At 37.1% G+C, this 72,089-nt stretch overlaps 2 long non-coding RNA genes across 2 annotated transcripts; both read left to right on the plus strand.

Annotated features, from left to right (window-relative positions):
• Positions 1–8,811: 8,811 nt before the first annotated feature.
• LOC125722462 (uncharacterized) lies at positions 8,812–25,922 on the plus strand. The gene is made up of 3 exons (XR_007386394.1): positions 8,812–8,883; positions 13,339–13,508; positions 25,683–25,922. It is a non-coding gene; the product is annotated as an uncharacterized LOC125722462 (long non-coding RNA).
• LOC125722463 (uncharacterized) lies at positions 23,832–25,262 on the plus strand. The gene is made up of 3 exons (XR_007386395.1): positions 23,832–23,858; positions 24,958–25,107; positions 25,228–25,262. It is a non-coding gene; the product is annotated as an uncharacterized LOC125722463 (long non-coding RNA).
• Positions 25,923–72,089: the final 46,167 nt, after the last annotated feature.

A 72,089-nucleotide genomic window follows, 5' to 3' on the forward strand; every position in this document is an offset into this window, starting at 1 on the left:
CTGGCGAACGATGTGATCAAGAAGACGGATGAGACGGACAAGCCGTGTTCTACTCTTTCGGTGAGTGTTACGGGACTGAGTTAAGGGAAAATGTACTTTGTGCTATGGCGGAATATAAATCTGAAATGTAATCTGAAAATTATTACCGTTATGATACCGCAGATATTGCAGTTTAGATGTCAGTAAATGTAGCGAATATCGAACATAAAACCAACTTCCTCGCGGTGCGGACTGACTGGACTGAAATGACTGACAATATAGCAATGTTGTTCTTTTAAATATTTCTTTGACTAAGTTTTGCCTGCTCATGAGCAAGGTTATCTTTTGTGGGGTGAAAGTATTTGTTTGATATTATTTGTTATAACTATTTGGTTTGCCCTGGTATTGTTTTATTTGAGAGGTCTGTAATAATACGTATATATTTAATTCTTTCTTTTTGGTGGATACGGAAACCCAGACTAGAATGGAAAGCGGTTTAGAAATGATTATACAGAGATGGAACCAGTCTGATCCTTTGAGAGGAGATAGTTTATTGTTATACTATTGATTACATAAAAGGTTACAGGTCAAAATAAATAAGATAAGGAAATAGCAATCATCCTCCTCCCGAGCCTAGAAAGAATGGTTACATATTGCAAAGCTCTTGTTTTATCTTATCTCAACCTGTGTTATCCTATTTTATTTTAGGATAGGTTTGGTGAAGACAGAATAGGATGAGATAGGATAGGAATGGCTAACATAAGAGTGTAACCGGTGAGTGACGTGGACTATGTCACTCACAGGTCACGTGTTGGGCTGCGGTATACGAGCGACTGGTTTGTAGGGTTACTACGGCAGCGTTCCGTAAGTCCAAGCACTCTGTATTGTGCAGGGTTAGGTAGGTAGGTTGTTTACGCGGTTACCATGGTAGCCTCCGTAATAAAGTTTCTGACATTGCTCAGCTGTTTCTGCTCTTGAAATTATACTGGCTGGCATCAGTGAGGATAAAAGCCGTGGGAAGCCGGTGGTAGGGGGCGTGGTCTGGTCTTCCTTTGGCATTTCTTTAACACGTGGCGGCAGTGGCGACGTGTGTTTTGTTTGTAATAACAACCGATTTCTTTTAGACTTGTTGCCAGGTGGAAGGGGTGTGTGTCTGGGTTTATACTGAAATCCAGGTAGGATTCATGTATATACATTGTGTATATAATTATTCTAAATTCATGTGTATCATGGCTATGGTATTAATTGTGCGCATATGTCTTTAAGAGTTGCCATTACTGTTTTGCCTGTGTATTTCTGTTACTTTTTTATTTCCTTAAAGGTTTTGTGTCAATAAACATTGCCAAGCCTGGGATACGACTCTCTGTCATTTATGTGTTTTGTAGCTGTGCCTGTGGTCATCCTGAGGGTAACAGTAATCATACATCTTAACCCTCTGGAGTTGCTGATCCCAGCAGGGGGATCTGACAGAAATTTTGCCAAACCATTTAAATAAGTCTGTGACTTTATGTCATATAAAAATTTAAAAAACACCCTCAGGAACGGCTAACATAAGACAGAATACAATAAGTTAGGATAGGAACGGCTAAGGTAAGACAGAGTAGGATGTGGTGGGATAAGAATGGCTAAGATATGACAGAATAGGATAAGGTAAGATAGGAACGGCTAAGATAGGATAGAATAGGATAAGGTAGGAAAGATACGGCTAAAACAGGATAGAATAGGATACGGTAGGATAGTAATGGCTAAGATATGATTGAATAGGATAAGGTAGGATAGGAATGCCGATGGTAAGATGGAATAGGATAAGGTAGGATAGGAATGCCGATGGTAAGATGGAATAGGATGTGGTAGGATATGAATGGGTAAGATAGGATAGAATAGGATAAGGTAGGATAGGAACAGCAAAGATATGATAGCTTAGGATAAGGTAAGATAAGAATGGCTAAGGTAAGATAGAATAGGATGTGGTAGGATAGGAATGGGTAAGATATGATAGCATAGGATAAGGTAGGATAGGAACGTCTAAGATGTGATACAATAAGTTGGGTTGGAATGGATAATATAAGTTAGAATAGGATAAGGTAGGATAGGAATGGCTAAGGTAAGATAGAATATGATGTGCTAGGATAAGAATTGGTAAGATATGATAGAATAAGACAAGGCAGGATAGGAATACCTAAGATATAATAGAATAGGATAGTGTAGGATAGGAATTGCTATGGTAAGATAGAATAGGATGTGGTAGGTTAAGAATGGCTAAGATATGATAGAATAGGACAAGGTAGGATATAAATGCCTAAGATATAATAGAATACGATGTGGTAGGATAGGAATGGGTAAGATAGGATAGAATAGTATAAGGTAGAATAGGAATGACTAAGATATGATACATTATGCTGGTTTGGAACTACTAATATAAGATAGAATAGGATTAGGTAGGATAGCAATGGCTAAGGTATGATAGATTTGGATAAGGTAGGATAGGAACGACTAAGGTATGACAGAATAGGATAAGCTAGGACATAAATGGCTAAGGTATGATAGAATAGGATGTGTTAGGTTAAGAATGGCTAAGATATGATAGATTTGGATAAGGTAGGTTAGGAACGGCTAAGATAATATAGGGTTAGGTAAGATAAGAACGGGTAAGATAAGATAGAATAGGTTGTGGTGGGATAAGAATGGTTAAGATATAATAGAATGGTTTAAGGTACAATCGGAATGGCTAAGGCAAGATAGAATAGGATAAGGCAGAATAGGAACAGCTAAGATATTATACAATAAGCTGGTTTGGAACTGCTAATATAAGATAGAAAAGGATTAGGTAGTATAGGAACGACTAAGATATGATACAATAAGTTGGTTTAGAATGGCCAATATAAGATAGAATAGGATAAGGTATGATAGGAACGGCTAAGGTATGATGGAATAACATAAGGTATGATAGATACGGCTAAAATATGATAGAATAAGCTGGTTTCGAACGGCTAATATAAGACAGAATAAGATGAGGCAGGATAAGAATGGCCAAGGTATGATAGAATAGGCCAAGATAAGATAGGAACGGCTAAGGTAAGATAGAATAGGATGTGGTAGGATAAGAATGGCTAAGATATGATATAATAGGGCAAGGTAGGATAGGAACGGCTAAGGTAAGATAGAATAGGATAACGTAGCATAGGAATGATATGATAGAATAAGCTGGTTAGGAAAGAGTAATATAAATAGAATAGTATAAGGTAGGATAGGAATGACTAAGGTAAGATAGAATAGGATGTGGTAGGATAAGAATGTGTAAGATAGGATAAGGTAGTATGTGAACGGCTAAGGTATGGTAGAATCGGATAAGATAGTAACGGCTAAGATGGCATTAGGTAGGATAGCAACGGGTAGGGTAAGATAGAATAGGATGTGGTAGGATGAAAAGGGCAAAGATATGACAGGATAAGGTAGTATAGGAACGGCTAAGATATGATAGAATAGGATAAGGTAGGATAGGAATGCCAATTGTAAAATAGAATAGGATGTGGTAGGATTAGAATGGGTAAGGTATGATGGAATAGAATAAGGTAGCATATGAACGGCTAAGATATGATAGAATAGAATTAGGTAGGATAGCAATGGCTAAAGGTAAGAGAATAGGATAAGGTAGCATAGGCATGGCTAAGATATGATAGAATAAGCTGGTTAGCAAAGAATAATATGAGATAGAATAGTATAAGGTAGGATTGGAATGACTAGGGCAAGATATAATAAGATGTGGTAGGATAAGAATGCGTAAGATAGGATAAAGTAGGTTAGGAACGGCTAAGGTATGACATAATCGGATAAGATAGGAACGGCTAAGATAGCATTTGGTAGGATAGCAATGGGTAAGGTAAGATACAGTAGGATGTGGTAGGATAAGAATGGCTAAGATATGATAATATAGGATAAGGTAGTATAGGAACGGCTAAGATATGATAGAATAAGCTAGTTTGGAACGGCTAATATAAGATAGAATAAGATAAGGTAGGATAAAAATGGCTAAGGTATGATAGAATAGGCCAAGATAGGATAGGAATGGTTAAGGTAAGATAGAATAGGATGTGGTAGGATAAGAATGTGTAAAATCGGATAAGGTAGGACAGGAATGGCTAAGATATGCTAGAATAGGATAAGGTAGGATAGGAATGCCAGTTTTAAGATAGAATAGCATGTGGTTGGATTAGAATGGGTAAGATAGGATGGAATAGAATAAGGTAGCATATGAACGGCTAAGATATGACAGAATAGAATAAGGTAGGATAGCAATGGCTAAAGGTAAGATAGAATAGGATAAGGTAGCATAGGAACGGGTAAGATATGATACAATAAGCTGGTTAGGAAAGAGTAATATGAGATAGAATAGGATAAGGTAGGATTGGAACAGCTGAGGTATGATAGAATAGTATAAGATAGGAACGGCTAAGATAGCATTAGGTAGGATAGCAACGGGTAAGCTAAGATAGAATAGGATGTGGTAGGATGAAAATGGCAAAGATATGATAGGATAAGGTGGTATAGGAACGGCTAATATAAGATAGAATAAGATAAGGTAGGATAAAAATGGCTAAGGTATGATAGAATAGGCCAAGATAGGATAGGAATGGCGAAGGTAAGATAGAATAGGATAAGGTAGGATAGGAATGGTTAAGGTAAGATAGGATAGGATGTGGTAGGATAAGAATGTGTAGGATAGGATAAGATAGGATAGGAACGGCTACGATATAATAGAATAGGATAAGGTAGGATAGGAATGGTTAAGGTAAGATAGAATAGGATGTGGTAGGATAAGAATGTGTAAGATTGGATAAGGTAGGATAGGAACGGCTAAGATATAATAGAATAGGATAAGGTAGGATAGGAATGCCAATTGTAAGATAGAATAGGATGTGGTGGGATTAGAATGGGTAAGATAGGATGGAATAAGATAAGGTAGGAAAGGAACGGGTAAGATATGATAGAATAGAATAAGGTAGGATAGCAATGGCTAAAGGTAAGATAGAATAGGATGTGGTAGGATAAGAATGTGTAAGATAGGATAAGGTAGTATGTGAACGGCTATGGTATGGTAGAATCGGATAGAATAGTATATGGTAGGATAGGAATGCCAATTGTAAAATAGAATAGGATGTGGTAGGATTAGAATGGTTAAGATAGGATGGAATAGAATAAGGTAGCATATGAACGGCTAAGATATGATAGAATAGAATAAGGTAGGATAGCAATGGCTAAAGGTAAGATAGAATTGGATAAGGTAGCATAGGAACGGCTAAGATATGATAGAATAAGCTGGTTAGGAAAGAGTAATATGAGATAGAATAGTATAATGTAGGATTGGAATGACTAGGTCAAGATAGAATAGGATGTGGTAGGATAAGAATGTGTAAGATAGGATAAGGTAGGTTAGGAATGGCTTAGGAATGATATAATCGGATTAGATAGGAACAGCTAAGATAGCATTTGGTAGGATAGCAACGGGTAAAGTAAGATAGAGTAGGATGTGGTAGGATAAGAATGGCTAAGATATGATAATATAGGATAAGGTAGCATAGGAACGGCTAAGATATGATAGAATAAGCTGGTTAGGAAAGAGTAATATGAGATAGAATAGTATAAGGTAGGATTGGAATGACTAGCGCAAGATAGAATAGGATGTGGTAGGATAAGAATGTGTAAGATAGGATAAGGTAGGTTAGGAACGGCTAAGGTATGATATAATCGGATAAGATAGGAACGGCTAAGATAGCATTTGGTACGATAGCAACGGGTAAGGTAAGATAGAGTAGGATGTGGTAGGATAAGAATGGCTAAGATATGATAAAATAGGATAAGGTAGTATAGGAACGGCTAAGATATGAGGGAATAAGCTGGTTTGGAACGGCTAATATAAGACAGAATAAGATAAGGTAGGATAGGAATGGCTAAGGTATGATAGAATAGGATGTGGTAGCATATGAATGGCTAAGATGTTATAGGATAGGATAAGGTAGGATAGGAATGGATAAAGGTAAGATAGAATAGGAGAAGTTAGCATAGGAATGGCTAAGGTAAGATAGAATAGGATAAGGTAGCATAGGAACGGCTAAGATATGATAGAATTAGCTGGTTAGGAAAGAGTAATATAAGATAGAATAGGACAAGGTACGATAGGAACAGCTGAGGTATGATAGAAACGTATAAGACAGGCATGGCTAAGATAGCATTAGGTAGGATAGCAATGGGTAAGCTAAGATAGAATAGGATGTGGTAGGTTGAAAATGGCAAAGATATGATAGGATAAGGTAGTATAGGAACGGCTAATATAAGATAGAATAAGATAAGGTAGGATAAAAATGGCTAAGGTATGATAGAATAGGCCAAGATAGGATAGGAATGGCTAAGGTAAGATAGAATAGGACAAGGTAGGATAGGAATGGTTAAGGTAAGATAGGATAGGATGTTGTAAGATAAGAATGTGTAGGATAGGATAAGATAGGATAGGAACGGCTAAGATATAATAGAATAGGGTAAGGTAGGATAGGAATGCCAATTGTAAGATAGAATTGTATGTGGTAGGATTTGAATGGGTAAGATAGGATGGAATAGGATGAGGTAGGAAAGGAACGGGTAAGATATGGTAGAATAGGGTAAGGTAGGATAGGAATGGTTAAGGTAAGATAGAATAGGATGTGGTAGGATAAGAATGTGTAAAATCGGATAAGGTAGGACAGGAATGGCTAAGATATGATAGAATAGGATAAGGTAGGATAGGAATGCCAGTTTTAAGATAGAATAGCATGTGGTTGGATTAGAATGGGTAAGATAGGATGGAATAGAATAAGGTAGCATATGAACGGCTAAGATATGACAGAATAGAATAAGGTAGGATAGCAATGGCTAAAGGTAAGATGGAATAGGATAAGGTAGCATAGGAACGGGTAAGATATGATACAATAAGCTGGTTAGGAAAGAGTAATATGAGATAGAATAGTATAACGCAGGATTGGAACAGCTGAGGTATGATAGAATAGTATAAGATAGGAACGGCTAAGATAGCATTAGGTAGGATAGCAACGGGTAAGCTAAGATAGAATAGGATGTGGTAGGATGAAAATGGCAAAGATATGATAGGATAAGGTGGTATAGGAACGGCTAATATAAGATAGAATAAGATAAGGTAGGATAAAAATGGCTAAGGTATGATAGAATAGGCCAAGATAGGATAGGAATGGCGAAGGTAAGATAGAATAGGATAAGGTAGGATAGGAATGGTTAAGGTAAGATAGGATAGGATGTGGTAGGATAAGAATGTGTAGGATAGGATAAGATAGGATAGGAACGGCTACGATATAATAGAATAGGATAAGGTAGGATAGGAATGGTTAAGGTAAGATAGAATAGGATGTGGTAGGATAAGAATGTGTAAGATTGGATAAGGTAGGATAGGAATGGCTAAGATATAATAGAATAGGATAAGGTAGGATAGGAATGCGAATTGTAAGATAGAATAGGATTTGGTGGGATTAGAATGGGTAAGATAGGATGGAATAGGATAAGTTAGGAAAAGAACGGGTAAGATATGATAGAATAGAATAAGGTAGGATAGCAATGGCTAAAGGTAAGATAGAATAGGATAAGGTAGCATAGGAATGGCTAAGGTAAGATAGAATAGGATAAGGTAGCATAGGAACGGCTAAGATATGATAGAATAAGCTGGCTAGGAAAGAGTAATTTAAGATAGAATAGTATAAGGTTGGATTGGAATGACTAGGGCAAGATAGAATAGGATGTGGTAGGATAAGAATGTGTAGTATAGGATAAGATAGGATAGGAACGGCTAAGATATAAAAGAATAGGATAAGGTAGGATAGGAATGCCAATTGTAAGATAGAATAGCATGTGGTAGGATTAGAATGGGTAAGATAGGATGGAATAGAATAAGGTAGCATATGAACGGCTAAGATATGATAGAATAGAATAAGGTAGGATAGCAATGGCTAAAGGTAAGATAGAATAGGATAAGGTAGCATAGGAATGGCTAAGGTAAGATAGAATAGGATAAGGTAGCATAGGAACGGCTAAGATATGATAGAATAAGCTGGCTAGGAAAGAGTAATTTAAGATAGAATAGTATAAGGTAGGATTGGAATGACTAGGGCAAGATAGAATAGGATGTGGTAGGATAAGAATGTGTAAGATAGGATAAGGTAGGTTAGGAACGGCTAAGGTATGATATAATCGGATAAGATAGGAACGGCTAAGATAGCATTTGGTACGATAGCAACAGGTAAGGTAAGATAGAGTAGGATGTGGTAGGATAAGTGGCTAAGATATGATAAAATAGGATAAGGTAGTATAGCAACGGCTAAGATTTGAGGGAATAAGCTGGTTTGGAATGTCTAATATAAGACAGAATAAGATAAGGTAGGATAGGAATGGCTAAGGTATAATAGAATAGGATGTGGTAGCATATGAACGGCTAAGATATTATAGGATAGGAGAAGGTAGCATAGGAATGGCTAAGGTAAGATAGAATAGGATAAGGTAGCATAGGAACGGCTAAGATATGATAGAATAAGCTGGTTAGGAAAGAGTAATATGAGATAGAATACGATAAGGTACGATAGGAACAGCTGAGGTATGATAGAATCGTATAAGACAGGCATGACTAAGATATCATTAGGTAGGATAGCAATAGGTAAGCTAAGATAGAATAAGATGTGGTAGGATGAAAACGGCAAAGATATGATAGGATAAGGTAGTATAGGAACGGCTAATATAAGATAGAATAAGATAAGGTAGGATAAAAATGGCTAAGGTATAATAGAATAGGCCAAGATAGGATAGGAATGGCTAAGGTAAGATAGAATAGTTTAAGGTAGGATAGGAATGGTTAAGGTAAGATAGGATAGGATGTTGTAGGATAAGAATGTGTAGGATAGGAAAAGATAGGATAGGAACGGCTGAGATATAATAGAATAGGATAAGGTAGGATAGGAATGCGAATTGTAAGATAGAATAGGATGTAGTAGGATTAGAATGGGTAAGATAGGATGGAATAAAATAAGGTAGCTTAGGAACGGCTAAGATATGATAGAATATGCTGGTTAGGAAAGAGTAATTTAAGATAGAATAGTATAAGGTAGGATTGGAATGACTAGGGCAAGATAGAATAGGATGTGGTAGGATAAGAATGTGTAAGATAGGATAAGGTAGGTTAGGAACGGCTGAGGTATGATATAGTCGGATAAGATAGGAAAGGCTAAGATAGCATTTGGTAGGATAGCAACGGGTAAGGTAAGATAGAGCAGGATGTGGTAGGATAAGAATGGCTAATATATGATAAAATAGGATAAGGTAGTATAGGAACGGCTAAGATATGAGGGAATAAGCTGGTTTGGAATGTATAATATAAGACAGAATAAGATAAGGTTGGATAGGAATGGCTAAGGTATGATAGAATAGGATGTGGTAGCATATGAACGGCTAAGATATTATAGGATAGGAGAATGTAGCATAGGAATGGCTAAGGTAAGATAGAATAGGAGAAGGTAGCATAGGAACGGCTAAGATATGATAGAATAAGCTGGTTAAGAAAGAGTAATATGAGATAGAATATGATAAGGTACGATAGGAACAGCTGAGGTATGATACACTGAACAAAAATATAAACGCAACACTTTTGTTTTTGCTCCCATTTTTCATGAGATGGACTTAAAGATCTACAATTCATTCCAGATACACAATATTACCATTTCTCTCAAACATTTCTCACAAATCAGTCTAAATGTGTGATAGTGAGCACTTCTGCTTTGCTGAGATAATCCATCCCACCTCACAGGTGTGCCACATCAAGATGCTGATCTGACATCATGGGTAGTGCACAGGTGTACCTTATACTGCCCACAATAAAAGGCCACCCTGGAATGTGCAGTTTTGTCTCACAGCAAAATGCCACAGATGCCACAAGCATTGAGGGAGCGTGCAATTGGCATGCGGACAGCAGGAATGTCAACCAGATCTGTTGCTCGTGCATTGAATGTTCATTTCTCAACCATAAGCCGTCTCCAAAGGCGTTTCAGAGAATATGGCAGTACATCCAACCGACCTCACAACCGCAGACCACGTGTAACCACACCAGCCCAGGACCTCCACATCCAGCAGGTTCACCTCCAAGATCGTCTGAGACCAGCCACTCAGACAGATAATGCACGGCCCCATGTTGCAAGGATCTGTGCACAGTTCTTGGAAGCTGAAAATGTCCCAGTTCTTGCATGGCCAGCATACTCACCGGACATGTCACCCGTTGAGCATGTTTGGGATGTGCTTGACCGGCGTATACGACAGCGTGTACCAGTTCCCACTAATATCCAACAACTTCGCACAGCCATTGAAGAGGAGTGGACCAACATTCCACAGGCCACAATTGACAATCTGATAAACTCTATGCGAAGAAGATGTGTTGCATTGCATGAGGCAAATGGTGGTCACACCAGATACTGACCGGTTCTGAGTCCCCAGACCCCCAATAAAGCAAAAAACTGCACATTCCAGGGTGGCCTTTTATTGTGGGCAGTATAAGGTACACCTGTGCACTACCCATGATGTCAGATCAGCATCTTGATGTGGCACACCTGTGAGGTGGGATGGATTATCTCAGCAAAGCAGAAGTGCTCACTATCACACATTTAGACTGATTTGTGAGAAATGTTTGAGAGAAATGGTAATATTGTGTATCTGGAATGAATTGTAGGTCTTTAAGTCCATCTCATGAAAAATGGGAGCAGAAACAAGAGTGTTGCGTTTATATTTTTGTTCAGTATAGAATCGTATAAGACAGGCATGACTAAGATATCATTAGGTAGGATAGCAATGGGTAAGCTAAGATAGAATAAGATGTGGTAGGATGAAAATGGCAAAGATATGATAGGATGAGGTAGTATAGGAACGGCTAATATAAGATAGAATAAGATAAGGTAGGATAAAAATGGCTAAGGTATGATAGAATAGGCCAAGATAGAATAGGAATGGCTAAGGTAAGATAGAATAGGATAAGGTAGGATAGGAAAGGTTAAGGTAAGATAGGATAGGATGTGGTAGGATAAGAATGGGTAAGATAGGATGGAATAGGATAAGGTAGGAAAGGAACGGGTAAGATATGATAGTATAGGCTAAGGTAGGATAGGAATGGTAAAGGTAAGATAGAATAGGATGTGGTAGCATAGGAACGGCTAAGAAATGATAGAATAAGCTGGTTAGGAAAGAGTAATGTGAGATTAGGTATAATAGTATAACGTAGGATTGGAATGACTAGGTCAAGATAGAATAGGATGTGGTAGGATAAGAATGTGTAAGATAGGATAAGGTAGGTTAGGAATGGCTAAGGTATGATATAATCGGATAAGATAGGAACGGCTAAGATAGCATTAGGTAGGATAGCAACGGGTAAGGTAAGATAGAGTAGGATGTGGTAGGATAAGAATGGCTAATATATGATAAAATAGGATAAGGTAGTATAGGAACGGCTAAGATATGAGGGAATAAGCTGGTTTGGAATGTCTAATATAAGACAGAATAAGATAAGGTAGGATAGGAATGGCTAAGGTATGATAGAATAGGATGTGGTAGCATATGAACGGCTAAGATGTTACAGGATAGGACAAGGTAGGATAGGAATGGATAAACGTAAGATAGAGCAGGATGTGGTAGGATAAGAATGGCTAAGATATGATAAAATAGGATAAGGTAGTATAGGAACGGCTAAGATATGAGGGAACAAGCTGGTTTGGAACAGCTAATATGAGATAGAATAGTATAAGTTAGGATTGGAATGACTAGGGCAAGATAGAATAGGATGTGGTAGGATAAGAATGTATAAGATAGGATAAGGTAGGTTAGGAACGGCTAAGGTATAATAGAATAGGCCAAGATAGCATAGGAATGGCTAAGGGATAATAGAATAGTTTAAGGTAGGATAGGAATGGTTAATGTAAGATAGGATAGGATGTTGTAGGATAAGAATGTGTAGGATAGGAAAAGATAGGATAGGAACGGCTGAGATATAATAGAATAGGATAAGGAAGGATAGGAATGCCAATTGTAAGATAGAATAGGATGTGGTAGGATTAGAATGGGTAAGATAGGATGGAATAGCATAAGGTAGCATAGGAACGGCTAAGACATGATAGAATAAGCTGGTTAGGAAAGAGTAATATGAGATAGAATAGTATAAGGTAGGATTGGAATGACTAGGGCAAGATAGAATAGGATGTGGTAGGATAAGAATGCGTAAGATAAGATAAGGTAGGTTACGAACGGCTAAGGTATGATATAATCGGATAAGATAGGAACGGCTAAGATAGCATTTGGTTGGATAGCAACGGGTAAGGTAAGATAGAGCAGGATGTGGTAGGATAAGAATGGCTAAGATATGATAAAATACGATAAGGTAGTATAGGAACGGCTAAGATATGAGGGAATAAGCTGGTTTGGAACAGCTAATATGAGACAGAATAAGATAAGGTAGGATAGGAATGGCTAAGGTATGATAGAATAGGATGTGGTAGCATATGAACGGCTATGACATTATAGGATAGGATAAGGTAGGATAGGAATGGATAAAGGTAAGATAGAATAGGAGAAGGTAGCATAGGAATGGCTAAGGTAAGATAGAATAGGATAAGGTAGCATAGGAACGGCTAAGATATGATAGAATGAGCTGGTTAGGAAAGAGTAATATTAGATAGAATAGGATATGGTACGATAGGAACAGCTGAGGTATGATAGAATCGTATAAGATAGGAACGGCTAAGATAGCATTAGGTAGGATAGCAACGGGTAAGCTAAGATAGAATAGGATGTGGTAGGATGAAAATGGCAAAGATATGATAGGATAAGGTGGTATAGGAACGGCTAATATAAGATAGAATAAGATAAGGTAGGATAAAAATGGCTAAGGTATGATAGAATAGGCCAAGATAGGATAGGAATGGCTAAGGTAAGATAGAATAGGATAAGGTAGGATAGGAATGCCAATTGTAAGATAGAATAGCATGTGGTAGGATTAGAATGGGTAAGGTAGGATGGAATAGAATAAGGTAGCATATGAACGGCTAAGATATGATAGAATAGAATAAGGTAGGATAGCAATGGCTAAAGGTAAGATAGAATAGGATAAGGTAGGATGAAAATGGCAAAGATATGATAGGATAAGGTAGTATAGGAACGGCTAATATAAGATAGAATAAGATAAGGTAGGATAAAGATGGCTAAGGTATAATAGAATAGGCCAAGATAGGATGGGAATGGCTAAGGTAAGATAGAATAGTTTAAAGTAGGATAGGAATGGTTAAGGTAAGATAGGATAGGATGTTGTAGGATAAGAATGTGTAGGATAGGAAAATATAGGATAGGAACGGCTGAGATATAATAGAATAGGATAAGGAAGGATAGGAATGCCAATTGTAAGATAGAATAGGATGTGGTAGGATTAGAATGGGTAAGATAGGATGGAATAGCATAAGGTAGCATAGGAACGGCTAAGATATGATAAAATAAGCTGGTTAGGAAAGAGTAATATGAGATAGAATAGGATAAGTTAGGATTGGAATGACTAGGGCAAGATAGAATAGGATGTGGTAGGATAAGAATGTATAAGATAGGATAAGGTAGGTTAGGAACGGCTAAGGTATGATATAATCGGATAAGATAGGAACGGCTAAGATAGCATTAGGTAGGATAGTAACGGGTAAGGTAAGATAGAGTAGGATGTGGTAGGATAAGAATGGCTAATATATGATAAAATAGGATAAGGTAGTATAGGAACGGCTAAGATATGAGGGAATAAGCTGGTTTGGAATGTCTAATATAAGACAGAATAAGATAAGGTAGGTTAGGAACGGCTAAGGTATGATAGAATAGGATGTGGTAGCATATGAACGGCTAAGATATTACAGGATAGGACAAGGTAGGATAGGAATGGATAAACGTAAGATAGAATAGGAGAAGGTAGCATAGGAATGGCTAAGGTAAGATAGAATAGGATAAGGTAGCATAGGAACGGCTAAGATATGGTAGAATAAGCTGGTTAGGAAAGAGTAATATAAGATAGAATACGATAAGGTACGATAGGAACAGCTGAGGTATGATAGAATCGTATAAGACAGGCATGACTAAGATATCATTAGGTAGGATAGCAATGGGTAAGCTAAGATAGAATAAGATGTGGTAGGATGAAAATGGCAAAGATATGATAGGATAAGGTAGTATAGGAACGGCTAATATAAGATAGAATAAGATAAGGTAGGATAAAAATGGCTAAGGTATAATAGAATAGGCCAAGATAGGATAGGAATGGCTAAGGTAAGATAGAATAGGATAAGGTAGCATAGGAACGGCTAAGATATGATAGAATAAGCTGGTTAGGAAAGAGTAATATGAGATAGAATAGGATAAGGTAGGATTGGAATGGCTAATATAAGATAGAATAAGATAAGGTAGGATAAAAATGGCTAAGATATGATAGAATAGGCCAAGATAGGATAGGAATGGCTAAGGTAACATAGAATAGGATAAGGTAGGATAGGAATGGTTAAGGAAAGATAGGATAGGATGTGGTAGGATAAGAATGTGTAGGATAGGATAAGATAGGATAGGAACGGCTAAGATATTATAGAATAGGATAAGGTAGGATAGGAATGCCAAATGTAAGATAGAATAGGATGTGGTAGGATTAGAATGGGTAAGATAGGATGGAATAGGATAAGGTAGGAAAGGAACGGGTAAGATATGACAGAATAAGCTAAGGTAGGATAGGAATGGTTAAGGTAAGATAGGATAGGATGTGGTAGGATAAGAATGTGTAGGATAGGATAAGATAGGATAGGAACGGCTAAGATATAAAAGAATAGTATAAGGTAGGATAGGAATGCCATTTGTAAGATAGAATTGCATGTGGTAGGATTAGAATGGGTAAGATAGGATGGAATAGAATAAGGTAGCATCTGAACGGCTAAGATATGATAGAATAGAATAAGGTAGGATAGCAATGGCTAAAGGTAATATAGAATAGGATAAGGTAGCATAGAAACGGCTAAGATATGATAGAATGTGCTGGTTAGTAAAGAGTAATTTAAGATAGAATAGTATAAGTTAGGATTGGAATGACTAGGGCAAGATAGAATAGGATGTGTTAGGATAAGAATGTATAAGATAGGATAAGGTAGGTTAGGAACGGCTAAGGTATGATATAATCGGATAAGATAGGAACGGCTAAGATAGCATTAGGTAGGATAGCAACGGGTAAGGTAAGATAGAGTAGGATGTGGTAGGATAAGAATGGCTAATATATGATAAAATAGGATAAGGTAGTATAGGAACGGCTAAGATATGAGGGAATAAGCTGGTTTGGAATGTCTAATATAAGACAGAATAAGATAAGGTAGGATAGGAATGGCTAAGGTATGATAGAATAGGATGTGGTAGCATATGAACGGCTAAGATATTACAGGATAGGACAAGGTAGGATAGGAATGGATAAACGTAAGATAGAATAGGAGAAGGTAGCATAGGAATGGCTAAGGTAAGATAGAATAGGATAAGGTAGCATAGGAACGGCTAAGATATGGTAGAATAAGCTGGTTAGGAAAGAGTAATATAAGATAGAATACGATAAGGTACGATAGGAACAGCTGAGGTATGATAGAATCGTATAAGACAGGCATGACTAAGATATCATTAGGTAGGATAGCAATGGGTAAGCTAAGATAGAATAAGATGTGGTAGTATGAAAATGGCAAAGATATGATAGGATAAGGTAGTATAGGAACGGCTAATATAAGATAGAATAAGATAAGGTAGGATAAAAATGGCTAAGGTATAATAGAATAGGCCAAGATAGGATAGGAATGGCTAAGGTAAGATAGAATACGATAAGGTAGCATAGGAACGGCTAAGATATGATAGAATAAGCTGGTTAGGAAAGAGTAATATGAGATAGAATAGTATAAGTTAGGATTGGAATGACTAGGGCAAGATAGAATAGGATGTGGTAGGATAAGAATGTATAAGATAGGATAAGGTAGGTTAGGAACGGCTAAGGTATGATAGAATAGGATGTGGTAGCATATGAACGGCTAAGATATTACAGGATAGGACAAGGTAGGATAGGAATGGATAAACATAAGATAGAATAGGAGAAGGTAGCATAGGAATGGCTAAGGTAAGATAGAATAGGATAAGGTAGCATAGGAACGGCTAAGATATGGTAGAATAAGCTGGTTAGGAAAGAGTAATATAAGATAGAATACGATAAGGTACGATAGGAACAGCTGAGGTATGATAGAATCGTATAAGACAGGCATGACTAAGATATCATTAGGTAGGATAGCAATGGGTAAGCTATGATAGAATAAGATGTGGTAGGATGAAAATGGCAAAGATATGATAGGATAAGGTAGTATAGGAACGGCTAATATAAGATAGAATAAGATAAGGTAGGATAAAAATGGCTAAGGTATAATAGAATAGGCCAAGATAGGATAGGAATGGCTAAGGTAAGATAGAATAGGATAAGGTAGCATAGGAACGGCTAAGATATGATAGAATAAGCTGGTTAGGAAAGAGTAATATGAGATAGAATAGGATAAGGTAGGATTGGAATGGCTAATATAAGATAGAATAAGATAAGGTAGGATAAAAATGGCTAAGATATGATAGAATAGGCCAAGATAGGATAGGAATGGCTAAGGTAACATAGAATAGGATAAGGTAGGATAGGAATGGTTAAGGTAAGATAGGATAGGATGTGGTAGGATAAGAATGTGTAGGATAGGATAAGATAGGATAGGAACGGCTAAGATATTACAGGATAGGACAAGGTAGGATAGGAATGGATAAACATAAGATAGAATAGGAGAAGGTAGCATAGGAATGGCTAAGGTAAGATAGAATAGGATAAGGTAGCATAGGAACGGCTAAGATATGGTAGAATAAGCTGGTTAGGAAAGAGTAATATAAGATAGAATACGATAAGGTACGATAGGAACAGCTGAGGTATGATAGAATCGTATAAGACAGGCATGACTAAGATATCATTAGGTAGGATAGCAATGGGTAAGTTATGATAGAATAAGATGTGGTAGGATGAAAATGGCAAAGATATGATAGGATAAGGTAGTATAGGAACGGCTAATATAAGATAGAATAAGATAAGGTAGGATAAAAATGCCTAAGGTATAATAGAATAGGCCAAGATAGGATAGGAATGGCTAAGGTAAGATAGAATAGGATAAGGTAGCATAGGAACGGCTAAGATATGATAGAATAAGCTGGTTAGGAAAGAGTAATATGAGATAGAATAGGATAAGGTAGGATTGGAATGGCTAATATAAGATAGAATAAGATAAGGTAGGATAAAAATGGCTAAGATATGATAGAATAGGCCAAGATAGGATAGGAATGGCTAAGGTAACATAGAATAGGATAAGGTAGGATAGGAATGGTTAAGGTAAGATAGGATAGGATGTGGTAGGATAAGAATGTGTAGGATAGGATAAGATAGGATAGGAACGGCTAAGATATTATAGAATAGGATAAGGTAGGATAGGAATGCCAAATGTAAGATAGAATAGGATGTGGTAGGATTAGAATGGGTAAGATAGGATGGAATAGGATAAGGTAGGAAAGGAACGGGTAAGATATGACAGAATAAGCTAAGGTAGGATAGGAATGGTTAAGGTAAGATAGGATAGGATGTGGTCGGATAAGAATGTGTAGGATAGGATAAGATAGGATAGGAACGGCTAAGATATAAAAGAATAGTATAAGGTAGGATAGGAATGCCATTTGTAAGATAGAATAGCATGTGGTAGGATTAGAATGGGTAAGATAGGATGGAATAGAATAAGGTAGCATATGAACGGCTAAGATATGATAGAATAGAATAAGGTAGGATAGCAATGGCTAAAGGTAATATAGAATAGGATAAGGTAGCATAGAAACGGCTAAGATATGATAGAATGTGCTGGTTAGTAAAGAGTAATTTAAGATAGAATAGTATAAGTTAGGATTGGAATGACTAGGGCAAGATAGAATAGGATGTGGTAGGATAAGAATGTATAAGATAGGATAAGGTAGGTTAGGAACGGCTAAGGTATGATATAATCGGATAAGATAGGAACGGCTAAGATAGCATTAGGTAGGATAGCAACGGGTAAGGTAAGATAGAGTAGGATGTGGTAGGATAAGAATGGCTAATATATGATAAAATAGGATAAGGTAGTATAGGAACGGCTAAGATATGAGGGAATAAGCTGGTTTGGAATGTCTAATATAAGACAGAATAAGATAAGGTAGGATAGGAATGGCTAAGGTATGATAGAATAGGATGTGGTAGCATATGAACGGCTAAGATATTACAGGATAGGACAAGGTAGGATAGGAATGGATAAACGTAAGATAGAATAGGAGAAGGTAGCATAGGAATGGCTAAGGTAAGATAGAATAGGATAAGGTAGCATAGGAACGGCTAAGATATGATAGAATAAGCTGGTTAGGAAAGAGTAATATAAGATAGAATACGATAAGGTACGATAGGAACAGCTGAGGTATGATAGAATCGTATAAGACAGGCATGACTAAGATATCATTAGGTAGGATAGCAATGGGTAAGCTAAGATAGAATAAGATGTGGTAGGATGAAAATGGCAAAGATATGATAGGATAAGGTAGTATAGGAACGGCTAATATAAGGTAGAATAAGATAAGGTAGGATAAAAATGGCTAAGGTATAATAGAATAGGCCAAGATAGGATAGGAATGGCTAAAGTAAGATAGAATAGGATAAGGTAGCATAGGAACGGCTAAGATATGATAGAATAAGCTGGTTAGGAAAGAGTAATATGAGATAGAATAGTATAAGTTAGGATTGGAATGACTAGGGCAAGATAGAATAGGATGTGGTAGGATAAGAATGTATAAGATAGGATAAGGTAGGTTAGGAACGGCTAAGGTATGATAGAATAGGATGTGGTAGCATATGAACGGCTAAGATATTACAGGATAGGACAAGGTAGGATAGGAATGGATAAACGTAAGATAGAATAGGAGAAGGTAGCATAGGAATGGCTAAGGTAAGATAGAATAGGATAAGGTAGCATAGGAACGGCTAAGATATGGTAGAATAAGCTGGTTAGGAAAGAGTAATATAAGATAGAATACGATAAGGTACGATAGGAACAGCTGAGGTATGATAGAATCGTATAAGACAGGCATGACTAAGATATCATTAGGTAGGATAGCAATGGGTAAGCTAAGATAGAATAAGATGTGGTAGGATGAAAATGGCAAAGATATGATAGGATAAGGTAGTATAGGAACGGCTAATATAAGATAGAATAAGATAAGGTAGGATAAAAATGGCTAAGGTATAATAGAATAGGCCAAGATAGGATAGGAATGGCTAAGGTAAGATAGAATACGATAAGGTAGCATAGGAACGGCTAAGATATGATAGAATAAGCTGGTTAGGAAAGAGTAATATGAGATAGAATAGTATAAGTTAGGATTGGAATGACTAGGGCAAGATAGAATAGGATGTGGTAGGATAAGAATGTATAAGATAGGATAAGGTAGGTTAGGAACGGCTAAGGTATGATAGAATAGGATGTGGTAGCATATGAACGGCTAAGATATTACAGGATAGGACAAGGTAGGATAGGAATGGATAAACATAAGATAGAATAGGAGAAGGTAGCATAGGAATGGCTAAGGTAAGATAGAATAGGATAAGGTAGCATAGGAACGGCTAAGATATGGTAGAATAAGCTGGTTAGGAAAGAGTAATATAAGATAGAATACGATAAGGTACGATAGGAACAGCTGAGGTATGATAGAATCGTATATGACAGGCATGACTAAGATATCATTAGGTAGGATAGCAATGGGTAAGCTATGATAGAATAAGATGTGGTAGGATGAAAATGGCAAAGATATGATAGGATAAGGTAGTATAGGAACGGCTAATATAAGATAGAATAAGATAAGGTAGGATAAAAATGGCTAAGGTATAATAGAATAGGCCAACATAGGATAGGAATGGCTAAGGTAAGATAGAATAGGATAAGGTAGCATAGGAACGGCTAAGATATGATAGAATAAGCTGGTTAGGAAAGAGTAATATGAGATAGAATAGGATAAGGTAGGATTGGAATGGCTAATATAAGATAGAATAAGATAAGGTAGGATAAAAATGGCTAAGATATGATAGAATAGGCCAAGATAGGATAGGAATGGCTAAGGTAACATAGAATAGGATAAGGTAGGATAGGAATGGTTAAGGTAAGATAGGATAGGATGTGGTAGGATAAGAATGTGTAGGATAGGATAAGATAGGATAGGAACGGCTAAGATATTATAGAATAGGATAAGGTAGGATAGGAATGCCAAATGTAAGATAGAATAGGATGTGGTAGGATTAGAATGGGTAAGATAGGATGGAATAGGATAAGGTAGGAAAGGAACGGGTAAGATATGACAGAATAAGCTAAGGTAGGATAGGAATGGTTAAGGTAAGATAGGATAGGATGTGGTAGGATAAGAATGTGTAGGATAGGATAAGATAGGATAGGAACGGCTAAGATATAAAAGAATAGTATAAGGTAGGATAGGAATGCCATTTGTAAGATAGAATAGCATGTGGTAGGATTAGAATGGGTAAGATAGGATGGAATAGAATAAGGTAGCATATGAACGGCTAAGATATGATAGAATAGAATAAGGTAGGATAGCAATGGCTAAAGGTAATATAGAATAGGATAAGGTAGCATAGAAACGGCTAAGATATGATACAATGTGCTGGTTAGTAAAGAGTAATTTAAGATAGAATAGTATAAGTTAGGATTGGAATGACTAGGGCAAGATAGAATAGGATGTGGTAGGATAAGAATGTATAAGATAGGATAAGGTAGGTTAGGAACGGCTAAGGTATGATATAATCGGATAAGATAGGAACGGCTAAGATAGCATTAGGTAGGATAGCAACGGGTAAGGTAAGATAGAGTAGGATGTGGTAGGATAAGAATGGCTAATATATGATAAAATAGGATAAGGTAGTATAGGAACGGCTAAGATATGAGGGAATAAGCTGGTTTGGAATGTCTAATATAAGACAGAATAAGATAAGGTAGGATAGGAATGGCTAAGGTATGATAGAATAGGATTTGGTAGCATATGAACGGCTAAGATATTACAGGATAGGACAAGGTAGGATAGGAATGGATAAACGTAAGATAGAATAGGAGAAGGTAGCATAGGAATGGCTAAGGTAAGATAGAATAGGATAAGGTAGCATAGGAACGGCTAAGATATGGTAGAATAAGCTGGTTAGGAAAGAGTAATATAAGATAGAATACGATAAGGTACGATAGGAACAGCTGAGGTATGATAGAATCGTATAAGACAGGAATGACTAAGATATCATTAGGTAGGATAGCAATGGGTAAGCTATGATAGAATAAGATGTGGTAGGATGAAAATGGCAAAGATATGATAGGATAAGGTAGTATAGGAACGGCTAATATAAGATAGAATAAGATAAGGTAGGATAAAAATGGCTAAGGTATAATAGAATAGGCCAACATAGGATAGGAATGGCTAAGGTAAGATAGAATAGGATAAGGTAGCATAGGAACGGCTAAGATATGATAGAATAAGCTGGTTAGGAAAGAGTAATATGAGATAGAATAGGATAAGGTAGGATTGGAATGGCTAATATAAGATAGAATAAGATAAGGTAGGATAAAAATGGCTAAGATATGATAGAATAGGCCAAGATAGGATAGGAATGGCTAAGGTAACATAGAATAGGATAAGGTAGGATAGGAATGGTTAAGGTAAGATAGGATAGGATGTGGTAGGATAAGAATGTGTAGGATAGGATAAGATAGGATAGGAACGGCTAAGATATTATAGAATAGGATAAGGTAGGATAGGAATGCCAAATGTAAGATAGAATAGGATGTGGTAGGATTAGAATGGGTAAGATAGGATGGAATAGGATAAGGTAGGAAAGGAACGGGTAAGATATGACAGAATAAGCTAAGGTAGGATAGGAATGGTTAAGGTAAGATAGGATAGGATGTGGTAGGATAAGAATGTGTAGGATAGGATAAGATAGGATAGGAACGGCTAAGATATAAAAGAATAGTATAAGGTAGGATAGGAATGCCATTTGTAAGATAGAATAGCATGTGGTAGGATTAGAATGGGTAAGATAGGATGGAATAGAATAAGGTAGCATATGAACGGCTAAGATATGATAGAATAGAATAAGGTAGGATAGCAATGGCTAAAGGTAATATAGAATAGGATAAGGTAGCATAGAAACGGCTAAGATATGATAGAATGTGCTGGTTAGTAAAGAGTAATTTAAGATAGAATAGTATAAGTTAGGATTGGAATGACTAGGGCAAGATAGAATAGGATGTCGTAGGATAAGAATGTATAAGATAGGATAAGGTAGGTTAGGAACGGCTAAGGTATGATATAATCGGATAAGATAGGAACGGCTAAGATAGCATTAGGTAGGATAGCAACGGGTAAGGTAAGATAGAGTAGGATGTGGTAGGATAAGAATGGCTAATATATGATAAAATAGGATAAGGTAGTATAGGAACGGCTAAGATATGAGGGAATAAGCTGGTTTGGAATGTCTAATATAAGACAGAATAAGATAAGGTAGGATAGGAATGGCTAAGGTATGATAGAATAGGATGTGGTAGCATATGAACGGCTAAGATATTACAGGATAGGACAAGGTAGGATAGGAATGGATAAACGTAAGATAGAATAGGAGAAGGTAGCATAGGAATGGCTAAGGTAAGATAGAATAGGATAAGGTAGCATAGGAATGGCTAAGATATGATAGAATAAGCTGGTTAGGAAAGAGTAATATAAGATAGAATAGGATAAGGTACGATAGGAACAGCTGAGGTATGATAGAAACGTATAAGACAGGGATGACTAAGATATCATTAGGTAGGATAGCAATGGGTAAGCTAAGATAGAATAGGATGTGGTAGGATGAAAATGGCAAAGATATGATAGGATAAGGTAGTATAGGAACGGCTAATATAAGATAGAATAAGATACGGTAGGATAAAGATGGCTAAGGTATAATAGAATAGGCCAAGATAGGATAGGAATGGCTAAGGTAAGATGGAATAGTTTAAGGTAGGATAGGAATGGTTAAGGTAAGATAGGATAGGATGTTGTAGGATAAGAATGTGTAGGATAGGAAAATATAGGATAGGAACGGCTGAGATATAATAGAATAGGATAAGGAAGGATAGGAATGCCAATTGTAAGATAGAATAGGATGTGGTAGGATTAGAATGGGTAAGATAGGATGGAATAGCATAAGGTAGCATAGGAACGGCTAAGATATGATAGAATAAGCTGGTTAGGAAAGAGTAATATGAGATAGAATAGGATAAGGTACGATAGGAACAGCTGAGGTATGATAGAATCGTATAAGATAGGAACGGCTAAGATAGCATTAGGTAGGATAGCAACGGGTAAGCTAAGATAGAATAGGATGTGGTAGGATGAAAATGGCAAAGATATGATAGGATAAGGTGGTATAGAAACGGCTAATATAAGATAGAATAAGATATGGTAGGATAAAAATGGCTAAGGTATGATAGAATAGGCCAAGATAGGATAGGAATGGCTAAGGTAAGATAGAATAGAATAAGGTAGGATAGGAATGGTTAAGGTAATATAGGATAGGATGTGGTAGGATAAGAATGGGTAAGATAGGATGGAATAGGATAAGGTAGGAAAGGAACGGGTAAGATATGATAGTATAGGCTAAGGTAGGATAGGAATGGTTAAGGTAAGATAGAATAGGATGTGGTAGGATAAGAATGTGTAAGATAGGATAAGGTAGGATAGGAACGGCTAAGATATGATAGAATAGGATAAGGTAGGATAGGAATGCCAATTGTAAGATAGAATAGCATGTGGTAGGATTAGAATGGGTAAGGTAGGATGGAATCGAATAAGGTAGCATATGAACGGCTAAGATATGATAGAATAGAATAAGGTAGGATAGCAATGGCTAAAGGTAAGATAGAATAGGATAAGGTAGCATGGGAACGGCTACGATATGATAGAATAAGCTGGTTAGGAAAGAGTAACATGAGATAGAATAGTATAAGTTAGGATTGGAATGACTAGGGCAAGATAGAATAGGATGTGGTAGGATAAGAATGTATAAGATAGGATAAGGTAGGTTAGGAACGGCTAAGGTATAATAGAATAGGCCAAGATAGCATAGGAATGGCTAAGGGATAATAGAATAGTTTAAGGTAGGATAGGAATGGTTAATGTAAGATAGGATAGGATGTTGTAGGATAAGAATGTGTAGGATAGGAAAATATAGGATAGGAACGGCTGAGATATAATAGAATAGGATAAGGAAGGATAGGAATGCCAATTGTAAGATAGAATAGGATGTGGTAGGATTAGAATGGGTAAGATAGGATGGAATAGCATAAGGTAGCATAGGAACGGCTAAGATATGATAGAATAAGCTGGTTAGGAAAGAGTAATATGAGATAGAATAGGATAAGGTACGATAGGAACAGCTGAGGTATGATAGAATCGTATAAGATAGGAACGGCTAAGATAGCATTAGGTAGGATAGCAACGGGTAAGCTAAGATAGAATAGGATGTGGTAGGATGAAAATGGCAAAGATATGATAGGATAAGGTGGTATAGAAACGGCTAATATAAGATAGAATAAGATATGGTAGGATAAAAATGGCTAAGGTATGATAGAATAGGCCAAGATAGGATAGGAATGGCTAAGGTAAGATAGAATAGGATAAGGTAGGATAGGAATGGTTAAGGTAATATAGGATAGGATGTGGTAGGATAAGAATGGGTAAGATAGGATGGAATAGGATAAGGTAGGAAAGGAACGGGTAAGATATGATAGTATAGGCTAAGGTAGGATAGGAATGGTTAAGGTAAGATAGAATAGGATGTGGTAGGATAAGAATGTGTAAGATAGGATAAGGTAGGATAGGAACGGCTAAGATATGATAGAATAGGATAAGGTAGGATAGGAATGCCAATTGTAAGATAGAATAGCATGTGGTAGGATTAGAATGGGTAAGGTAGGATGGAATAGAATAAGGTAGCATATGAACGGCTAAGATATGATAGAATAGAATAAGGTAGGATAGCAATGGCTAAAGGTAAGATAGAATAGGATAAGGTAGCATGGGAACGGCTACGATATGATAGAATAAGCTGGTTAGGAAAGAGTAACATGAGATAGAATAGTATAAGTTAGGATTGGAATGACTAGGGCAAGATAGAATAGGATGTGGTAGGATAAGAATGTATAAGATAGGATAAGGTAGGTTAGGAACGGCTAAGGTATAATAGAATAGGCCAAGATAGCATAGGAATGGCTAAGGGATAATAGAATAGTTTAAGGTAGGATAGGAATGGTTAATGTAAGATAGGATAGGATGTTGTAGGATAAGAATGTGTAGGATAGGAAAATATAGGATAGGAACGGCTGAGATATAATAGAATAGGATAAGGAAGGATAGGAATGCCAATTGTAAGATAGAATAGGATGTGGTAGGATTAGAATGGGTAAGATAGGATGGAATCGCATAAGGTAGCATAGGAACGGCTAAGATATGATAGAATAAGCTGGTTAGGAAAGAGTAATATGAGATAGAATAGGATAAGGTACGATAGGAACAGCTGAGGTATGATAGAATCGTATAAGATAGGAACGGCTAAGATAGCATTAGGTAGGATAGCAACGGGTAAGCTAAGATAGAATAGGATGTGGTAGGATGAAAATGGCAAAGATATGATAGGATAAGGTGGTATAGAAACGGCTAATATAAGATAGAATAAGATATGGTAGAATAAAAATGGCTAAGGTATGATAGAATAGGCCAAGATAGGATAGGAATGGCTAAGGTAAGATAGAATAGGATAAGGTAGGATAGGAATGGTTAAGGTAATATAGGATAGGATGTGGTAGGATAAGAATGGGTAAGATAGGATGGAATAGGATAAGGTAGGAAAGGAACGGGTAAGATATGATAGTATAGGCTAAGGTAGGATAGGAATGGTTAAGGTAAGATAGAATAGGATGTGGTAGGATAAGAATGTGTAAGATAGGATAAGGTAGGATAGGAACGGCTAAGATATGATAGAATAGGATAAGGTAGGATAGGAATGCCAATTGTAAGATAGAATAGCATGTGGTAGGATTAGAATGGGTAAGGTTGGATGGAATAGAATGAGGTAGCATATGAACGGCTAAGATATGATAGAATAGAATAAGGTAGGATAGCAATGGCTAAAGGTAAGATAGAATAGGATAAGGTAGCATAGGAACGGCTACGATATGATAGAATAAGCTGGTTAGGAAAGAGTAACATGAGATAGAATAGTATAAGTTAGGATTGGAATGACTAGGGCAAGATAGAATAGGATGTGGTAGGATAAGAATGTATAAGATAGGATAAGGTAGGTTAGGAACGGCTAAGGTATGATAGAATAGGATGTGGTAGCATATGAACGGCTAAGATATTACAGGATAGGACAAGGTAGGATAGGAATGGATAAACATAAGATAGAATAGGAGAAGGTAGCATAGGAATGGCTAAGGTAAGATAGAATAGGATAAGGTAGCATAGGAACGGCTAAGATATGGTAGAATAAGCTGGTTAGGAAAGAGTAATATAAGATAGAATACGATAAGGTACGATAGGAACAGCTGAGGTATGATAGAATCGTATAAGACAGGCATGACTAAGATATCATTAGGTAGGATAGCAATGGGTAAGCTATGATAGAATAAGATGTGGTAGGATGAAAATCGCAAAGATATGATAGGATAAGGTAGTATAGGAACGGCTAATATAAGATAGAATAAGATAAGGTAGGATAAAAATGGCTAAGGTATAATAGAATAGGCCAAGATAGGATAGGAGTGGCTAAGGTAAGATAGAATAGGATAAGGTAGCATAGGAACGGCTAAGATATGATAGAATAAGCTGGTTAGGAAAGAGTAATATAAGATAGAATAGGATAAGGTAGGATTGGAATGGCTAATATAAGATAGAATAAGATAAGGTAGGATAAAACTGGCTAAGATATGATAGAATAGGCCAAGATAGGATAGGAATGGCTAAGGTAACATAGAATAGGATAAGGTAGGATAGGAATGGTTAAGGGAAGATAGGATAGGATGTGGTAGGATAAGAATGTGTAGGATAGGATAAGATAGGATAGGAACGGCTAAGATATTATAGAATAGGATAAGGTAGGATAGGAATGCCAAATGTAAGATAGAATAGGATATGGTAGGATTAGAATGGGTAAGATAGGATGGAATAGCATAAGGTAGGAAAGGAACGGGTAAGATATGACAGAATAAGCTAAGGTAGGATAGGAATGGTTAAGGTAAGATAGGATAGGATGTGGTAGGATAAGAATGTGTAGGATAGGATAAGATAGGATAGGAACGGCTAAGATATAAAAGAATAGTATAAGGTAGGATAGGAATGCCATTTGTAAGATAGAATAGCATGTGGTAGGATTAGAATGGGTAAGATAGGATGGAATAGAATAAGGTAGCATATGAACGGCTAAGATATGATAGAATAGAATAAGGTAGGATAGCAATGGCTAAAGGTAATATAGAATAGGATAAGGTAGCATGGAAACGGCTAAGATATGATAGAATGTGCTGGTTAGTAAAGAGTAATTTAAGATAGAATAGTATAAGTTAGGATTGGAATGACTAGGGCAAGATAGAATAGGATGTGGTAGGATAAGAATGTATAAGATAGGATAAGGTAGGTTAGGAACGGCTAAGGTATGATATAATCGGATAAGATAGGAACGGCTAAGATAGCATTAGGTAGGATAGCAACGGGTAAGGTAAGATAGAGTAGGATGTGGTAGGATAAGAATGGCTAATATATGATAAAATAGGATAAGGTAGTATAGGAACGGCTAAGATATGAGGGAATAAGCTGGTTTGGAATGTCTAATATAAGACAGAATAAGATAAGGTAGGATAGGAATGGCTAAGGTATGATAGAATAGGATGTGGTAGCATATGAACGGCTAAGATATTACAGGATAGGACAAGGTAGGATAGGAATGGATAAACGTAAGATAGAATAGGAGAAGGTAGCATAGGAATGGCTAAGGTAAGATAGAATAGGATAAGGTAGCATAGGAACGGCTAAGATATGATAGAATAAGCTGGTTAGGAAAGAGTAATATAAGATAGAATACGATAAGGTACGATAGGAACAGCTGAGGTATGATAGAATCGTATAAGACAGGCATGACTAAGATATCATTAGGTAGGATAGCAATGGGTAAGCTAAGATAGAATAAGATGTGGTAGGATGAAAATGGCAAAGATATGATAGGATAAGGTAGTATAGGAACGGCTAATATAAGGTAGAATAAGATAAGGTAGGATAAAAATGGCTAAGGTATAATAGAATAGGCCAAGATAGGATAGGAATGGCTAAAGTAAGATAGAATAGGATAAGGTAGCATAGGAACGGCTAAGATATGATAGAATAAGCTGGTTAGGAAAGAGTAATATGAGATAGAATAGTATAAGTTAGGATTGGAATGACTAGGGCAAGATAGAATAGGATGTGGTAGGATAAGAATGTATAAGATAGGATAAGGTAGGTTAGGAACGGCTAAGGTATGATAGAATAGGATGTGGTAGCATATGAACGGCTAAGATATTACAGGATAGGACAAGGTAGGATAGGAATGGATAAACGTAAGATAGAATAGGAGAAGGTAGCATAGGAATGGCTAAGGTAAGATAGAATAGGATAAGGTAGCATAGGAACGGCTAAGATATGGTAGAATAAGCTGGTTAGGAAAGAGTAATATAAGATAGAATACGATAAGGTACGATAGGAACAGCTGAGGTATGATAGAATCGTATAAGACAGGCATGACTAAGATATCATTAGGTAGGATAGCAATGGGTAAGCTAAGATAGAATAAGATGTGGTAGGATGAAAATGGCAAAGATATGATAGGATAAGGTAGTATAGGAACGGCTAATATAAGATAGAATAAGAAAAGGTAGGATAAAAATGGCTAAGGTATAATAGAATAGGCCAAGATAGGATAGGAATGGCTAAGGTAAGGTAGAATACGATAAGGTAGCATAGGAACGGCTAAGATATGATAGAATAAGCTGGTTAGGAAAGAGTAATATGAGATAGAATAGTATAAGTTAGGATTGGAATGACTAGGGCAAGATAGAATAGGATGTGGTAGGATAAGAATGTATAAGATAGGATAAGGTAGGTTAGGAACGGCTAAGGTATGATAGAATAGGATGTGGTAGCATATGAACGGCTAAGATATTACAGGATAGGACAAGGTAGGATAGGAATGGATAAACATAAGATAGAATAGGAGAAGGTAGCATAGGAATGGCTAAGGTAAGATAGAATAGGATAAGGTAGCATAGGAACGGCTAAGATATGGTAGAATAAGCTGGTTAGGAAAGAGTAATATAAGATAGAATACGATAAGGTACGATAGGAACAGCTGAGGTATGATAGAATCGTATTAGACAGGCATGACTAAGATATCATTAGGTAGGATAGCAATGGGTAAGCTATGATAGAATAAGATGTGGTAGGATGAAAATGGCAAAGATATGATAGGATAAGGTAGTATAGGAACGGCTAATATAAGATAGAATAAGATAAGGTAGGATAAAAATGGCTAAGGTATAATAGAATAGGCCAAGATAGGATAGGAATGGCTAAGGTAAGATAGAATAGGATAAGGTAGCATAGGAACGGCTAAGATATGATAGAATAAGCTGGTTAGGAAAGAGTAATGTGAGATAGAATAGGATAAGGTAGGATTGGAATGGCTAATATAAGATAGAATAAGATAAGGTAGGATAAAAATGGCTAAGATATGATAGAATAGGCCAAGATAGGATAGGAATGGCTAAGGTAACATAGAATAGGATAAGGTAGGATAGGAATGGTTAAGGTAAGATAGGATAGGATGTGGTAGGATAAGAATGTGTAGGATAGGATAAGATAGGATAGGAACGGCTAAGATATTATAGAATAGGATAAGGTAGGATAGGAATGCCAAATGTAAGATAGAATAGGATGTGGTAGGATTAGAATGGGTAAGATAGGATGGAATAGGATAAGGTAGGAAAGGAACGGGTAAGATATGACAGAATAAGCTAAGGTAGGATAGGAATGGTTAAGGTAAGATAGGATAGGATGTGGTAGGATAAGAATGTGTAGGATAGGATAAGATAGGATAGGAACGGCTAAGATATAAAAGAATAGTATAAGGTAGTATAGGAATGCCATTTGTAAGATAGAATAGCATGTGGTAGGATTAGAATGGGTAAGATAGGATGGAATAGAATAAGGTAGCATATGAACGGCTAAGATATGATAGAATAGAATAAGGTAGGATAGCAATGGCTAAAGGTAATATAGAATAGGATAAGGTAGCATAGAAACGGCTAAGATATGATAGAATGTGCTGGTTAGTAAAGAGTAATTTAAGATAGAATAGTATAAGTTAGGATTGGAATGACTAGGGCAAGATAGAATAGGATGTGGTAGGATAAGAATGTATAAGATAGGATAAGGTAGGTTAGGAACGGCTAAGGTATGATATAATCGGATAAGATAGGAACGGCTAAGATAGCATTAGGTAGGATAGTAACGGGTAAGGTAAGATAGAGTAGGATGTGGTAGGATAAGAATGGCTAATATATGATAAAATAGGATAAGGTAGTATAGGAACGGCTAAGATATGAGGGAATAAGCTGGTTTGGAATGTCTAATATAAGACAGAATAAGATAAGGTAGGTTAGGAACGGCTAAGGTATGATAGAATAGGATGTGGTAGCATATGAACGGCTAAGATATTACAGGATAGGACAAGGTAGGATAGGAATGGATAAACGTAAGATAGAATAGGAGAAGGTAGCATAGGAATGGCTAAGGTAAGATAGAATAGGATAAGGTAGCATAGGAACGGCTAAGATATGGTAGAATAAGCTGGTTAGGAAAGAGTAATATAAGATAGAATACGATAAGGTACGATAGGAACAGCTGAGGTATGATAGAATCGTATAAGACAGGCATGACTAAGATATCATTAGGTAGGATAGCAATGGGTAAGCTAAGATAGAATAAGATGTGGTAGGATGAAAATGGCAAAGATATGATAGGATAAGGTAGTATAGGAACGGCTAATATAAGATAGAATAAGAAAAGGTAGGATAAAAATGGCTAAGGTATAATAGAATAGGCCAAGATAGGATAGGAATGGCTAAGGTAAGGTAGAATACGATAAGGTAGCATAGGAACGGCTAAGATATGATAGAATAAGCTGGTTAGGAAAGAGTAATATGAGATAGAATAGTATAAGTTAGGATTGGAATGACTAGGGCAAGATAGAATAGGATGTGGTAGGATAAGAATGTATAAGATAGGATAAGGTAGGTTAGGAACGGCTAAGGTATGATAGAATAGGATGTGGTAGCATATGAACGGCTAAGATATTACAGGATAGGACAAGGTAGGATAGGAATGGATAAACATAAGATAGAATAGGAGAAGGTAGCATAGGAATGGCTAAGGTAAGATAGAATAGGATAAGGTAGCATAGGAACGGCTAAGATATGGTAGAATAAGCTAGTTAGGAAAGAGTAATATAAGATAGAATACGATAAGGTACGATAGGAACAGCTGAGGTATGATAGAATCGTATAAGACAGGCATGACTAAGATATCATTAGGTAGGATAGCAATGGGTAAGCTAAGATAGAATAAGATGTGGTAGGATGAAAATGGCAAAGATATGATAGGATAAGGTAGTATAGGAACGGCTAATATAAGATAGAATAAGATAAGGTAGGATAAAAATGGCTAAGGTATAATAGAATAGGCCAAGATAGGATAGGAATGGCTAAGGTAAGATAGAATAGGATAAGGTAGCATAGGAACGGCTAAGATATGATAGAATAAGCTGGTTAGGAAAGAGTAATATGAGATAGAATAGTATAAGTTAGGATTGGAATGACTAGGGCAAGATAGAATAGGATGTGGTAGGATAAGAATGTATAAGATAGGATAAGGTAGGTTAGGAACGGCTAAGGTATGATAGAATAGGATGTGGTAGCATATGAACGGCTAAGATATTACAGGATAGGACAAGGTAGGATAGGAATGGATAAACATAAGATAGAATAGGAGAAGGTAGCATAGGAACGGCTAAGATATGGTAGAATAAGCTAGTTAGGAAAGAGTAATATAAGATAGAATACGATAAGGTACGATAGGAACAGCTGAGGTATGATAGAATCGTATAAGACAGGCATGACTAAGATATCATTAGGTAGGATAGCAATGGGTAAGCTAAGATAGAATAAGATGTGGTAGGATGAAAATGGCAAAGATATGATAGGATAAGGTAGTATAGGAACGGCTAATATAAGATAGAATAAGATAAGGTAGGATAAAAATGGCTAAGGTATAATAGAATAGGCCAAGATAGGATAGGAATGGCTAAGGTAAGATAGAATAGGATAAGGTAGCATAGGAACGGCTAAGATATGATAGAATAAGCTGGTTAGGAAAGAGTAATATGAGATAGAATAGGATAAGGTAGGATTGGAATGGCTAATATAAGATAGAATAAGATAAGGTAGGATAAAAATGGCTAAGATATGATAGAATAGGCCAAGATAGGATAGGAATGGCTAAGGTAACATAGAATAGGATAAGGTAGGATAGGAATGGTTAAGGAAAGATAGGATAGGATGTGGTAGGATAAGAATGTGTAGGATAGGATAAGATAGGATAGGAACGGCTAAGATATTATAGAATAGGATAAGGTAGGATAGGAATGCCAAATGTAAGATAGAATAGGATGTGGTAGGATTAGAATGGGTAAGATAGGATGGAATAGGATAAGGTAGGAAAGGAACGGGTAAGATATGACAGAATAAGCTAAGGTAGGATAGGAATGGTTAAGGTAAGATAGGATAGGATGTGGTAGGATAAGAATGTGTAGGATAGGATAAGATAGGATAGGAACGGCTAAGATATAAAAGAATAGTATAAGGTAGGATAGGAATGCCATTTGTAAGATAGAATAGCATGTGGTAGGATTAGAATGGGTAAGATAGGATGGAATAGAATAAGGTAGCATCTGAACGGCTAAGATATGATAGAATAGAATAAGGTAGGATAGCAATGGCTAAAGGTAATATAGAATAGGATAAGGTAGCATAGAAACGGCTAAGATATGATAGAATGTGCTGGTTAGTAAAGAGTAATTTAAGATAGAATAGTATAAGTTAGGATTGGAATGACTAGGGCAAGATAGAATAGGATGTGTTAGGATAAGAATGTATAAGATAGGATAAGGTAGGTTAGGAACGGCTAAGGTATGATATAATCGGATAAGATAGGAACGGCTAAGATAGCATTAGGTAGGATAGTAACGGGTAAGGTAAGATAGAGTAGGATGTGGTAGGATAAGAATGGCTAATATATGATAAAATAGGATAAGGTAGTATAGGAACGGCTAAGATATGAGGGAATAAGCTGGTTTGGAATGTCTAATATAAGACAGAATAAGATAAGGTAGGTTAGGAACGGCTAAGGTATGATAGAATAGGATGTGGTAGCATATGAACGGCTAAGATATTACAGGATAGGACAAGGTAGGATAGGAATGGATAAACGTAAGATAGAATAGGAGAAGGTAGCATAGGAATGGCTAAGGTAAGATAGAATAGGATAAGGTAGCATAGGAACGGCTAAGATATGGTAGAATAAGCTGGTTAGGAAAGAGTAATATAAGATAGAATACGATAAGGTACGATAGGAACAGCTGAGGTATGATAGAATCGTATAAGACAGGCATGACTAAGATATCATTAGGTAGGATAGCAATGGGTAAGCTAAGATAGAATAAGATGTGGTAGGATGAAAATGGCAAAGATATGATAGGATAAGGTAGTATAGGAACGGCTAATATAAGATAGAATAAGAAAAGGTAGGATAAAAATGGCTAAGGTATAATAGAATAGGCCAAGATAGGATAGGAATGGCTAAGGTAAGGTAGAATACGATAAGGTAGCATAGGAACGGCTAAGATATGATAGAATAAGCTGGTTAGGAAAGAGTAATATGAGATAGAATAGTATAAGTTAGGATTGGAATGACTAGGGCAAGATAGAATAGGATGTGGTAGGATAAGAATGTATAAGATAGGATAAGGTAGGTTAGGAACGGCTAAGGTATGATAGAATAGGATGTGGTAGCATATGAACGGCTAAGATATTACAGGATAGGACAAGGTAGGATAGGAATGGATAAACATAAGATAGAATAGGAGAAGGTAGCATAGGAATGGCTAAGGTAAGATAGAATAGGATAAGGTAGCATAGGAACGGCTAAGATATGGTAGAATAAGCTAGTTAGGAAAGAGTAATATAAGATAGAATACGATAAGGTACGATAGGAACAGCTGAGGTATGATAGAATCGTATAAGACAGGCATGACTAAGATATCATTAGGTAGGATAGCAATGGGTAAGCTAAGATAGAATAAGATGTGGTAGGATGAAAATGGCAAAGATATGATAGGATAAGGTAGTATAGGAACGGCTAATATAAGATAGAATAAGATAAGGTAGGATAAAAATGGCTAAGGTATAATAGAATAGGCCAAGATAGGATAGGAATGGCTAAGGTAAGATAGAATAGGATAAGGTAGCATAGGAACGGCTAAGATATGATAGAATAAGCTGGTTAGGAAAGAGTAATATGAGATAGAATAGGATAAGGTAGGATTGGAATGGCTAATATAAGATAGAATAAGATAAGGTAGGATAAAAATGGCTAAGATATGATAGAATAGGCCAAGATAGGATAGGAATGGCTAAGGTAACATAGAATAGGATAAGGTAGGATAGGAATGGTTAAGGAAAGATAGGATAGGATGTGGTAGGATAAGAATGTGTAGGATAGGATAAGATAGGATAGGAACGGCTAAGATATTATAGAATAGGATAAGGTAGGATAGGAATGCCAAATGTAAGATAGAATATGATGTGGTAGGATTAGAATGGGTAAGATAGGATGGAATAGGATAAGGTAGGAAAGGAACGGGTAAGATATGACAGAATAAGCTAAGGTAGGATAGGAATGGTTAAGGTAAGATAGGATAGGATGTGGTAGGATAAGAATGTGTAGGATAGGATAAGATAGGATAGGAACGGCTAAGATATAAAAGAATAGTATAAGGTAGGATAGGAATGCCATTTGTAAGATAGAATAGCATGTGGTAGGATTAGAATGGGTAAGATAGGATGGAATAGAATAAGGTAGCATCTGAACGGCTAAGATATGATAGAATAGAATAAGGTAGGATAGCAATGGCTAAAGGTAATATAGAATAGGATAAGGTAGCATAGAAACGGCTAAGATATGATAGAATGTGCTGGTTAGTAAAGAGTAATTTAAGATAGAATAGTATAAGTTAGGATTGGAATGACTAGGGCAAGATAGAATAGGATGTGTTAGGATAAGAATGTATAAGATAGGATAAGGTAGGTTAGGAACGGCTAAGGTATGATATAATCGGATAAGATAGGAACGGCTAAGATAGCATTAGGTAGGATAGCAACGGGTAAGGTAAGATAGAGTAGGATGTGGTAGGATAAGAATGGCTAATATATGATAAAATAGGATAAGGTAGTATAGGAACGGCTAAGATATGAGGGAATAAGCTGGTTTGGAATGTCTAATATAAGACAGAATAAGATAAGGTAGGATAGGAATGGCTAAGGTATGATAGAATAGGATGTGGTAGCATATGAACGGCTAAGATATTACAGGATAGGACAAGGTAGGATAGGAATGGATAAACGTAAGATAGAATAGGAGAAGGTAGCATAGGAATGGCTAAGGTAAGATAGAATAGGATAAGGTAGCATAGGAACGGCTAAGATATGGTAGAATAAGCTGGTTAGGAAAGAGTAATATAAGATAGAATACGATAAGGTACGATAGGAACAGCTGAGGTATGATAGAATCGTATAAGACAGGCATGACTAAGATATCATTAGGTAGGATAGCAATGGGTAAGCTAAGATAGAATAAGATGTGGTAGTATGAAAATGGCAAAGATATGATAGGATAAGGTAGTATAGGAACGGCTAATATAAGATAGAATAAGATAAGGTAGGATAAAAATGGCTAAGGTATAATAGAATAGGCCAAGATAGGATAGGAATGGCTAAGGTAAGATAGAATACGATAAGGTAGCATAGGAACGGCTAAGATATGATAGAATAAGCTGGTTAGGAAAGAGTAATATGAGATAGAATAGTATAAGTTAGGATTGGAATGACTAGGGCAAGATAGAATAGGATGTGGTAGGATAAGAATGTATAAGATAGGATAAGGTAGGTTAGGAACGGCTAAGGTATGATAGAATAGGATGTGGTAGCATATGAACGGCTAAGATATTACAGGATAGGACAAGGTAGGATAGGAATGGATAAACATAAGATAGAATAGGAGAAGGTAGCATAGGAATGGCTAAGGTAAGATAGAATAGGATAAGGTAGCATAGGAACGGCTAAGATATGGTAGAATAAGCTGGTTAGGAAAGAGTAATATAAGATAGAATACGATAAGGTACGATAGGAACAGCTGAGGTATGATAGAATCGTATAAGACAGGCATGACTAAGATATCATTAGGTAGGATAGCAATGGGTAAGCTAAGATAGAATAAGATGTGGTAGGATGAAAATGGCAAAGATATGATAGGATAAGGTAGTATAGGAACGGCTAATATAAGATAGAATAAGAAAAGGTAGGATAAAAATGGCTAAGGTATAATAGAATAGGCCAAGATAGGATAGGAATGGCTAAGGTAAGGTAGAATACGATAAGGTAGCATAGGAACGGCTAAGATATGATAGAATAAGCTGGTTAGGAAAGAGTAATATGAGATAGAATAGTATAAGTTAGGATTGGAATGACTAGGGCAAGATAGAATAGGATGTGGTAGGATAAGAATGTATAAGATAGGATAAGGTAGGTTAGGAACGGCTAAGGTATGATAGAATAGGATGTGGTAGCATATGAACGGCTAAGATATTACAGGATAGGACAAGGTAGGATAGGAATGGATAAACATAAGATAGAATAGGAGAAGGTAGCATAGGAATGGCTAAGGTAAGATAGAATAGGATAAGGTAGCATAGGAACGGCTAAGATATGGTAGAATAAGCTAGTTAGGAAAGAGTAATATAAGATAGAATACGATAAGGTACGATAGGAACAGCTGAGGTATGATAGAATCGTATAAGACAGGCATGACTAAGATATCATTAGGTAGGATAGCAATGGGTAAGCTAAGATAGAATAAGATGTGGTAGGATGAAAATGGCAAAGATATGATAGGATAAGGTAGTATAGGAACGGCTAATATAAGATAGAATAAGATAAGGTAGGATAAAAATGGCTAAGGTATAATAGAATAGGCCAAGATAGGATAGGAATGGCTAAGGTAAGATAGAATAGGATAAGGTAGCATAGGAACGGCTAAGATATGATAGAATAAGCTGGTTAGGAAAGAGTAATATGAGATAGAATAGTATAAGTTAGGATTGGAATGACTAGGGCAAGATAGAATAGGATGTGGTAGGATAAGAATGTATAAGATAGGATAAGGTAGGTTAGGAACGGCTAAGGTATGATAGAATAGGATGTGGTAGCATATGAACGGCTAAGATATTACAGGATAGGACAAGGTAGGATAGGAATGGATAAACATAAGATAGAATAGGAGAAGGTAGCATAGGAACGGCTAAGATATGGTAGAATAAGCTAGTTAGGAAAGAGTAATATAAGATAGAATACGATAAGGTACGATAGGAACAGCTGAGGTATGATAGAATCGTATAAGACAGGCATGACTAAGATATCATTAGGTAGGATAGCAATGGGTAAGCTAAGATAGAATAAGATGTGGTAGGATGAAAATGGCAAAGATATGATAGGATAAGGTAGTATAGGAACGGCTAATATAAGATAGAATAAGATAAGGTAGGATAAAAATGGCTAAGGTATAATAGAATAGGCCAAGATAGGATAGGAATGGCTAAGGTAAGATAGAATAGGATAAGGTAGCATAGGAACGGCTAAGATATGATAGAATAAGCTGGTTAGGAAAGAGTAATATGAGATAGAATAGGATAAGGTAGGATTGGAATGGCTAATATAAGATAGAATAAGATAAGGTAGGATAAAAATGGCTAAGATATGATAGAATAGGCCAAGATAGGATAGGAATGGCTAAGGTAACATAGAATAGGATAAGGTAGGATAGGAATGGTTAAGGAAAGATAGGATAGGATGTGGTAGGATAAGAATGTGTAGGATAGGATAAGATAGGATAGGAACGGCTAAGATATTATAGAATAGGATAAGGTAGGATAGGAATGCCAAATGTAAGATAGAATAGGATGTGGTAGGATTAGAATGGGTAAGATAGGATGGAATAGGATAAGGTAGGAAAGGAACGGGTAAGATATGACAGAATAAGCTAAGGTAGGATAGGAATGGTTAAGGTAAGATAGGATAGGATGTGGTAGGATAAGAATGTGTAGGATAGGATAAGATAGGATAGGAACGGCTAAGATATAAAAGAATAGTATAAGGTAGGATAGGAATGCCATTTGTAAGATAGAATAGCATGTGGTAGGATTAGAATGGGTAAGATAGGATGGAATAGAATAAGGTAGCATCTGAACGGCTAAGATATGATAGAATAGAATAAGGTAGGATAGCAATGGCTAAAGGTAATATAGAATAGGATAAGGTAGCATAGAAACGGCTAAGATATGATAGAATGTGCTGGTTAGTAAAGAGTAATTTAAGATAGAATAGTATAAGTTAGGATTGGAATGACTAGGGCAAGATAGAATAGGATGTGTTAGGATAAGAATGTATAAGATAGGATAAGGTAGGTTAGGAACGGCTAAGGTATGATATAATCGGATAAGATAGGAACGGCTAAGATAGCATTAGGTAGGATAGTAACGGGTAAGGTAAGATAGAGTAGGATGTGGTAGGATAAGAATGGCTAATATATGATAAAATAGGATAAGGTAGTATAGGAACGGCTAAGATATGAGGGAATAAGCTGGTTTGGAATGTCTAATATAAGACAGAATAAGATAAGGTAGGTTAGGAACGGCTAAGGTATGATAGAATAGGATGTGGTAGCATATGAACGGCTAAGATATTACAGGATAGGACAAGGTAGGATAGGAATGGATAAACGTAAGATAGAATAGGAGAAGGTAGCATAGGAATGGCTAAGGTAAGATAGAATAGGATAAGGTAGCATAGGAACGGCTAAGATATGGTAGAATAAGCTGGTTAGGAAAGAGTAATATAAGATAGAATACGATAAGGTACGATAGGAACAGCTGAGGTATGATAGAATCGTATAAGACAGGCATGACTAAGATATCATTAGGTAGGATAGCAATGGGTAAGCTAAGATAGAATAAGATGTGGTAGGATGAAAATGGCAAAGATATGATAGGATAAGGTAGTATAGGAACGGCTAATATAAGATAGAATAAGAAAAGGTAGGATAAAAATGGCTAAGGTATAATAGAATAGGCCAAGATAGGATAGGAATGGCTAAGGTAAGGTAGAATACGATAAGGTAGCATAGGAACGGCTAAGATATGATAGAATAAGCTGGTTAGGAAAGAGTAATATGAGATAGAATAGTATAAGTTAGGATTGGAATGACTAGGGCAAGATAGAATAGGATGTGGTAGGATAAGAATGTATAAGATAGGATAAGGTAGGTTAGGAACGGCTAAGGTATGATAGAATAGGATGTGGTAGCATATGAACGGCTAAGATATTACAGGATAGGACAAGGTAGGATAGGAATGGATAAACATAAGATAGAATAGGAGAAGGTAGCATAGGAATGGCTAAGGTAAGATAGAATAGGATAAGGTAGCATAGGAACGGCTAAGATATGGTAGAATAAGCTAGTTAGGAAAGAGTAATATAAGATAGAATACGATAAGGTACGATAGGAACAGCTGAGGTATGATAGAATCGTATAAGACAGGCATGACTAAGATATCATTAGGTAGGATAGCAATGGGTAAGCTAAGATAGAATAAGATGTGGTAGGATGAAAATGGCAAAGATATGATAGGATAAGGTAGTATAGGAACGGCTAATATAAGATAGAATAAGATAAGGTAGGATAAAAATGGCTAAGGTATAATAGAATAGGCCAAGATAGGATAGGAATGGCTAAGGTAAGATAGAATAGGATAAGGTAGCATAGGAACGGCTAAGATATGATAGAATAAGCTGGTTAGGAAAGAGTAATATGAGATAGAATAGGATAAGGTAGGATTGGAATGGCTAATATAAGATAGAATAAGATAAGGTAGGATAAAAATGGCTAAGATATGATAGAATAGGCCAAGATAGGATAGGAATGGCTAAGGTAACATAGAATAGGATAAGGTAGGATAGGAATGGTTAAGGAAAGATAGGATAGGATGTGGTAGGATAAGAATGTGTAGGATAGGATAAGATAGGATAGGAACGGCTAAGATATTATAGAATAGGATAAGGTAGGATAGGAATGCCAAATGTAAGATAGAATAGGATGTGGTAGGATTAGAATGGGTAAGATAGGATGGAATAGGATAAGGTAGGAAAGGAACGGGTAAGATATGACAGAATAAGCTAAGGTAGGATAGGAATGGTTAAGGTAAGATAGGATAGGATGTGGTAGGATAAGAATGTGTAGGATAGGATAAGATAGGATAGGAACGGCTAAGATATAAAAGAATAGTATAAGGTAGGATAGGAATGCCATTTGTAAGATAGAATAGCATGTGGTAGGATTAGTATGGGTAAGATAGGATGGAATAGAATAAGGTAGCATCTGAACGGCTAAGATATGATAGAATAGAATAAGGTAGGATAGCAATGGCTAAAGGTAATATAGAATAGGATAAGGTAGCATAGAAACGGCTAAGATATGATAGAATGTGCTGGTTAGTAAAGAGTAATTTAAGATAGAATAGTATAAGTTAGGATTGGAATGACTAGGGCAAGATAGAATAGGATGTGTTAGGATAAGAATGTATAAGATAGGATAAGGTAGGTTAGGAACGGCTAAGGTATGATATAATCGGATAAGATAGGAACGGCTAAGATAGCATTAGGTAGGATAGCAACGGGTAAGGTAAGATAGAGTAGGATGTGGTAGGATAAGAATGGCTAATATATGATAAAATAGGATAAGGTAGTATAGGAACGGCTAAGATATGAGGGAATAAGCTGGTTTGGAATGTCTAATATAAGACAGAATAAGATAAGGTAGGATAGGAATGGCTAAGGTATGATAGAATAGGATGTGGTAGCATATGAACGGCTAAGATATTACAGGATAGGACAAGGTAGGATAGGAATGGATAAACGTAAGATAGAATAGGAGAAGGTAGCATAGGAATGGCTAAGGTAAGATAGAATAGGATAAGGTAGCATAGGAACGGCTAAGATATGGTAGAATAAGCTGGTTAGGAAAGAGTAATATAAGATAGAATACGATAAGGTACGATAGGAACAGCTGAGGTATGATAGAATCGTATAAGACAGGCATGACTAAGATATCATTAGGTAGGATAGCAATGGGTAAGCTAAGATAGAATAAGATGTGGTAGTATGAAAATGGCAAAGATATGATAGGATAAGGTAGTATAGGAACGGCTAATATAAGATAGAATAAGATAAGGTAGGATAAAAATGGCTAAGGTATAATAGAATAGGCCAAGATAGGATAGGAATGGCTAAGGTAAGATAGAATACGATAAGGTAGCATAGGAACGGCTAAGATATGATAGAATAAGCTGGTTAGGAAAGAGTAATATGAGATAGAATAGTATAAGTTAGGATTGGAATGACTAGGGCAAGATAGAATAGGATGTGGTAGGATAAGAATGTATAAGATAGGATAAGGTAGGTTAGGAACGGCTAAGGTATGATAGAATAGGATGTGGTAGCATATGAACGGCTAAGATATTACAGGATAGGACAAGGTAGGATAGGAATGGATAAACATAAGATAGAATAGGAGAAGGTAGCATAGGAATGGCTAAGGTAAGATAGAATAGGATAAGGTAGCATAGGAACGGCTAAGATATGGTAGAATAAGCTGGTTAGGAAAGAGTAATATAAGATAGAATACGATAAGGTACGATAGGAACAGCTGAGGTATGATAGAATCGTATAAGACAGGCATGACTAAGATATCATTAGGTAGGATAGCAATGGGTAAGCTATGATAGAATAAGATGTGGTAGGATGAAAATGGCAAAGATATGATAGGATAAGGTAGTATAGGAACGGCTAATATAAGATAGAATAAGATAAGGTAGGATAAAAATGGCTAAGGTATAATAGAATAGGCCAAGATAGGATAGGAATGGCTAAGGTAAGATAGAATAGGATAAGGTAGCATAGGAACGGCTAAGATATGATAGAATAAGCTGGTTAGGAAAGAGTAATATGAGATAGAATAGGATAAGGTAGGATTGGAATGGCTAATATAAGATAGAATAAGATAAGGTAGGATAAAAATGGCTAAGATATGATAGAATAGGCCAAGATAGGATAGGAATGGCTAAGGTAACATAGAATAGGATAAGGTAGGATAGGAATGGTTAAGGTAAGATAGGATAGGATGTGGTAGGATAAGAATGTGTAGGATAGGATAAGATAGGATAGGAACGGCTAAGATATTACAGGATAGGACAAGGTAGGATAGGAATGGATAAACATAAGATAGAATAGGAGAAGGTAGCATAGGAATGGCTAAGGTAAGATAGAATAGGATAAGGTAGCATAGGAACGGCTAAGATATGGTAGAATAAGCTGGTTAGGAAAGAGTAATATAAGATAGAATACGATAAGGTACGATAGGAACAGCTGAGGTATGATAGAATCGTATAAGACAGGCATGACTAAGATATCATTAGGTAGGATAGCAATGGGTAAGTTATGATAGAATAAGATGTGGTAGGATGAAAATGGCAAAGATATGATAGGATAAGGTAGTATAGGAACGGCTAATATAAGATAGAATAAGATAAGGTAGGATAAAAATGGCTAAGGTATAATAGAATAGGCCAAGATAGGATAGGAATGGCTAAGGTAAGATAGAATAGGATAAGGTAGCATAGGAACGGCTAAGATATGATAGAATAAGCTGGTTAGGAAAGAGTAATATGAGATAGAATAGGATAAGGTACGATAGGAACAGCTGAGGTATGATAGAATCGTATAAGACAGGCATGACTAAGATATCATTAGGTAGGATAGCAATGGGTAAGCTAAGATAGAATAAGATGTGGTAGGATGAAAATGGCAAAGATATGATAGGATAAGGTAGTATAGGAACGGCTAATATAAGGTAGAATAAGATAAGGTAGGATAAAAATGGCTAAGGTATAATAGAATAGGCCAAGATAGGATAGGAATGGCTAAAGTAAGATAGAATAGGATAAGGTAGCATAGGAACGGCTAAGATATGATAGAATAAGCTGGTTAGGAAAGAGTAATATGAGATAGAATAGTATAAGTTAGGATTGGAATGACTAGGGCAAGATAGAATAGGATGTGGTAGGATAAGAATGTATAAGATAGGATAAGGTAGGTTAGGAACGGCTAAGGTATGATAGAATAGGATGTGGTAGCATATGAACGGCTAAGATATTACAGGATAGGACAAGGTAGGATAGGAATGGATAAACGTAAGATAGAATAGGAGAAGGTAGCATAGGAATGGCTAAGGTAAGATAGAATAGGATAAGGTAGCATAGGAACGGCTAAGATATGGTAGAATAAGCTGGTTAGGAAAGAGTAATATAAGATAGAATACGATAAGGTACGATAGGAACAGCTGAGGTATGATAGAATCGTATAAGACAGGCATGACTAAGATATCATTAGGTAGGATAGCAATGGGTAAGCTAAGATAGAATAAGATGTGGTAGGATGAAAATGGCAAAGATATGATAGGATAAGGTAGTATAGGAACGGCTAATATAAGATAGAATAAGATAAGGTAGGATAAAAATGGCTAAGGTATAATAGAATAGGCCAAGATAGGATAGGAATGGCTAAGGTAAGATAGAATACGATAAGGTAGCATAGGAACGGCTAAGATATGATAGAATAAGCTGGTTAGGAAAGAGTAATATGAGATAGAATAGTATAAGTTAGGATTGGAATGACTAGGGCAAGATAGAATAGGATGTGGTAGGATAAGAATGTATAAGATAGGATAAGGTAGGTTAGGAACGGCTAAGGTATGATAGAATAGGATGTGGTAGCATATGAACGGCTAAGATATTACAGGATAGGACAAGGTAGGATAGGAATGGATAAACATAAGATAGAATAGGAGAAGGTAGCATAGGAATGGCTAAGGTAAGATATAATAGGATAAGGTAGCATAGGAACGGCTAAGATATGGTAGAATAAGCTGGTTAGGAAAGAGTAATATAAGATAGAATACGATAAGGTACGATAGGAACAGCTGAGGTATGATAGAATCGTATAAGACAGGCATGACTAAGATATCATTAGGTAGGATAGCAATGGGTAAGCTATGATAGAATAAGATGTGGTAGGATGAAAATGGCAAAGATATGATAGGATAAGGTAGTATAGGAACGGCTAATATAAGATAGAATAAGATAAGGTAGGATAAAAATGGCTAAGGTATAATAGAATAGGCCAACATAGGATAGGAATGGCTAAGGTAAGATAGAATAGGATAAGGTAGCATAGGAACGGCTAAGATATGATAGAATAAGCTGGTTAGGAAAGAGTAATATGAGATAGAATAGGATAAGGTAGGATTGGAATGGCTAATATAAGATAGAATAAGATAAGGTAGGATAAAAATGGCTAAGATATGATAGAATAGGCCAAGATAGGATAGGAATGGCTAAGGTAACATAGAATAGGATAAGGTAGGATAGGAATGGTTAAGGTAAGATAGGATAGGATGTGGTAGGATAAGAATGTGTAGGATAGGATAAGATAGGATAGGAACGGCTAAGATATTATAGAATAGGATAAGGTAGGATAGGAATGCCAAATGTAAGATAGAATAGGATGTGGTAGGATTAGAATGGGTAAGATAGGATGGAATAGGATAAGGTAGGAAAGGAACGGGTAAGATATGACAGAATAAGCTAAGGTAGGATAGGAATGGTTAAGGTAAGATAGGATAGGATGTGGTAGGATAAGAATGTGTAGGATAGGATAAGATAGGATAGGAACGGCTAAGATATAAAAGAATAGTATAAGGTAGGATAGGAATGCCATTTGTAAGATAGAATAGCATGTGGTAGGATTAGAATGGGTAAGATAGGATGGAATAGAATAAGGTAGCATATGAACGGCTAAGATATGATAGAATAGAATAAGGTAGGATAGCAATGGCTAAAGGTAATATAGAATAGGATAAGGTAGCATAGAAACGGCTAAGATATGATAGAATGTGCTGGTTAGTAAAGAGTAATTTAAGATAGAATAGTATAAGTTAGGATTGGAATGACTAGGGCAAGATAGAATAGGATGTGGTAGGATAAGAATGTATAAGATAGGATAAGGTAGGTTAGGAACGGCTAAGGTATGATATAATCGGATAAGATAGGAACGGCTAAGATAGCATTAGGTAGGATAGCAACGGGTAAGGTAAGATAGAGTAGGATGTGGTAGGATAAGAATGGCTAATATATGATAAAATAGGATAAGGTAGTATAGGAACGGCTAAGATATGAGGGAATAAGCTGGTTTGGAATGTCTAATATAAGACAGAATAAGATAAGGTAGGATAGGAATGGCTAAGGTATGATAGAATAGGATTTGGTAGCATATGAACGGCTAAGATATTACAGGATAGGACAAGGTAGGATAGGAATGGATAAACGTAAGATAGAATAGGAGAAGGTAGCATAGGAATGGCTAAGATAAGATAGAATAGGATAAGGTAGCATAGGAACGGCTAAGATATGATAGAATAAGCTGGTTAGGAAAGAGTAATATAAGATAGAATACGATAAGGTACGATAGGAACAGCTGAGGTATGATAGAATCGTATAAGACAGGCATGACTAAGATATCATTAGGTAGGATAGCAATGGGTAAGCTAAGATAGAATAAGATGTGGTAGGATGAAAATGGCAAAGATATGATAGGATAAGGTAGTATAGGAACGGCTAATATAAGGTAGAATAAGATAAGGTAGGATAAAACTGGCTAAGGTACAATAGAATAGGCCAAGATAGGATAGGAATGGCTAAAGTAAGATAGAATAGGATAAGGTAGCATAGGAACGGCTAAGATATGATAGAATAAGCTGGTTAGGGAAGAGTAATATGAGATAGAATAGTATAAGTTAGGATTGGAATGACTAGGGCAAGATAGAATAGGATGTGGTAGGATAAGAATGTATAAGATAGGATAAGGTAGGTTAGGAACGGCTAAGGTATGATAGAATAGGATGTGGTAGCATATGAACGGCTAAGATATTACAGGATAGGACAAGGTAGGATAGGAATGGATAAACGTAAGATAGAATAGGAGAAGGTAGCATAGGAATGGCTAAGGTAAGATAGAATAGGATAAGGTAGCATAGGAACGGCTAAGATATGGTAGAATAAGCTGGTTAGGAAAGAGTAATATAAGATAGAATACGATAAGGTACGATAGGAACAGCTGAGGTATGATAGAATCGTATAAGACAGGCATGACTAAGATATCATTAGGTAGGATAGCAATGGGTAAGCTATGATAGAATAAGATGTGGTAGGATGAAAATGGCAAAGATATGATAGGATAAGGTAGTATAGGAACGGCTAATATAAGATAGAATAAGATAAGGTAGGATAAAAATGGCTAAGGTATAATAGAATAGGCCAAGATAGGATAGGAATGGCTAAGGTAAGATAGAATAGGATAAGGTAGCATAGGAACGGCTAAGATATGATAGAATAAGCTGGTTAGGAAAGAGTAATATGAGATAGAATAGTATAAGTTAGGATTGGAATGACTAGGGTAAGATAGAATAGGATGTGGTAGGATAAGAATGTATAAGATAGGATAAGGTAGGTTAGGAACGGCTAAGGTATGATAGAATAGGATGTGGTAGCATATGAACGGCTAAGATATTACAGGATAGGACAAGGTAGGATAGGAATGGATAAACATAAGATAGAATAGGAGAAGGTAGCATAGGAATGGCTAAGGTAAGATAGAATAGGATAAGGTAGCATAGGAACGGCTAAGATATGGTAGAATAAGCTGGTTAGGAAAGAGTAATATAAGATAGAATACGATAAGGTACGATAGGAACAGCTGAGGTATGATAGAATCATATAAGACAGGAATGACTAAGATATCATTAGGTAGGATAGCAATGGGTAAGCTATGATAGAATAAGATGTGGTAGGATGAAAATGGCAAAGATATGATAGGATAAGGTAGTATAGGAACGGCTAATATAAGATAGAATAAGATAAGGTAGGATAAAAATGGCTAAGGTATAATAGAATAGGCCAACATAGGATAGGAATGGCTAAGGTAAGATAGAATAGGATAAGGTAGCATAGGAACGGCTAAGATATGATAGAATAAGCTGGTTAGGAAAGAGTAATATGAGATAGAATAGGATAAGGTAGGATTGGAATGGCTAATATAAGATAGAATAAGATAAGGTAGGATAAAAATGGCTAAGATATGATAGAATAGGCCAAGATAGGATAGGAATGGCTAAGGTAACATAGAATAGGATAAGGTAGGATAGGAATGGTTAAGGTAAGATAGGATAGGATGTGGTAGGATAAGAATGTGTAGGATAGGATAAGATAGGATAGGAACGGCTAAGATATTATAGAATAGGATAAGGTAGGATAGGAATGCCAAATGTAAGATAGAATAGGATGTGGTAGGATTAGAATGGGTAAGATAGGATGGAATAGGATAAGGTAGGAAAGGAACGGGTAAGATATGACAGAATAAGCTAAGGTAGGATAGGAATGGTTAAGGTAAGATAGGATAGGATGTGGTAGGATAAGAATGTGTAGGATAGGATAAGATAGGATAGGAACGGCTAAGATATAAAAGAATAGTATAAGGTAGGATAGGAATGCCATTTGTAAGATAGAATAGCATGTGGTAGGATTAGAATGGGTAAGATAGGATGGAATAGAATAAGGTAGCATATGAACGGCTAAGATATGATAGAATAGAATAAGGTAGGATAGCAATGGCTAAAGGTAATATAGAATAGGATAAGGTAGCATAGAAACGGCTAAGATATGATAGAATGTGCTGGTTAGTAAAGAGTAATTTAAGATAGAATAGTATAAGTTAGGATTGGAATGACTAGGGCAAGATAGAATAGGATGTCGTAGGATAAGAATGTATAAGATAGGATAAGGTAGGTTAGGAACGGCTAAGGTATGATATAATCGGATAAGATAGGAACGGCTAAGATAGCATTAGGTAGGATAGCAACGGGTAAGGTAAGATAGAGTAGGATGTGGTAGGATAAGAATGGCTAATATATGATAAAATAGGATAAGGTAGTATAGGAACGGCTAAGATATGAGGGAATAAGCTGGTTTGGAATGTCTAATATAAGACAGAATAAGATAAGGTAGGATAGGAATGGCTAAGGTATGATAGAATAGGATTTGGTAGCATATGAACGGCTAAGATATTACAGGATAGGACAAGGTAGGATAGGAATGGATAAACGTAAGATAGAATAGGAGAAGGTAGCATAGGAATGGCTAAGATAAGATAGAATAGGATAAGGTAGCATAGGAACGGCTAAGATATGATAGAATAAGCTGGGTAGGAAAGAGTAATATAAGATAGAATACGATAAGGTACGATAGGAACAGCTGAGGTATGATAGAATCGTATAAGACAGGCATGACTAAGATATCATTAGGTAGGATAGCAATGGGTAAGCTAAGATAGAATAAGATGTGGTAGGATGAAAATGGCAAAGATATGATAGGATAAGGTAGTATAGGAACGGCTAATATAAGGTAGAATAAGATAAGGTAGGATAAAACTGGTTAAGGTACAATAGAATAGGCCAAGATAGGATAGGAATGGCTAAAGTAAGATAGAATAGGATAAGGTAGCATAGGAACGGCTAAGATATGATAGAATAAGCTGGTTAGGGAAGAGTAATATGAGATAGAATAGTATAAGTTAGGATTGGAATGACTAGGGCAAGATAGAATAGGATGTGGTAGGATAAGAATGTATAAGATAGGATAAGGTAGGTTAGGAACGGCTAAGGTATGATAGAATAGGATGTGGTAGCATATGAACGGCTAAGATATTACAGGATAGGACAAGGTAGGATAGGAATGGATAAACGTAAGATAGAATAGGAGAAGGTAGCATAGGAATGGCTAAGGTAAGATAGAATAGGATAAGGTAGCATAGGAACGGCTAAGATATGATAGAATAAGCTGGTTAGGAAAGAGTAATATAAGATAGAATACGATAAGGTACGATAGGAACAGCTGAGGTATGATAGAATCGTATAAGACAGGCATGACTAAGATATCATTAGGTAGGATAGCAATGGGTAAGCTATGATAGAATAAGATGTGGTAGGATGAAAATGGCAAAGATATGATAGGATAAGGTAGTATAGGAACGGCTAATATAAGATAGAATAAGATAAGGTAGGATAAAAATGGCTAAGGTATAATAGAATAGGCCAAGATAGGATAGGAATGGCTAAGGTAAGATAGAATAGGATAAGGTAGCATAGGAACGGCTAAGATATGATAGAATAAGCTGGTTAGGAAAGAGTAATATGAGATAGAATAGTATAAGTTAGGATTGGAATGACTAGGGTAAGATAGAATAGGATGTGGTAGGATAAGAATGTATAAGATAGGATAAGGTAGGTTAGGAACGGCTAAGGTATGATAGAATAGGATGTGGTAGCATATGAACGGCTAAGATATTACAGGATAGGACAAGGTAGGATAGGAATGGATAAACATAAGATAGAATAGGAGAAGGTAGCATAGGAACGGCTAAGATATGGTAGAATAAGCTAGTTAGGAAAGAGTAATATAAGATAGAATACGATAAGGTACGATAGGAACAGCTGAGGTATGATAGAATCGTATAAGACAGGAATGACTAAGATATCATTAGGTAGGATAGCAATGGGTAAGCTATGATAGAATAAGATGTGGTAGGATGAAAATGGCAAAGATATGATAGGATAAGGTAGTATAGGAACGGCTAATATAAGATAGAATAAGATAAGGTAGGATAAAAATGGCTAAGGTATAATAGAATAGGATAAGGTAGCATAGGAACGGCTAAGATATGATAGAATAAGCTGGTTAGGAAAGAGTAATATGAGATAGAATAGGATAAGGTAGGATTGGAATGGCTAATATAAGATAGAATAAGATAAGGTAGGATAAAAATGGCTAAGATATGATAGAATAGGCCAAGATAGGATAGGAATGGCTAAGGTAACATAGAATAGGATAAGGTAGGATAGGAATGGTTAAGGTAAGATAGGATAGGATGTGGTAGGATAAGAATGTGTAGGATAGGATAAGATAGGATAGGAACGGCTAAGATATAATAGAATAGGATAAGGTATGATAGGAATGCCAATTGTAAGATAGAATAGGATGTGGTAGGATTAGAATGGGTAAGGTAGGATGGAATAGGATAAGGTAGGAAAGGAACGGGTAAGATATGACAGAATAGGCTAAGGTAGGATAGGAATGGCTAAGGTAAGATAGGATAGGATAAGGTAGCATAGGAACGGCTAAGATATGGTAGAATAAGCTGGTTAGGAAAGAGTCATATAAGATAGAATACGATAAGGTACGATAGGAACAGCTGAGGTATGATAGAATCGTATAAGACAGGCATGACTAAGATATCATTAGGTAGGATAGCAATGGGTAAGTTATGATAGAATAAGATGTGGTAGGATGAAAATGGCAAAGATATGATAGGATAAGGTAGTATAGGAACGGCTAATATAAGATAGAATAAGATAAGGTAGGATAAAAATGGCTAAGGTATAATAGAATAGGCCAAGATAGGATAGGAATGGCTAAGGTAAGATAGAATAGGATAAGGTAGCATAGGAACGGCTAAGATATGATAGAATAAGCTGGTTAGGAAAGAGTAATATGAGATAGAATAGGATAAGGTAGGATTGGAATGGCTAATATAAGATAGAATAAGATAAGGTAGGATAAAAATGGCTAAGATAGAATAGGCCAAGATAGGATAGGAATGGCTAAGGTAACATAGAATAGGATAAGGTAGGATAGGAATGGTTAAGGTAAGATAGGATAGGATGTGGTAGGATAAGAATGTGTAGGATAGGATAAGATAGGATAGGAACGGCTAAGATATTATAGAATAGGATAAGGTAGGATAGGAATGCCAAATGTAAGATAGAATAGGATGTGGTAGGATTAGAATGGGTAAGATAGGATGGAATAGGATAAGGTAGGAAAGGAACGGGTAAGATATGACAGAATAAGCTAAGGTAGGATAGGAATGGTTAAGGTAAGATAGGATAGGATGTGGTAGGATAAGAATGTGTAGGATAGGATAAGATTGGATAGGAACGGCTAAGATATAAAAGAATAGTATAAGGTAGGATAGGAATGCCATTTGTAAGATAGAATAGCATGTGGTAGGATTAGAATGGGTAAGATAGGATGGAATAGAATAAGGTAGCATATGAACGGCTAAGATATGATAGAATAGAATAAGGTAGGATAGCAATGGCTAAAGGTAATATAGAATAGGATAAGGTAGCATAGAAACGGCTAAGATATGATAGAATGTGCTGGTTAGTAAAGAGTAATTTAAGATAGAATAGTATAAGTTAGGATTGGAATGACTAGGGCAAGATAGAATAGGATGTGGTAGGATAAGAATGTATAAGATAGGATAAGGTAGGTTAGGAACGGCTAAGGTATGATATAATCGGATAAGATAGGAACGGCTAAGATAGCATTAGGTAGGATAGCAACGGGTAAGGTAAGATAGAGTAGGATGTGGTAGGATAAGAATGGCTAATATATGATAAAATAGGATAAGGTAGTATAGGAACGGCTAAGATATGAGGGAATAAGCTGGTTTGGAATGTCTAATATAAGACAGAATAAGATAAGGTAGGATAGGAATGGCTAAGGTATGATAGAATAGGATGTGGTAGCATATGAACGGCTAAGATATTACAGGATAGGACAAGGTAGGATAGGAATGGATAAACGTAAGATAGAATAGGAGAAGGTAGCATAGGAATGGCTAAGGTAAGATAGAATAGGATAAGGTAGCATAGGAACGGCTAAGATATGGTAGAATAAGCTGGTTAGGAAAGAGTAATATGAGATAGAATAGTATAAGTTAGGATTGGAATGACTAGGGCAAGATAGAATAGGATGTGGTAGGATAAGAATGTATAAGATAGGATAAGGTAGGTTAGGAACGGCTAAGGTATGATAGAATAGGATGTGGTAGCATATGAACGGCTAAGATATTACAGGATAGGACAAGGTAGGATAGGAATGGATAAACATAAGATAGAATAGGAGAAGGTAGCATAGGAATGGCTAAGGTAAGATAGAATAGGATAAGGTAGCATAGGAACGGCTAAGATATGGTAGAATAAGCTGGTTAGGAAAGAGTCATATAAGATAGAATACGATAAGGTACGATAGGAACAGCTGAGGTATGATAGAATCGTATAAGACAGGCATGACTAAGATATCATTAGGTAGGATAGCAATGGGTAAGTTATGATAGAATAAGATGTGGTAGGATGAAAATGGCAAAGAAATGATAGGATAAGGTAGTATAGGAACGGCTAATATAAGATAGAATAAGATAAGGTAGGATAAAAATGGCTAAGGTATAATAGAATAGGCCAAGATAGGATAGGAATGGCTAAGGTAAGATAGAATAGGATAAGGTAGCATAGGAACGGCTAAGATATGATAGAATAAGCTGGTTAGGAAAGAGTAATATGAGATAGAATAGGATAAGGTAGGATTGGAATGGCTAATATAAGATAGAATAAGATAAGGTAGGATAAAAATGGCTAAGATAGAATAGGCCAAGATAGGATAGGAATGGCTAAGGTAACATAGAATAGGATAAGGTAGGATAGGAATGGTTAAGGTAAGATAGGATAGGATGTGGTAGGATAAGAATGTGTAGGATAGGATAAGATAGGATAGGAACGGCTAAGATATTATAGAATAGGATAAGGTAGGATAGGAATGCCAAATGTAAGATAGAATAGGATGTGGTAGGATTAGAATGGGTAAGATAGGATGGAATAGGATAAGGTAGGAAAGGAACGGGTAAGATATGACAGAATAAGCTAAGGTAGGATAGGAATGGTTAAGGTAAGATAGGATAGGATGTGGTAGGATAAGAATGTGTAGGATAGGATAAGATTGGATAGGAACGGCTAAGATATAAAAGAATAGTATAAGGTAGGATAGGAATGCCATTTGTAAGATAGAATAGCATGTGGTAGGATTAGAATGGGTAAGATAGGATGGAATAGAATAAGGTAGCATATGAACGGCTAAGATATGATAGAATAGAATAAGGTAGGATAGCAATGGCTAAAGGTAATATAGAATAGGATAAGGTAGCATAGAAACGGCTAAGATATGATAGAATGTGCTGGTTAGTAAAGAGTAATTTAAGATAGAATAGTATAAGTTAGGATTGGAATGACTAGGGCAAGATAGAATAGGATGTGGTAGGATAAGAATGTATAAGATAGGATAAGGTAGGTTAGGAACGGCTAAGATATGATATAATCGGATAAGATAGGAACGGCTAAGATAGCATTAGGTAGGATAGCAACGGGTAAGGTAAGATAGAGTAGGATGTGGTAGGATAAGAATGGCTAATATATGATAAAATAGGATAAGGTAGTATAGGAACGGCTAAGATATGAGGGAATAAGCTGGTTTGGAATGTCTAATATAAGACAGAATAAGATAAGGTAGGATAGGAATGGCTAAGGTATGATAGAATAGGATGTGGTAGCATATGAACGGCTAAGATATTACAGGATAGGACAAGGTAGGATAGGAATGGATAAACGTAAGATAGAATAGGAGAAGGTAGCATAGGAATGGCTAAGGTAAGATAGAATAGGATAAGGTAGCATAGGAACGGCTAAGATATGATAGAATAAGCTGGTTAGGAAAGAGTAATATAAGATAGAATACGATAAGGTACGATAGGAACAGCTGAGGTATGATAGAATCGTATAAGACAGGCATGACTAAGATATCATTAGGTAGGATAGCAATGGGTAAGCTAAGATAGAATAAGATGTGGTAGGATGAAAATGGCAAAGATATGATAGGATAAGGTAGTATAGGAACGGCTAATATAAGGTAGAATAAGATAAGGTAGGATAAAAATGGCTAAGGTATAATAGAATAGGCCAAGATAGGATAGGAATGGCTAAAGTAAGATAGAATAGGATAAGGTAGCATAGGAACGGCTAAGATATGATAGAATAAGCTGGTTAGGAAAGAGTAATATGAGATAGAATAGTATAAGTTAGGATTGGAATGACTAGGGCAAGATAGAATAGGATGTGGTAGGATAAGAATGTATAAGATAGGATAAGGTAGGTTAGGAACGGCTAAGGTATGATAGAATAGGATGTGGTAGCATATGAACGGCTAAGATATTACAGGATAGGACAAGGTAGGATAGGAATGGATAAACGTAAGATAGAATAGGAGAAGGTAGCATAGGAATGGCTAAGGTAAGATAGAATAGGATAAGGTAGCATAGGAACGGCTAAGATATGGTAGAATAAGCTGGTTAGGAAAGAGTAATATAAGATAGAATACGATAAGGTACGATAGGAACAGCTGAGGTATGATAGAATCGTATAAGACAGGCATGACTAAGATATCATTAGGTAGGATAGCAATGGGTAAGCTAAGATAGAATAAGATGTGGTAGGATGAAAATGGCAAAGATATGATAGGATAAGGTAGTATAGGAACGGCTAATATAAGATAGAATAAGATAAGGTAGGATAAAAATGGCTAAGGTATAATAGAATAGGCCAAGATAGGATAGGAATGGCTAAGGTAAGATAGAATACGATAAGGTAGCATAGGAACGGCTAAGATATGATAGAATAAGCTGGTTAGGAAAGAGTAATATGAGATAGAATAGTATAAGTTAGGATTGGAATGACTAGGGCAAGATAGAATAGGATGTGGTAGGATAAGAATGTATAAGATAGGATAAGGTAGGTTAGGAACGGCTAAGGTATGATAGAATAGGATGTGGTAGCATATGAACGGCTAAGATATTACAGGATAGGACAAGGTAGGATAGGAATGGATAAACATAAGATAGAATAGGAGAAGGTAGCATAGGAATGGCTAAGGTAAGATAGAATAGGATAAGGTAGCATAGGAACGGCTAAGATATGGTAGAATAAGCTGGTTAGGAAAGAGTAATATAAGATAGAATACGATAAGGTACGATAGGAACAGCTGAGGTATGATAGAATCGTATAAGACAGGCATGACTAAGATATCATTAGGTAGGATAGCAATGGGTAAGCTATGATAGAATAAGATGTGGTAGGATGAAAATGGCAAAGATATGATAGGATAAGGTAGTATAGGAACGGCTAATATAAGATAGAATAAGATAAGGTAGGATAAAAATGGCTAAGGTATAAAAGAATAGGCCAAGATAGGATAGGAATGGCTAAGGTAAGATAGAATAGGATAAGGTAGCATAGGAACGGCTAAGATATGATAGAATAAGCTGGTTAGGAAAGAGTAATATGAGATAGAATAGGATAAGGTAGGATTGGAATGGCTAATATAAGATAGAATAAGATAAGGTAGGATAAAAATGGCTAAGATATGATAGAATAGGCCAAGATTGGATAGGAATGGCTAAGGTAACATAGAATAGGATAAGGTAGGATAGGAATGGTTAAGGTAAGATAGGATAGGATGTGGTAGGATAAGAATGTGTAGGATAGGATAAGATAGGATAGGAACGGCTAAGATATTATAGAATAGGATAAGGTAGGATAGGAATGCCAAATGTAAGATAGAATAGGATGTGGTAGGATTAGAATGGGTAAGATAGGATGGAATAGGATAAGGTAGGAAAGGAACGGGTAAGATATGACAGAATAAGCTAAGGTAGGATAGGAATGGTTAAGGTAAGATAGGATAGGATGTGGTAGGATAAGAATGTGTAGGATAGGATAAGATAGGATAGGAACGGCTAAGATATAAAAGAATAGTATAAGGTAGGATAGGAATGCCATTTGTAAGATAGAATAGCATGTGGTAGGATTAGAATGGGTAAGATAGGATGGAATAGAATAAGGTAGCATATGAACGGCTAAGATATGATAGAATAGAATAAGGTAGGATAGCAATGGCTAAAGGTAATATAGAATAGGATAAGGTAGCATAGAAACGGCTAAGATATGATAGAATGTGCTGGTTAGTAAAGAGTAATTTAAGATAGAATAGTATAAGTTAGGATTGGAATGACTAGGGCAAGATAGAATAGGATGTGGTAGGATAAGAATGTATAAGATAGGATAAGGTAGGTTAGGAACGGCTAAGGTATGATATAATCGGATAAGATAGGAACGGCTAAGATAGCATTAGGTAGGATAGCAACGGGTAAGGTAAGATAGAGTAGGATGTGGTAGGATAAGAATGGCTAATATATGATAAAATAGGATAAGGTAGTATAGGAACGGCTAAGATATGAGGGAATAAGCTGGTTTGGAATGTCTAATATAAGACAGAATAAGATAAGGTAGGATAGGAATGGCTAAGGTATGATAGAATAGGATTTGGTAGCATATGAACGGCTAAGATATTACAGGATAGGACAAGGTAGGATAGGAATGGATAAACGTAAGATAGAATAGGAGAAGGTAGCATAGGAATGGCTAAGATAAGATAGAATAGGATAAGGTAGCATAGGAACGGCTAAGATATGATAGAATAAGCTGGTTAGGAAAGAGTAATATAAGATAGAATACGATAAGGTACGATAGGAACAGCTGAGGTATGATAGAATCGTATAAGACAGGCATGACTAAGATATCATTAGGTAGGATAGCAATGGGTAAGCTAAGATAGAATAAGATGTGGTAGGATGAAAATGGCAAAGATATGATAGGATAAGGTAGTATAGGAACGGCTAATATAAGGTAGAATAAGATAAGGTAGGATAAAACTGGCTAAGGTACAATAGAATAGGCCAAGATACGATAGGAATGGCTAAAGTAAGATAGAATAGGATAAGGTAGCATAGGAACGGCTAAGATATGATAGAATAAGCTGGTTAGGAAAGAGTAATATGAGATAGAATAGTATAAGTTAGGATTGGAATGACTAGGGCAAGATAGAATAGGATGTGGTAGGATAAGAATGTATAAGATAGGATAAGGTAGGTTAGGAACGGCTAAGGTATGATAGAATAGGATGTGGTAGCATATGAACGGCTAAGATATTACAGGATAGGACAAGGTAGGATAGGAATGGATAAACGTAAGATAGAATAGGAGAAGGTAGCATAGAAATGGCTAAGGTAAGATAGAATAGGATAAGGTAGCATTGGAACGGCTAAGATATGGTAGAATAAGCTGGTTAGGAAAGAGTAATATAAGATAGAATACGATAAGGTACGATAGGAACAGCTGAGGTATGATAGAATCGTATAAGACAGGCATGACTAAGATATCATTAGGTAGGATAGCAATGGGTAAGCTATGATAGAATAAGATGTGGTAGGATGAAAATGGCAAAGATATGATAGGATAAGGTAGTATAGGAACGGCTAATATAAGATAGAATAAGATAAGGTAGGATAAAAATGGCTAAGGTATAATAGAATAGGCCAAGATAGGATAGGAATGGCTAAGGTAAGATAGAATACGATAAGGTAGCATAGGAACGGCTAAGATATGATAGAATAAGCTGGTTAGGAAAGAGTAATATGAGATAGAATAGTATAAGTTAGGATTGGAATGACTAGGGCAAGATAGAATAGGATGTGGTAGGATAAGAATGTATAAGATAGGATAAGGTAGGTTAGGAACGGCTAAGGTATGATAGAATAGGATGTGGTAGCATATGAACGGCTAAGATATTACAGGATAGGACAAGGTAGGATAGGAATGGATAAACATAAGATAGAATAGGAGAAGGTAGCATAGGAATGGCTAAGGTAAGATAGAATAGGATAAGGTAGCATAGGAACGGCTAAGATATGGTAGAATAAGCTGGTTAGGAAAGAGTAATATAAGATAGAATACGATAAGGTACGATAGGAACAGCTGAGGTGTGATAGAATCGTATAAGACAGGAATGACTAAGATATCATTAGGTAGGATAGCAATGGGTAAGCTATGATAGAATAAGATGTGGTAGGATGAAAATGGCAAAGATATGATAGGATAAGGTATTATAGGAACGGCTAATATAAGGTAGAATAAGATAAGGTAGGATAAAAATGGCTAAGGTATAATAGAATAGGCCAAGATAGGATAGGAATGGCTAAGGTAAGATAGAATAGGATAAGGTAGCATAGGAACGGCTAAGATATGATAGAATAAGTTGGTTAGGAAAGAGTAATATGAGATAGAATAGGATAAGGTAGTATAGGAACGGCTAATATAAGATAGAATAAGATAAGGTAGGATAAAAATGGCTAAGGTATGATAGAATAGTCCAAGATAGGATAGGAATGGCTAAGGTAAGATAGAATAGGATAATGTAGGATAGGAATGGTTAAGGTAAGATAGGATAGGATGTGGTAGGATAAGAATGTGTAGGATAGGATAAGATAGGATAGGAACGGCTAAGATATAATAGAATAGGATAAGGTAGGATAGGAATGCCAATTGTAAGATAGAATAGGATGTGGTAGGATTAGAATGGGTAAGATAGGATGGAATAGAAAAAGTTAGCATATGAACTGAAGTTGATGATGTGCATTACTACTAATCCTGCTGACCTTTCTCTCCTGCAGACAGGGGCAACGCCGGAGGAAAAAGGACACTGGAAACGGAAAGCTGGAGTGTTGGGGAGTGATGGGGACTGGAGGGAACAAACAACTAACCTTCCTTTCCTCCCAAAGTCTGCCTTTCCAGGACTGGCAAAGGTGGCCCATGGATTGGACCATGCCTCACGCGATGCAATGGTTCAGTTGGTCCAGAGACACTGGGCCGCCCCTTCATTCACGGCTTATGCTCAAACTTTCGTTTTCAGGTGTTCCACATGTATGACTCACAACATGGGTCGTGCATTGAAGCCACCAACTGCCACAACTCCTCCAGCTGAGGGTCCTTTCCAACATTTGCAGATGGATTTCATAGAACTAACACCCTGTAGAGGTTATCGTTATTGTCTGGTGGTTGTTGATCTCTTTTCCAGATGGGTGGAAGCCTTCCCGGCCAAGCAAGCAACGGCCCAGATAGTTGCGAAAAATCTGTTAAAAGAGATAACCCCACGATGGGGTGTTCCAGCCCGCATTACCACTGACAATGGTACACATTTCTCTAATCAGGTGGTCCACAAGCTCTCTGAGTGGTTCCAAACCGACCTTCGACACTACTGCGCTTATCACCCGCAGAGTGGAGGGATTGTTGAAAGAGCAAACCAGACACTGAAATTAAAATTGGCAAAACTGTGTAGTGACACGGGACTAGATTGGGTGACAGCCCTGCCGATTGTGTTGGGGGCAATGAGAGGCCGCCCACACCAGCAGACAGGATTGGCACCACATGAAATATTGACAGGACGACCAATGCCAGTCCCGTATCCAGGGGGACGGGTGAACTTAGAAACTGTAGATGGCGATCTGTTAACCTATCTGTCTAGCTTACAGGAGACTCTGAAGGAGCTCCATCAGCAGGTCAAAGCCGCTACTGAGCCAGCAGCGGGACCGAACACATTGCTCGTCCGACCCGGGGAGTGGGTGCTGATCAAGGACCTGAGACGCAACCACTGGAACCAACCCCGCTGGAGAGGACCATTCCAAGTCCTGCTGGCCACCCCACACGCTGTGAAAGTTGAAGGAGTGACTGCATGGGCTCACCTGTCTCACTGTCGACGCACTGCACCACCGCTGGAGAAATGAGGAAGACAAAGGAAAATGGACTGATACTATTGGTGCCGCTCCACCGGCACTCCCTGCCAGGGCTGACTGTGTGCAGTGCTCAGAGGAGACAACAATCTCCACTGATGGCGGCGACTACATAGGTTTTAAAGAATTGTTCCTCCCTGAGGAAGATACTGACAGTGAAACGATGGTGTGATACAAAATTTGACATATTGTATCAAAGGGGGGAGTGTGATAGAAAATTCTTGATTATGCTAATCAGTGATCAATAATGAAATATAGATGTTATGCAAAATGCATTACCTAATCAGTAATTAACAATTAAGTTTATAATTGTGTTGTTGATTTACACATAGTGGTTGAAACAATGTAATTTACTTGTCATTAATTGAATGTATCAAACAATAATGCAAATCTGCAGAGATCAAAGGGGCTCCACTCCAACAACTGCTGCAAACGCCGCGGCTCCCTGAGTGCCATCACCCGTCAGCTCATCAGTCTCTGCAACCAACTGCCAAGACCCCCCCCCCACTCTGCAAACAAGTAAACCAACTTCCTTTTATTCTAACAACCTAAGCTATTTTTAACCTGCTATATGACGTTAGGGTCGTGTTCACACGAACTGTGCTTGCTTTGCAGAACAGTATTTCCCTTTTAAGGTTACTCATTTAAATCTGGTCATTGCATTTCCATAATTACACTGTTTGTTTCTATTCCGTTATTTCATGTTTGTTGTTTGTGTTAAGTGTAATGTCTGTCTTATGTTAGTTGTAGTGTTAGCTAGGAATAAACGCATGTCTTTTACACAACTTCTGCCTCCGTTCATTGAATGCTCACAATAGTCCCTGCCTGTGTGCGATCTGGCTACTAAGCTCTGAAACTTCAAACTCGCCTGAAATATCGCGAGACTCTCTCTCCACGACCATCAGGGGAGCTTCGCTACCGATTGTTTACATTGCCTGGTGATGCAGCTCTCTGGACAAGCCTTCTAACCCAGGTTACTAAGCGATACTGGTAATTAGTAAATCCCATTTAAGTGGCACACTAACAGACTCACGGGGATTCGCAAATTGAGTGTGGAGGAGCCGACCATTCGGCATAACAATGGGTTAATAATCAGCATTCAATAATAATTAAAGTTAATTAATTTCAAAACATATTGGTGGAGATATTAAAATTTACCTGAGCTAATAATTCCTACACGTTTCAGAACAATTTTACCCAGAGCAGCGACGGTCTGTTAGCGCGGTGCTATGCTAATTGACAGGAATTGTGGTCCTGCCATTTTTTATCAAGCTATATACAGCTAAATTACTTGAACAGAAGACACTCGTTCCAGTTTGACAAGTATTATCTTCAGGGAAGCATGGCAAGACAGCATGAGACAAGGGGTTTTCTAGTTGGATTTTACAAATGCAATACTACTTAGATACTATATAGATATTGTATATAGTGTATAGTGCTGTATAACGTATTGTGCTGTACAATATAGATGTATTGAAATAGATTCGACTGTACTCATATTTAAACCCTGCTGATCATACATGTCATGCCCGGCCCGTCCGCTCCTCATGTGTGCCACGCCCCCTGATTACCCACGTGTGCTTCCCTGATCGTCTCCAGCTTTGTCTGTTACTTTGATTAGTCTCTGTGTGTTTTAAGTCCTGGTCTGACCTGTTCCCCTTGTCCGTCATTGATGTAAGTTAGTGTACTATGTTACCTGATGTTAGTGAATGTCCGTGCCTTCGTTTCCATTAAATCCCTCATTTGCCCTGATTTGCGGCTTCTAGCCTGTTTCTTGTTTGCCTGCCCGCACGATCGCCGTTCCGTCCGGCTTAGATCGTGACAATACACACATATACAGCAAATTTGCCAGTGTTAAATTAACACTGCATGGTGTTTATATAATTTTCACCAAACCAGTGTTGTTGTATATTGTTAAATTGTATTAGCTGTTATAGTGTTCAGTTGACACTATAGACTGTTAGATCACTGCAACTCCACCTCTTCCTCAGATTCTAAGCCCATATAGGTGGCACACAGGTGCATAATAGGTGGCCCCTATCTGCCCCATTTTAATGTGCACACAAGAACTCATATGAGGATCATAAGAACTGTCCTTATTTACCAACCATCATGAGAAAGACTCTGACCAAAAAGGCCCCCTCAGCCTTTTCTTATTGTGCATCAAAGTCTTTATAGCTCAATGCTGATTGTTTTTGAAAACCAAAGACCCATGTGTTAATTAGTTAAGCGGCACCTTGCTTTTTATTGCGTATGGTTTTTACGTTAGTCTTTTGTCAGAAAAAAGTTTGTACTTGTATCTTTCAATTGTAGGTGTGGTGTATTTGTTGATCTAAGCCGATTTTGGTCACCCATTCTGACCTTGGTTGATTGGCTTTATATGTGGAAACATGTTACAAGAGTTGCGAAACCTTTGCTATGCAGCTCCTGGTACCACCCACTTCCCTGTAATGATGCTGGATGTTTATTTGCATACCATGGTATGGTACAGCCTTTCAACAGATTTGTATTTTTTTTATCCACCATGATGGTGTTCAATAAAGCAAGTATAAGAAATATTAGTAAAGCTTGTAGGGCAGTTATTAGAATTATTTTTCCTGGGGTCTGCTTTGGTAGGTTAGTGAGCGATTGATGCTCTCTGAAGAAGTGTTCTTGAGCTAGATAGAAATGCCATGATAAGGCAAATACTAATGGATGATAAATCTGAGTAAAACCATCTCCCAGGAAAAATGTCAGTATTGTATGTACTTGCCACATTGAACAGAATCCACATAAATTCCTCTGGGATCACACACCTATCATAAGTACTATACTATTCAGACCACCTGGCACACATCAATTCAAGCATAGGAAAAGGTCTAGATTTGTAACATTAAAATGTGGTAGAGACTAATATCCATGACATACCATCCTAAAACATGGTGTGTTCTAAAATTTAAGCCCAATAAACAATCTGAATATTAAATGAGCAAAATAATTTGATTTGTTCTTCTATCCAAAGTTGTGGTCTAAAAGCAGCAAGGCCACCACCCATTATATCTGCTTTAGGGAAAATGCACTCCTGTAGCCACTAGGGGAGCCCTCACCTTCTCTGAGCCCTGCTAATAATTATGTCATGCATTCTAACAAGCTTTATAATCTGTGTTAATAAGCATTACTTTTACACTAACACTCCTGCTGAGAGACTAATTTGATTACCAGTCTTGGCCTTATCATTAGGAACACATTTAGAGAATTTGCAGAGTGCTGTTTCACAGTGGATTCTCCCTGGTTTTCCCCAAGAATGGTACCATACATTTTATTCACTTGCATACTGCAGATGATTGCAAGAAAGCTTAATTAGTTTACTCTTATACCAGTGCAAGGAAATTGTTTAATACATGCTTAAAAAGGAAATTAATAATTACATTTTTAAAACATTCATTCTCTAACCCAATCCCAACTTCATAGCACATGTAAGGCAAGAATCAAGAAGAAGCATGTATTCAGCTTACCAAAACACAGTGTGCTGATCTTCAGAAAAATCAAAGTTAACATTATTTAAAGTTTACATACCAAGAGACCTTATTGCTTTTTTGCTCTTTTTCATGACGGTGGGTTAATCAAACACAGTACTTAGCTGCCCCAGACATAAGCCACCCATTATGCACCTGTGTGTCACTTATATGGGCTTGGATTCTGGGAAGAGGTGGAGTTTCAGTGATCTAACACTCTATAGTGTCAAATGAACACTATAAGAGCTAATAAAATGTAACACTATACAACAACACGCATTGCACTCTACAAAGTGTTAAATGTAACGCTGATTAGGTGAGAATTATAAAAACAGTATGCAGTGTTAATTTAACACTGGCAAATTTGCTGTGAAGTTCACACAGAGCTTTCGCACTAGCCACAAGTGGCTACCGCACACTCTCACACGCCCCATCCACCCCCAGCAGTCACTGCGACAGAGTGAGAGAGGGAAAGAGTGTTAATTGGAAGAGTGAAAACAGTGAAAAAGAGAAGGACAGAATGTTCCGCTTGTCATGTTAGATTTAGCAAAGCCTAACACACACTCGGCAGAAACTGCCCCTGTGTCAGTAACCCAGTAACCCTACCTTATCAATTACACAGCTGTGTCAATGACGCTTTTTAAGACTTATGTTTGATTAGAAGTGTAATCCACCAATCAGAGATATACATGCATGCACCAATCAGAAAGCTGCACTTCTGCTTGCCTTCAGTTACACATACATCACATACGCAATCTAACAAACCATTGCCACTTCTATACATTAAACACAAGGGTTTATCCTTCTTCACTCTGATGTACCAAATTAAATACAGGAGAGACTTCATACTAATCTGTAGAAAATAATCTGAATAACCTATCAAGTCAAGAGCTTTAGGATGAATGATCTAAATAAAAAGGTAAAAGTGAAAGATTTTGCCTGACTTTCTCCAGCCTTGTCTGAAACTTTGTCTTTATCTTACAGAGGTGTTAAATGCCGTTATATCATTAAGGAAGGTTTACTGTTGATCACTTGAGATTACAGTCTTCATGTATGTCTTTTTATTCATACCTCTTATAATGTATAATCAGTTACGCACTTGTATGTGGGAAGCTGAAGTACAGCCTTGCAACATTCATTACAAGTTCATTACACCTATATGACCAGAACATTTTTCCCCCCATCATATTAATGTGGATTTGGATAAAAATTTCTTCCTTTTAAATTTATATTAATGTATATTTCAGTTAACCAAATGTCAGCCTCACTGTAGGTAACAAAGGAGAGACATTTTATACCCTCACAGACCAAAAACAAGGGGTTCAACATGTGACGACTACACAGTAATGACTGGCTAAGATGTTTCTGTGACTAATATAAACTCACCTTGTGTAGGGCAAGTACAGCAGTACGCATAGGACGTCAGGACTCACACTGAAATTCCCTACATTTGGATATATTATGTAACTCATGGTTTTGTAGGAATGTTGATACACACATATACAAAGATATCATATATGAATTTGGATTTGGGACTGGAGAGGCTTGTAGTACAAATTCTGCAAAATTTTTATAATGGTTGTTGCAAATATTATGTACAAACTGTGACAGAAACTTGAATGCAAACATGGGTTTTGTTGGGAAAATATCATGAAATACATTACTGAGGAAACTGCGGTTTCTTTTACTCCTATTTAATACTATTAAGCAGAGACATCACAAGGAAAAGAAACTTATTTATAATGATTTATACAGCAGACAATAACTACACATACAAATATAGCACAGAAAAATCCAATAATACTATCGGACAAAATGGCCATGGAAATGTAACAGAGAGCTGTGAGCTGGAGACCAGAGTCTTGACCTTAAGGAGTCAAATAAAATATTTAATTTCTCTGTTGTGCCACAAACCTTACAGACCTTACAAACCTACTTTTCAAAAAGAAAAGAACTTACTTCCTCACACATTTCTAAAAGGATGTATTTGTCAAATCCCTCCAGCTCACTGAGAAATAACACATCAAGAGCACATATGGCCTAAATAAAGATATAACATAGACATATAATACACTGGGCGACATTTTTAAATGTTTTGTTAGGTGATTTAACAAAAAACAAGTGCATGTTCTACAGTTTTTTCTGTAGTTTCAGAATATGGCTTCCAATTTGCCACCACATGTCTGGTTTTGTCACAATTTACAATTAAAGTTCAACATAAATTACACTAACGACATCAAATTTGGTGAATAATATCAAATGACATTTTTCAAACACCCTTCATAAACAAACATTTTTAGTATATTTAGTTTTGCTCCAGTATGTCTGCTTTTTTGACGTAACTTTATTTCATATACAATGCATTGTATTCCTAGTAATGTCATATTAAATCACCAGTAACCTGTCATAGACTCTTGTACAAACAAGTCAGCAGGGTTTACAGGCAGCTTGCAGTTATGTAAACTTACAGGTATGCTGCTGCAGGTCCACTGAAGCCGACCTTTGCATGCAGAACTGTGTTCCGCCTTCCGGTACTGAGTGACAGACCACCTTGAATTGTTGGACTATCTTACAATTATCATGCCCCGCTTGTCCGCTCCTCCGGTGTGCCACGCTCCCTCATTAACCTTGTGTGAAATCCCGATGTTATTAGCAGTTTCCACTTGTTTTCATTAGTCCTATGTATTTAACTCCACATCAAAGTATGTTTCCCCAGTCCTGTCATTGGAGTCACTACCTGTATTGCCCGACTTAAATATATAATTCATTGTACAATATAGGCCTACTATACATACGGTCAGGGGCGCATGGCGCATTCCCCGTACACGCGCGGCAATTCCTTGTTAGCAGCGCAAATGCGTATTTGTTTTATGTGCATTCACGTAACGACAAAAAAATTACCGTGCATGTTAACATTTATGTGGCTAATTTGTACTTCGTTCTGGACATGAAGGCTAGAATGCACAGTGATTCTTTGTCATAACAGCGCGAATGCACATAACATAAATACGCATTTGTGCTGCTACAAGACATTTCTCATACCAGTTATGTGTCCCCTGCATATGATCTGACAGCCTGAGTCTCGCGCCAGATGCGTCAGAGTTCAACGATGCCTCATTGCAGATTGCAATACGGCCAGGTCATGGTCCCTGCCACGGCCAGCCCGAGCGACTCAAGTGTTGCTAATTTTCATGGAGAAATACATAGAGCAAATAGTCAACGAATCAGATCTGAGAGACAGTGTAATTTCTGACCAATCAGAAATGAGTGGGCCAGGCTGCCCGTGGGCCTGGCCGTCTTGCATCCTGTAACGAAGCACTCTTTGCTAGGTTTGCTAAAGCTAAACTTTAGCGGTGCGCCCTTACCCTACCTCCAACCTTGGATAAAGTGAGATGCTTTTATTGTCACTGAAAATACAATGAGATGTCATTTGGAGCAAGCCTGTAGACGCCATAGTAAGCATAAAACTATAGACTAACACTTATAGAGCATAAATACAGAAAAAATACATTTAAAGGCTAAAGATACATACACCAAAAATAAAAAAGAATAAAAATGAAGAAAAAATTCTGGTGCTGGAAGCAAAGAAACCAGTAGCACATTGTAGTGATGAGTCGGTTGCGAACAAAACGGCTCTCGGAGCCAGTTCTTCGAAGTGAACGATCGGAGCCGGCTCCTGCCTGTGAGCCGGAGTCAGAGCCGCTTTTTTTCTTTCTCTATTTTTTCCACCCGCACGGATTGGTCAACTACACGATGTGTGTCTGCACTGAGCAGGAGGGGGAGGGGCGGTGCTACAGGGTGCGTTCGACTTGGGATTTAAGTCTTAAGTCGTCTTGCTCTCGTGAGGTTTTTGTACCATGTGACATGGTCACGGATGGTAACATTTTGCAGCGCCGGCTGAAGTCGGACAAAAAAATCTAACCATGATGCATTGCGTTGGGACCACAATGCACTGCTTTAAGCAAGCACTGCAAATGGCTGTGTGAAGTCGAACGCACCCATAGACAAATACAGCAATCACACGCACTGAGAGAGAAACAGGAAGGAAGGAGATGTGCGCGACAAAATGAATGACTGTAGGAAACGGAAAGTAAAATTTGGATACATTTCAATTGCATTGATAATACAAAGGCAGAGTGTAGAGCTTGCAAGGTTAAAATCTCATATCGAACAGGTTCTACAAATAACCTGCATTGGCACATGAGAACTGTACATCCATCAGTGCAGTGGGAAGAAAAAAGACAAGCAAGTGAACCTGCTACTAAGGAAAGTGACAGTTTGTCTACTGCAGTTTGTCAATGTCTACACCGTCATCCAGTACAGCACCACAACCACCTAGACCTACAACCTAGAGCTCTATGAGACAGTTTCTGCAAACAGAACACAATTGATGAGGAATTGTCTAAAATAATTGCGTGCGATTTCCAACCATAGTAATTCATTTCACTAATAATTTTACATTATTTCTGGTAATAAATTCATTTAAGCACCAAAGAAAATCTGAAGAGTCACTTGGGAGTCGAAAGAGCCGGCTCTTTTAAGTGAGCCGAGCCAGAAGAGCCGGATCTCTTAAAAGAGCCGGAATTCCCATCACTAGCACATTGTTAGATATTACACAACAACAGCGTAGCATTGAAAAGCTCCGGGCCGCTGTTTCTGCATGCACTGCCATTTTGGTTTTTGACTCTGTTTACGTTGGAGTGGATGAGTCAGATGGCTGAAGATAGAAGACAACACTGCCATCTAGTGGTCAGGGGTTTAAATGCCAACAGAAAATGAAAAAGTCTGACAAATTTTTGAACTGATTAGCTGTGAATTTTGTAAAACAGCAGAGGCGGTTGGCTGGAGATGCACTAATGATCGGCTTGCAGGTAGTAGAACAATGACCAGCTGAGTCTTTCCTCAGTGTTTCTACTTTAAATAGCAAAGGGTATCATAACACACTTTAGAGTACTTGGTACTTCACTCATTCTTCTATCTTGGTGCCATGTTTCACCATCTCTATCAGTGTCATCAACATCAGTGAAAAGGTGTCTGGGATGCTGACCTTAGAAGCAGAGTTTCAAAGAAGAGCTGAGGAAAGGGGGGGAAAACACCCCCCTTTGAAAACCTCTGAACACTAGGGGATAAGAGCCTTAATGAAGGAAAGATCAGCAATTTGGTGTGAAGCACTTAAACAACTTAGTTAAACTTGGCATAAGAAAAGACAGACAACATAGCAGAGAATGGTTTCAATCCATCGACCTCTGGGTTATGGCCCAGCTCACTTCCTCTGCGCCAAACTTTAAACAGCAAAGGGGCTCTGGACACACATAATGGTACTTAGTGCTTCTTTTCAGAGACCCTAGGTTATAAAGCCCCCGTGAGGTGCAGCATGAGCCTTCCTCAAGCGATGCCTAATGTATGCATGACAAGCAGCTAAAAGCTGTTGGCCATAGACAAAGTGAGACCCAGCAGAGGACATGGCCGTTCTAAGCCTCAGACCTGGTATGGTGATGAAACTTCCTGTTACACTTTCTACTGCCTTGGTTCATCGCAACAATCAATATGATAAAGAGAAGGAGTCATCCTAGATGGGACTCAAACCCACCCCTCCACTTTGGGATCCCCAGTACATAATGGGGAGCGGGGGGGGGGGGGGGGGGGGGGGCATAATGAATTCTGAAGGTCCCCGTAGCCCTCAGCCCACTGGGAAGATGCCCAGTACGGAAATGACAGATGCTAAAATAAATAGATGCTAAAGACTCAAATGGCCTAATTGTCAGTGTTTGTTATAGACACCTAATGTGGCTGCAGAGGAAAGCAAAATGTTATATGACGACATCAGGATTATGAGTAATAAAAATGATGTGGTGGTTATAGGTGATTTTAATTTACCAGGGATACAGTGGGACACAGTCTCTGGCTCTTCTGTAAATGAACTAGAGATGGTGGAAGTGGTACAGGATTGTTTTTTTACTCAGTTTAATACCCCTACCAGGGGAGAAGCCATTCTTGATCTTCTTTTCTCTAATAACCAGGTTAGGATTGGAAAATTAGAGGTTTTAGAACCACTGGACAGTAATGAGCATAACATGGTTAAATTTCAGGCTAATTTTCGTGTCGGAAGAGCAAAATCCAAAAGAAAAAAATATATTGTGAGGAAGGCAAACTTTAATGGTATGAGACTGAAATTAGAAACTGTAAACAAGTTAAATAGCAAAACGGTTGAAGAGGCATGGGAATTTTTTAAAAGGACATTGTTGCAAGTGCAAGAGGACTTCATACCTGTTTCCAGCAACACTAAATCTAGGAAACTACAACCAAGGTGGTTTACTAAGGAAATTAAGAATAAAGTCCGGAGGAGAAGGGCAAAATAAAGCAGGAGTCTACAGGTTGAGTTAAAAAATAACATTAGACTCAATAAGAGGAATGTAGAGAGGAAGATTGAATTGGAAGCTAAGAATGACATTAAAAGTTTCTCCCAATGTTTTATCTCCAAAAGAGTCTAAAAGCTGAAATCACTAATTTACAGGATAGTAAGGGCTTTATAATTGAAAATGAAATTGATATAGAAAATGAATTTAATGATTATTTTACACGGGTGTTCACAGTAGAGAACACAAATAACTCAGCACCATGTAGATTCATTGAATTATTAGATTTCCAGAAGTCCTTAAGCTCAAAGCTACAGGGTTTTTACAAACTGTATCAGCCTGGATTGAAAACTGGTTTACAGACAGGAAGCAGTGGGTAGTTATTAGAGGCATAATGTCACAGTGGACCTGCGTTCATTGTGGAATACCATAGGGTTCAATTTTAGGACCACTATTGTTCCTAAATTGCGCCAATGATATTGACATCAGTACATACAGTAAAATGGTTAAATTTGCTGATGATACCAAGGTGAGTGATGTAGCAGATACTGATCTATCAGCGGAGAGACTACAATAGGATTTAATTAGCAACTGGGCTGATACATGGCAGACGAAATTTAAAGTAGATAAATGTAAGGCTATCCATGGAGGGAGCAGAAATATAAAGTACAGATATTTTATGGGTTCCACTGAAATAAAGTTAGCTGATTATGAGAATGACCTCGGTGCGTATGTTGATGCTTTCATGTTCCACTCTCGTCAGTGTGGGGAAGTAATTAAAAAGGCCAATTGTTCCAACTAGAACTTGTGGCCGTAGTGGAAATTAGCTGGAGAACATTTTAAAATGAATCTGAGGAAGCACTTCAATTCAATTCAACGCTTTTAACAACATGCATTGTCACAAAGCACTTTACATTTAACCAGCCAGAACCCCACCAAGCAAGCCTGAGGCGACAGTGGCAAGGAAACTCCATCTAGCAGGAAGAAACCTTGAGTGGAACCTAGACTCAGAAGAGGACCCCATCCTCCTCTGGGCGACCAGGGAGCATGAAACTGCATTTACATTGACATTCATTAGAGTTCATATAGTTATAAAGTCCCAGTTGGTTTCATGTAGTTATATCCAGGAGTCCAGGTGCGGGTTCACATGGTGTAGTCGGCTCGGTATCAGCTCGAAAAAGAGAAAATGGAGAAGAGTTATTGCCCTACACCTAACCGGCAGGACTAAAGCAACTATGACAGCCTGGCTAAAAGAGACCTGGAAGGAAGCACAGGCATGAGGGTTTACAGAGGTTTTGGCGTCAAGCCACCTCCCATCCACAGCTTAAGTGATCGGCGAGAGTGGCAGGACGACAGCACCAATCCCCCCTTTCCCCTTCAATCTCAAATAACTATGAACCTCCAGATTTCCCATTCACCTTAGAAAAGAAGATTTAACTATCCAAAAGACTGGCTAAAGAGGTACTTCTTAAGCCTTGACTTAAAAGCAGAGATTGTGTCTGAGTTCCGAACACTAATAGGAAGTTTATTCCATAGCTGTGGTGCTTTATGAGCAAATGCTCTTCCCCCAAAGGTAATGTTCTTTATTCTGGGTATGGATAGAATACCTCCATCTCGTCATCTAAGTGTATGATTCGGAACGCAAATGAGGTCACCCACATACTGCGGTGCAAGACCATTTACAGCTTTATAGGTTAAGAGCAGTGTTTTGTAGTCAACACGAAATCTAACTGGCAGCCAGTGCAGTGAAAATAAAATTGGGGTAATATGATCATATG

The sequence above is a fragment of the Brienomyrus brachyistius genome, unplaced genomic scaffold (assembly GCF_023856365.1).
Source record: "Brienomyrus brachyistius isolate T26 unplaced genomic scaffold, BBRACH_0.4 scaffold38, whole genome shotgun sequence".
Lineage (NCBI taxonomy): Eukaryota > Metazoa > Chordata > Actinopteri > Osteoglossiformes > Mormyridae > Brienomyrus > Brienomyrus brachyistius.